Source organism: Megascapheus bottae, chromosome 14, assembly GCF_031878675.1.
Source record: "Megascapheus bottae isolate mThoBot1 chromosome 14, mThoBot2.hap1, whole genome shotgun sequence".
Lineage (NCBI taxonomy): Eukaryota > Metazoa > Chordata > Mammalia > Rodentia > Geomyidae > Megascapheus > Megascapheus bottae.
In genome coordinates, this window is record NC_143522.1 from 37343000 (window position 1) to 37415088 (window position 72089).

At 34.1% G+C, this 72089-nt stretch overlaps 1 non-coding gene across 1 annotated transcript; it reads right to left on the reverse strand.

Annotated features, from left to right (window-relative positions):
* Positions 1-46910: 46910 nt before the first annotated feature.
* Positions 46911-47014, reverse strand: LOC150055071 (U6 spliceosomal RNA). The gene has a single exon (XR_016537702.1). It is a non-coding gene; the product is annotated as a U6 spliceosomal RNA (small nuclear RNA).
* Positions 47015-72089: the final 25075 nt, after the last annotated feature.

Below are 72089 nucleotides of genomic sequence, written 5' to 3' on the forward strand. Positions count from 1 at the left end.
AAAATTCTCATACTCAATATGAGATATGAGAGCATAAAAACACAGAATGCAACTAAGACACTGGCAATGAAATTTGATATACCAGCTTTTGTCTGGTCATGCTCCATCAAAAATGATATTTAATCAGTTGCTAATAAAGTCAGTTAAAGCAGGCCTTTAAATAGGCTGATTTTACTTGGTGTTAAAGTGGTGAAAGGGAGTGGTTAAGTAAATTGGCATATCTCATAGACTCACAGTCACAATTGTCCAGACAGTATCAGAGGAGACAGTCCATAATGTGTTCCCTGTCAGGAATAGTAATTTATGTGCCAAAATTCTACCCAAACATATTAAATTTAGAATTTCTTCTGAAACATTTGCCAATTGAAATACCAAAATCAGTTTTTCTATGCAAATAGTAACTGCTACAAAGTCAAACATCTTGGATCAATTGGTTTGCATTCTTTTATTCACTTAAATTGTTCTTAGAAAGCATATCTGTGAACATGTCAACAGCTTACAAAGTGGAACGATTACTAAGGCCTTTCATCTAATAACATCTTTCATTTCCCTGTCCTCTAACCTAGAGGAAAATCCAGCTGTGATTGTGCATATGATTGCTTCTGAAATATAACTTCACGTGTGTGCCTTTGAATAATATTTTCTTTGTGTGTAGTTACTAATACTAGATAGATAGTATTACAATATGGAATATTTTTAATTTTATTTTATTGTTATTGTAGAGGTGATAGAGGGGTTACATTTACATGCATCAGGAAATGAGTATATTTTCTTCCATACACTGTCATTTGTTCCCTCAGTCTGTCCTATTCCTTCCCTTCCATCTCCAATCACAAGTTTATAATTTACTTTCATCCATGTCCAATGTGCTCATTGCTGCAATTTTTCCTCTAATTCTCTCCCACCTCTATCTTTCTACAGATATGTATATCCATACATAGTATATAAAGTAAAGGATAAAGAATCATAAGAAAAAGAAAAGGAAAAAAAATTTAAAAAGTCTTTTGGGCTGGGAGCATGGCCTAGTGCTAGAGTTTTTGCCCAGCATGCACAAAGACCAGGGTTTAATTCCCTGGATATATATATATATATATATATATATATATATATATATATATATATACATGTATATATATATATATATATCACCAATAGTGGTGCAGTGGCTCAAGTGGTAGAGCTCTAACCTTGAGAAAGCCCAAAGGCAGTGTAAAGGCCCTGAGCGCAAGCTCCAGGACTTCCAAAAAATATTTAAAAAAATAAATACACAAGTCTTTTGTTGCCACATTTTTGGAATTTGTGTATTATTTTATATGTAAATATGAATGAAGAGATGCTTAGGCATTGTACCTTTGTGATTCTCTCCTAAAACTATCCTCTTTCAATCTCACTATATATTAGTATCTAGAATTCTGTGTAATTTGTTATATCCCAGTGCATTGTAGATCTAGTATCTGCCTATCAGAGAGAACACTCACTGTCTCTCTGAGGTTGGCTCACTTCACTTAACATGATTTTTTTCTAGTTGAATCCATTTCCCTACAAACGACATTATTTTGTTTTTCCTAATGGTAGTATAAAATTCCATTTTTTTAATCTAGGTTCCACATTGATGGGATCATCACACCTCTTGTGGAGCATCTGGGCTGTTTCCATATCTTAGCGGTTGAGAGTAATGTGACAATGGACATGGATGTGCAGATGTCCTTATCAAATCCTGCTTCATGATGCTCAGAGTAGATGGCTAGGAGTGGTGTGGTTCAGTTCATAGGGAAGGCTCATATTTAGCTTCTGAGAATCCTCCAGGCTGCTTTCCAGAGTGAGTGTATTAGTTTACATTGCCATCCACAGTGAAATAGGGTTCCTTCTCCATCACAACCCCTCCAGCATTGGTTGTTGTTTGGATTTAAAATGTTTGCCAATCTAATTAAAGTGAAATGGAATTTCAGAGTTGTTTTGAGTTTCATTTCTCTTATGGACACGGATGACTAGAATTTCCTCATGTGTTTTTTTGCCATTCTTACCTCTTCTCATATTTCTCTTCTTAGCTCCCTTGTTCATTGAGTAATTGATGTATTAAGTACTGGAGGTGTTAATGTCATGAGCACCTTGTATTATGTAATGGATATTGGGCATCTATCTGATGTATTGCTGATAAAGGTTGGTTAGCTGTCTTTCTTGTTTAATAACTATGTCCTTACTGTGCTAAAACTATATTTTAATGTAGTCCCAGTTTCATATAAACATTTGTAAGATTTCTCTAACCTAATATCCTTTTCCACATATGATGTATTCCTTAATATGTTTCAATATTTTAACATGCAAGCATAGTTAGATATATTTTCAATATAATATATTTAATTGTGATGAAATGTTTAGTGAAATTTACCATCATGACCATTTTATGCTCAGTACTGTCCAGTATGTTCACAATATTATATAATCAGCTTCCAGATCTTGTCTTATTTACAAATCTGAAAAAAATATATATCATTAAACAATTTTCCATTACTTCCTTCTTCTAACTCCCTTACCAAATATAATTGAAAGCACACAAAATTTCTTTTGCAACTGACTTGTTTCATTGGGTTGATGTTCTCAAGCTCGTATACTGATGATTGATATACTGACTCAGCCTTCTGTTTAAGGGCTGAATTATAGTCCATTGAATGCATATATTACATTTATTTTGCATGCATTTTTTCTCTCCGCTCTTACAATCAATTTTCTTTCCAAAAAAATCTCTAGTTAAGTGTGTTGGAGAATAGTAACAGCAACCAGGATCTAAATATGATCATTGTTAGTAAGTTTCATTTGCTACGAGGCTCAATCAACTGATGTTGCTACTCCATGTTTAAGTATATAACAATATTTTTGCATAAGGCACAAAATTCTTACTGCATTCTCAAACAGTATTCTCTAATCCAGGTGTCATTATATTGCATAAGTATACATACAACAACCATAATATTTTTTCTATGACTCTGCCATCCATTTATTTGTTTAACTCTTATCTACAAGTAGCATTATCAGAATGTGCCAATCTTGTATTCTAGTAAAAGCATTGTCAAACAGATAACAGTATTTATAGGCAATTTCTTTGCCTTTCATATAGTCAATTCTGTTACCTAGTTATTTAAAGCCAGCACGTATTCTCCTTCCTTTCCAGAGAAGTTGTTTAAATACATAGTTTGCACATTCTGCATCTAGGAAGTACCTTAAATGATCATTGTAAAGTTACCTTCTTGGAAGCTTTGTGCAGTCAGTTTCACTTTGAATTGACAAGGACATAATTGCATAAATCTAGCATCATAAAAGAGTGTTTTACTTCTCTGACAAGCCCCTGTGTTCCACTTTTTAGGCCACTTCTTTTTCTATAGTCCTATCAACTCCACATCATATTACTACAGTTAGTTATGGAACAATAGAATATATAAAATTATAGAATGCATAGATATTATGCATTGGCTTCTTGCAATTAGCAATATGCCTTTAATATTCTTTGTATCTTGACAATATTCCATTGTTTCCAGTGTGAACCAATTGCATAGTGTTTAAAATATTTATGCACATTAGCACAGTTTTTAAATCAGCTTTATAAATATCTGTAAATCTAATAACCATATAATCAAGAACATCTATGGTTAACTTTGAAGAAAACTGCAAAACTATCAAATAAAGGAACAGAATGTAGTAAACTGCCTTTCCCACCAAGCATACAAGGGCTGCTCTTGCTCTGACTCTTTCCTTGCAATTGATAATGTTGTCTTCACCTGGCAGATACTCTACTAGTTGGTAGTTTGTAAATTGTCAAGTTGCCATTCCTTAAAGAGACATTGATAGTGCATACTTAGGTAAATTTGCTTTTATCCTGAACTGTTTTGATTACCCATTTTATGTTCCCATATGGTTAAAGATTTCATTGTGCCTCTATAGGTACTTCCTCCCTCTAATTCCAGTTACTCAGAAGATTGAAATCTAGAAAATCATAAGATCTTCACCAGTCCAGACAGAAAAGTTCACTAGATTAAATTTTCAAAATTAACCAGCACAAACTGAGACTAAGATATGGCACAAGTAATAGAGCACTAGTCCCTGAAGTCAAATGTCATTAACAAAATATTTTACCTTATACTTAAATAAATTTTCCTTCTATTTTCTCCAAGACTGTGGCTTGTTTCTATGTTCTTTTAACATTCACTTTGAGAAAAAAAATATGACAAAACACTACATAGGATATTTTGTTTCATGGATTGTACTTATGTTGCTGCAGTTAAAATCTCATCAATAAACTACTATGACATTGATATTTCTTCTGAATTTTCTACTGAAATTTAGTGTTTTTCTATTTTAAATCAGAGATTTTTATTAATTAGAATCACTTTTTGTGAAGGATACAGCATCCTTTTATTAACTAGGTCACTGAAGACATTTTTTTTTCCTTAAGTAAGCTTTTATCCATCAATCCTTCCCCTAACATTAGTTGAACCGTATTTATAGGTGTTTTTAATAAAGGAAATTTTTTGTAATAACTTTTATTGTTTCTGGAAGAAAATATTTTCTGTGATACTTTAGTCATAGATTAGAATGTTTTATGTATGGTTTTCCTCAATATTTATACATACCATTAGATTTATTTTTATTCTCATATTTTCATAGAATGATGAGCGTTGCCTCTTGAAACAGTCTTGGGATTTTCTTTCCTTTGCTCTGAATACTACTTAAAAGATTTCATTTTGAAATTCATGCAGGAAATTCATGTCAGCAGATTTTTAATGACAAACTTCATTACTTTGATCACTAGACATTTTTGTGGTTATGTTCTGAGATCAACATTAACCTTTTTGTTAACATAATATTTGTTATGGAGATTGACAGAGAGACAATGGTTTTCATTATGGCATGGAATATTTGATTAAGTCAAATAATACCTTATAATTTGAATTCAAAGGGAAGTTTGGTGGGGATTAATTTTACAGAGGATGTATGAAATGTACACCATCTACACAACTCTGCCTTGTGCTACTTGTGTCAGGTTTTACACAAAAGAGGAAACAATCACGTGTCTTCATAGCTCATATGGAAAAAGAATCCCTGTTTCGATAAGTGACTCTCATCATAGCCCTCAGTGAAAACTCCTTCCAGTGTTCACACTGCTTTCCAACATACAATTAATTTATCAAGAAATAACAACTCACATTCTTGAAATAGAGCTGAGTAATATAAAGTGGAAGAAACGCTTTTGTGTCAATTTCAGGTAGGAGTGATTTGCAGCCTTGAGGTTATGTCCTAAGAGACTTGAGAAGACCAGGTGTGAAGCTCACAAAAAAGATACTACAGACAAAGGGGCCATGCTCCCCTAAACCACATCATAAAATTGGAACGGCCTTGGGTCTTCCTGTTCACGTGTGGATCTGGTGAATATGAGGAATACAAACAAATGTATTGAGTTTTCAAGAAAGCTTACCTAAGACAAGAATTCTCCATAAAGCGTATTTCAGTTCTCTTGTGATTAAACAGCATACAGCACTTCAATACTGTCAGGGTTTTTAGTCCTCGGTCCTCCCGATCTGCAGGAGGGATAGAGAAAACACACCTTGACCAGGATGAGCTGAGAAAGGAGAGGGCCAACTGACTGCCCGCACCCAGCCCTCCCTCGCTGGAGGACAATCAGACACATCAGGGACCCGTCAAGGCAGGAACTCGCTTATTGAAGAAGTACATTCAGTTAATATAGGGTGCAGGAGCCTATCAGCACAAAGGTGGTCAGGGCGGGGGAGGTCCATGTGTTTACTCTCACTATGGTCTCAGCAGAGAGTGATAAAGCAATAACACATTTGTACCCAATGGTAATCAAGTCTCAGCAGAAAGTGATTCACAATACTGACCACATAGCTCAAAGTTAGGCATGGTGTTCATAAATGACAGCTCATTTCTTTCTGTGGTTATCTTACTCAGTGATGCAGATTCATGGGCCAGCTTGACCCTGCACTTGGCTCCCAACACAATACTACTCTTGAAGACTACTTGTTAAAATAAAATCAATGGTAAAGTGCACAAACTTGAAAAACGTGACGACAAATAGACCTGGAAAAGATTATTTTCATAGTTTATTTTTTGGAGCGAATGGGCTTTAAACTTGGGGCTTCCAGATGGGTGGACTCTATACTCTACCCCTGAAAATGTGACCTCAGGTCAGTATTTCAGAACATCTTATTTTGGCAATACAATATCATGGAATTTTCTTCCTGAGTTGATTTTGAATTGTGATCCTCTGGATTTCAAACTCCTGTTATCTAGAATTCCAAGCATAAACTATTTGTACCTGGCTATGACAGTTTACTGTGTATTTGAGTGTGTTCTTTTAGGGTTTACATTTACAGTCAAAGTGATTCCTGATTCATATCAAGGTATCATATTGTATATGTACAAATACACTAAATACATATGTAATTATATGTATAATGTATTTGACAAGTATATGATATATGTATATATATATATGTGTGTGTGTGTATATGTGCCATTTATCTTTGATTTAGGAGATGAAATAGATTAAAGGGAGAATGATAGCAAAATCTTCTCAGTCAATGATCTCCCTCTATAGGGCCCAAGTTGGTACCTTTACTCCTTTCTGTTTCTTCATAGAGAAGCTGGCAGATTCTTTGATCAGAGTGGAAGTTCACTCTTGAGCTTCTCCCACTACACAATTATCAATTGTTCATAAATTGAAATCTTCACGGTTATGTATGGATCCCAAGCACACTTTGTACAGACAACCAAGATGGAACTATTGCTGTGGCTTAGATGTAGTGTTACGCAGTGCTCCCCAAAGATATGTATACAAAATTCTTTGATTTATCAGAACAGGGATTCTTCACCTGAACTCTCCTAAAGAGTGAAAATTACAAATTAGTGAAATTGGAAATTAGTTGTGGATGATTAGATTCCAAATGTAAAGGACAGGATTCATAAATCAATGCTTGACTGGAGGCATGGGGCACTTAGATAAGCTCCAGCAGAGAAAAAAAGCAAGATGTTCCACCACAAATTCCTACAATCAAAACCCAGGACTGTCCAAAAAAATAATGTCTATCCAATACATTACAACAAGAACAGAATGAATGGTATTAAACCTTCCTTCCTTAACGAAAATTTCCTGTTAACTGTGTGGATGAAAATAGAAGAAAATTCCTGTTATTCTTGATTATTTTAACAAAATTTCACCAATCAAAGATAAGATAATTATCCTCTATTAAGTCTTAATAAAATTCTTCTATTATCATGCGATTGCTGTTCCCATGCTTTTCTATTTCACATTTCTCTTTTGGACATCACATCTGAAAATGTCCTGCTCAGTGATTATGTAGTTGGTTTCAGGACACATGAGATTTTTACAACACGAAATGGCTTCTAATGGACTTATTTTCCTTCTATCCATTAACTTCCATAGTGCACAATGGGATGTCTGAGGAGGGTGACTAATGCAATCTGTTGTTATGGAGGCAAAGCTATTGAAGTAAATTATATGAGAAATGAATATTAATCAATCAAGAGAGCTCAAGGGGATGGGTAGAAGAAGACAAATACCAAACATAAATAGGCTTAAGACACTATAATTTGCTTTAAATCTAATGGAAACTTAAAACAAGTTACGAGGTAAAGGCATACAAATAAATAGATGACTATATGTTTTATACATTAGCTTCTAGCTGATTGTATTTTAAATGTCACAATTGTTTTTGAAATTTCAAAATCTACAATTTAATTGTTAAGATTTTTTTGTGTGTGTTTTTGTTTTTGTTTCTATTAGTGTATTGCTGTATTTAAGGGAAATTTGCCAGGTGTAGAAAGAGGCAGCTTAGCTAGTCTTTCATTAAAGAATGTATTCTTTGAAAGGCTATGGTAATAATAGTTTTTAGATACAGTACCTTTGCTAGACACCTCAGCACATAAATCATAGGCTATATTTACTACATTGGGACACGACAATTTGTGGGTAGCTCTAGACACCTCTCTTGTACAATGCTTGCCACACATGTTCCTGATACATTGGCAAAGGTGTCTCTCTGATTTGCACAACTTTAAAGAATTCATCACGTCTACTTATTTTTTTTATATCTTTCCTTTTTTGAGGAAGATGATGTGTACTGCAGATTTAACAATTTAGCATAGGGATTAAGCTCAGTGGTAAAGGAGTTGCTTATCGCATGTTTTTGCTATAAATTATTTTCTGTGGTCACTGTTTTTCATTTCTGCACCTTTGATCTTGTATATAAGTTTACCTGAATTGGGGAAGAAAAGGGGAACTACACACTCTGTTAGAAATAAACTTTAAAACTTGCAGGAGAGGGGAATCTGGGAGAAAATAAGGGAGGGGTAATACTGTTCAAAAGGAACTGTAGTAATCACCCTACTTTTGTAACTGTCACTCCTCTCAATTTAAAATAAATGAATGATTTTGTTAAAGGATAAGACGTCTGCACAGAAATATAAGAACAGAAGACTGAAAAATAATGGTGCTTTGTTCTGGCAAAAAATGTCTTTTGCTATTAAATATATTATATTTTTATTAGTCACTGAGGATAAAATTATTAAATTTTCATGTCAGTGATAGTAGTGTCATTTTAATGTAGCCAAATATGAATAAATCAAATCAACCGAATGTTACAATTGCAAAAAAAAATAGTAAGTTTTTCTTCTTAAAGTTTTTTCTGCTACATTTGTCACAGTGGTCATAGGTATGATTAAGAGTATGACTATCATCAATAAAGCAATCAATATATTTACTGATCTATTATCCAGCTATCTACAATCATCAATTTAACATTTAACTATCTTTTATCTATACTACATGGTTTTTATTCAATATTGATCTATGATGATCTATCTAACTAGCAATATAAAATCATTCTCTATATATACACCAATCTACATGTCTTGCCATTGTCTTTAGCAAAAAGCCTGGAGTAATACAAGCACATGATAAGTGTGAGTTGCCATTTTTTGTATTACCATGAGGGTTTTCTTCATATATTTTTATTGTAATTAATAGACGGGTTGCATTATATTCGCCAGATAGAAGGTGCATTAATTCACATACATTGATATCATTTCTCATGTCTTGGTCCCCATTTCCCTCCCCCCCACCCCAAGCCCTCATCGTGTTTTGCCTACTTCCCTATCCTATTTCAAATAACCAAATAAAAATATATCCAATATATGAGAAAACAATGTGACATACTGTAACAATATGAGATAACCAAGGGACAGCAAAACAGATGAGAGATAACATAGTACATTAAGGACAACAATCTCTCATTATATGGCTTTTGTTTCTATATCCTAAAGGTTCTTTCATTTAGTGTCATATTATATGGCCTTATGTATCTAGGTTTTGCTAGGAGAGCCCAAGGTTTCTACTGGGGAAACCACTGAGCCTATGTTCCTGTGAGTCTGGCTTACTTCACTTCAAAGTCTTTCCAATTCCTAACAAATGGGGCGATGTCATTCTTTCTGACAGCAGCATAGAATTCCATTGTGTACAAATACCACATCTTGTTGATCCACTCATCAACTGAGGGACATCTAGGTTGGTTCCATATCTTTGCTATGGTAAAAAGTGCTGCAATGAACATTGTTGTACTAGTGGATTTAATATGTCCTTGTTTCTGGACAATTGGGTAAATGCCAAGTAGTGGAATTGCTGGGTCATAAGGGAGCTATGTGTTTAGTCTTTTGAGGAACTGTCATACTGCTTTCCATAGTGGTTGAACGATTTTGCACTCCCACTAACAGTGCAGTAGTGATCCTTTCTGTCCACATCCCCTCCAGCATCTGATGTTATTAGATTTCTTGATCCTGGCCATTCTAACCGGAGTGAGGTGGAATAGAGTTGTTTTGATTTGCATTTCTTTTATGACCAGAGATGTTGAGCGTTTCTTCATGTATCTACAGGATATTTTTATTTCTTCTTCAGAGAAGACTCTCTTTAAGTCTTTGGCCCATCTTTTAATGGGATGGGTGTTACTTTGGAGATTAGTTTTGGAGTGATTCAATATTTTGAGCTGTTGATATATTTTAGATATGAGGCCTTTGTTCGCTGTATGGTTGGTGAAGATCTTCTCCCATTCTGTAGGCTTCCTAATTAATTTACTAGCTATGTCCTTTGCCAGACAGAAGATCTGCATTTTAATGCAGTCTCACTTATCCAGCCTTTCTCTGATTTGTTGTGATTCTTGGTCCTTATTAAGAAAGTTTAGACCTGTGCCAAGAAGGCCTAGTGCATCTCCTATTCCTTCTTGTAAAGTTTTCAATGTGTTGGCTTTTACCTCAAGGTCTTTGATCCATTTGGAGTTAATTCTAGTGCAGGGTGACAAAGAAGGATCCAACTTGAGTTTTCTGCAGGTGCTTAATCAGTTCTGCGAGCACCACTTGTTGAAGAGGCTGTTTTTCTTCCATTCTATTTTTTTGGCACCCTTTTCAAAGATTAGGTGGCCATAGGTCTGTGGTTTAATATCTGGGTCCTCAGTCCTATTCCATTGGTCTTCAGGCCCGTCCTTGTGCCAGTACCAAGCTGTTTTGATAATTATAGCTCTGTAGTAGAGTCTAAAGTTTGGTATTGAGATTCCTCCTGCACTGTTCTTTCTGTTAAGAAGTGTTTTTGCTATACGGGGTCTTTTATTATTCCATATGAAATTTTGGATTGCCTCTTCTATTTCTTTAAAGAATGACATTGGGATATTGATGGGTATTGCGTTGAATTTCTGGATAGCCCTTGGCAAGATTGTCATTTTCACAATGTTGATTCTTCCAATTCAGGAGCATGGGAGGTTTTTCCCTTTCCTCAGTTCCACTTTAATTTCCCTTTTCAGGGTTTTAAAGCTGTCATCAAAAAAGGTCCTTTACATTCTTAGTTAAGATAATTCCTAGGTACTTTATTTTCTTTGAGGCTATTGCAAAAGGAGTTGCTTTCCTGATTGTTGCTTCATTCCTCTCACTGTTGGCATAGAGGAAGGCAGATGATTTTTGAGGGTTAATTTTATACCCTGCAACCTTTGCAAAGTTTTGAATCAGCTCAAGGAGCTTGTGAGTGGAGTCTATAGGATTCTTTAAATACAGAACCATGTCATCTGCAAAGAGGGAAAGTTTTACTTCCTTTTTCCCTATTTGGATCGCCTTTATGCTTGCTTCTTGCCTTATTGCAATGGGTAGGAATTCTAAAACTATGTTAAATAGGAGTGGAGAGGGTGGTCATGCTCGTTCCTGATTTTAGAGGGAATGGCTTTAGCTTTTTGCCATTTACTATAATATTAGCTCTGGGTTTTTCATACACAGCCTTTATTATACTGAGGAATGTTCCATGGATTCCTAGTTTCTCCAGAGCTTTTAAGATAAAGGTGTGTTGGATCTTGTCAAATGCCTTTTCTGCATCTTTGAGACAATCATGTGATTTTTATCCCTGCTCCTGTTGATGTGTTCAATTATATTAATTGATTTGCATATGTTGAACCAGCTTTGCCTCCCTGTGATGAATCCTGTTTGATCATAGTGTATAGTTTTTTTTGATGAGTTGTTGTAGACAGTTGGCCAGTATTTTGTTAAGAAGTTTTGCATCAATGTTCATCAAAGAAATGGGTCTATAATTCTCTTTCTTTGATGAATCTCTGTCTGGATTGGGGATGAGATTATACTGGCTTCATAGAATTAGTTTGCTAAAGAGCCTTCATTTTCAATTTCGTTGAAGAACTTGAGGAGTATTGGTGTGAGCTCTGCTTTGAAGACCTTATAGAATTCAGCTGTGATTCCATCTGGCCCTGGGCTTTTCTTAGGTGGAAGGTCTCTTATTGCCATTTCTATTTCAGTGCTTGAAATAGGCCTATTATTTGGGTTAGTTCTTCTTGGTTCAGTGTGGGTATGTTAATATTGGCTAGGAATTCATCCATTTCTTCTAGATTCACAAATTTGTTGGTGTAAAAGTTTGAGAAGTATTCCCTCATGATGCTCTGGATCTTGGTAATTTATGTCGTGATGTTACCATTTTCGTCTGTGATTTTTGTTTATTTCGGTATGCTCCCTTCTTTTTTTGGTAAGATTTGCTAAGGGTCTGTCAGTTTTGTTAATTTTTTCAAAGAACCAACTCCTTGTTTTGTTGATTCTTTCTATAGTTTTTTTGGACTCCAATTCATTTAATTCTGCTTTGATTTTAATAATTTGTTTTCTTCTACTGGGATTAGGGTTGGTTTGTTGCCCTTGTTCCAGTAGCTTAAGGTGACACATTAAATTGTTGGTTTGTGATTTTTCCAATTTGTTATTGTAGGCACTCAGAGCTATAAATTTTCCTCTCAGTACTGACTTTGCTGTGTCCCAAAGGAGCTGGTATTTTGTGTGCTCCTTTTTGTTAAATTTCACAAACTATTGGATTTCTGTTCTGAGCTCCTCGATAACCGATTGGTGATTCAACAATGTGTTGTTAAATCTCCATGAGTTACAAGATTTTCATTGGTGGAGATGGGTGTTCAGTCCCAATTTGATGCCCTTGTGGTCTGAGAGAGTACAGGGAATGATTTCAGTGTTTATGAATCTGCCCAGGTTTGTTTTATGCCCTAAAATGTGGTCTATTTTGGAAAATGTTCCATGTACTGTTGAAAAAAATGTATATTGTATTGTTGCTGGGTGGAATAATCTGCACATGTCTGTTAGATCTAGTTGGTCTATACAGTTGTTCAAATCTACGGTTTCTCTGTTGAGTTTTTGCCTGGTTGATCTGTCCATAGGTGAGAGTGGTGTGTAAAAGTCACCAACAATCACTCTGTTTTGATCTGTGTATGGTTTCATTGAAAGTAAAGTTTGCTTGATGAAGTTCAGAGGTCTGGGATTAGGTGTATTGTCTTTCATATTATTTTTCTATCTCTGATCCTCTGTTAATCCTTCAACTGTTATAATGCATGGATCTACATTTGATGGTTGTTGAGCAATTCTGTTTATCTAGGTGTTCAATTATACTCTAGGTCCAGAGAGACTTATATACAATAGATATTGGATTGAGGGGCTTATTTTTTGGTCATAAATCAGTAATCTGGGGTTGGATTAGATTTGTATGTAAGCACACAAAAAGAAAGAGAGAATGATATTACCAATCTAAAAGTGTGAACATCTATTGTCTGCCAACTAAAAAGGTCTAGGTTGGTTATATCTGAGAAATTATAATCTTGTTTAGTATTAATCTTGCTCCAATTTTCAAATGGGCAGAACAAGAAAAATGTCAAATCAAGAAATAGCATCTCCTACCCAACATAAACAGGCAATGGAACAGTCAGTGGCAAATCTAGAGGAGAGCCTTCCAAGTGCTATATAAATGCAATTGATAAACACCATTAATGAGAAGTGTGAAAACATAAAGAAAGAAATAAGGGAGGAAGCCACAGCTAAACAAGAGGAAACCATAAACAAGGTGATATGTGAAAAAGGGGAAGCCATAAAGGAGGCCATAATAAAGGTTTTTCAAGAAAATGGATAAATTCATAGAATCCACAAACAAAAAGATGACCGAACTCCAACAAATGTCCAAAAGAATAAAGCTGCTGAGCTAACCACTCAAATGGAAATCAAAGAGTTAAATAAATCCATACATGATCTAAGAGATGCAAGGCATCAAAAATGAGCAATTAGAAGCAAGGGGGTTGAAGAATAAAATGGAAAGCTTTGATAGCAGATTAGACAATGCAGAAGAGAGGATTTCCGGGGTTGAAGATAATTTAGTTGTAATATAGAACAGAAAAATGAGTCAATTCAAATCTGGGAAATATGAGAATATGCTACAGGAGGTCCAAGATACAATTAGGAAGCCTAATTTAAGGCTAATTGGTATTGAGGAGGGTATGGAGAAAGACGTCAATGGTATTGGAAATATACTTCAGGGAATCATCTCAGAGAACTTCCCAAATATCCAGAAGGGCAGGCCCATCCAGATACAAGAAGCTTTTAGAACCCCAAACCGACCTGACCATAAAAGGACCTCCCACCACCACATTATAATCTGAACTGGATCAATAGAAAGCATCCTAAAAGCAGCCAGGGTGAAGAGAACAATCACCTATAAAGGCAAACCAATCAGAATAACCCCAGATTTCTCAGCAGAGACCATGTAAGCAAGGAGAGTTTGGAAGGATATATGTCATGCCATGAAGTCAAATAACTACCAACCAAGAATACTGTACCCAGCTAAGCTCTCATTCATAACTGAGGGAACAATAAAAACATTCCATTTCAGGGAAAAGCTTCAACATTATGTAGCAACCAAACCAACATTACAGAAAATTCTCAAAGATGTTCTGCACATAGAAAACCAACACAAATGTAATACGGAGAAAGAAATGGCACCTAAAACTTTGTGGGTTTTTTTTTTTTTTGTCAGTCATGGGGCTTGAGCTCTGGGCCTGGGCGCTGTCCCTGAGCTCTTCATCTCAAGTCTACCGCCCTACCCCTTGAGCCACAGCCCCACTTTCCCTTTTTTAGTGATTAATTGGAGATAAGAGTGTCACATTTTGTGCCCCGGCTGGCTTTGAACCAAGAGCCTCAGATCTCGGCCTCCTGAGTATCTAGGATTACAGGCTTGAGCCACCATGCCTGGCTTTATGTTCCTTTTATCCTCAAATTGTTTTTATTATTTGAAAAAAAAGAACAATAATACTCATTGTTTCATATTTCAGACTAGCTCACTATCTAAGCATATTAGATTGCACATGTGGATGGACACAACAATTATTATAATTTTTTTTTTCCTTTGGCCATGGAGCTTGGACTACGGCCTGGGTGCAGTAACTGAGCTCTTCAGTTCAAGGTTACAGCCTTACCCTTAGAGCCACAGATCCACTTTCGGTTTTCTAGGGTTTGATTGGAGATAAGAGTCTCATGAATTTTAGTGCCCTATCTGGCTTTGAACTGCAATCTTCAGACCTCAGTCTCCTGAGTATCTAGGATTATACCACCACACCTGGCTTGTAAATTTATTTTTTTTAAGTTAATCATAATTATATTAAGAATTATTTTATCTTAGAACTTGTGGTGTTTTTCCAAAATCATATGATGATGCTATTTAAAACTGCTTCATTTCCAAAAGTAACAGGCTTAACTATGCAGGAGTCCAGCTTTAAGTCACACAGTAATTTGCTACAGAGCAGAACAACATGCTTTTCCTAAGTACTTGAAAATTGGATAGGTCTGCTTAGAACATATCACACAGGCTTTATTGTATTCCCTTAATCACATTTTCTGCAAGGACATTTTTTAGTAAAGATTTTTGCCACAAGATAATGTAATATGAACAGAAGTGATTTTATTAAGAATGTTTAAGAAATAACTTTTACTTCATATTTTCATTACTCTCAAATCCTGAAGTCATCCTACATGGATGAAGAAGGATATAAATATGCCAGGGGACCTTAAGCAAGTGTCTTCTATTGTAGATTGCATATGGTTTCTAGCAGGTATTTATTTCAAGCAAAGAAGTTAATAAATACTAATTCATGTTCAAACTTTAGACCAATTTTATCTTCTGTTAAAACCTCAGTATTATGTTTGTGAGATTTAATGGGGTTTTCTTGCCCCTGTGAGTATTGAATAACTTGACACATAGGCTAGGACTCTGGTTGTCAGTTTTCACATCTATTCAGATGCGTATGGATTGCTTAGAAGCCATCACAAACTTTTTAGATCACAATTGTTTCCCCAAGATTTCTGCTCTAGAAGCATGCTAAGCAATATAAATAGGACAAATCTAAAAATTTGATGAAAAGTTTTGAATGTTTAATATTTCCTTTTACACAAAGAGAAGTACTCACTAAAACTGTGAAGAAATCTTGCCTTGATCATTTAATTTTTACAAAATGCATGAAGGTAAGATAAAGTGCAAATATATTTTATTAAATAAAAGCTCTATTTTGTTAATTTCCTAGAAACACTTCATGTATTTGACATTGAGAGGCTTTTATTTCTGAAGTTGTCATTAGTTCCACACGTGCAAGTCTCCTTTGAGATATTTTTTAAAAAACAGATATTATAGTGCAGGAAAAGTTATGGTATATCTGTAATGTTTTACAAATATTTTAAAAGATACATTCTTTATACCTAGAATTAAAGATAAAATTTTGTTTTTAATGAAGGAACAGAAAAGGAAACAGTACAAACTGATTAGTCACTCATGAGAAAATTGAAATTCTAGACTCTATTGTAAGCCTATCTGTCTCTATACATAGTCCTCTAGAAATGTACCTCTAATTAGTTTTGAACCAATGTCTGTATTGCTCTTCAAATATTTTAAGATACAATTTTCCTCTTTTTTGCAATGTTTCTTATTTTGGATCTACATTTTCATTGAGTCATAAATCATAGAGAACTGTGCTTTAACATGGATTCCTATTCATGTCAAAAGATTTTATTATTCTCACATATGTAGCCAGAAACAAAATAAACACAGAATTAGGTAAATAAAATAACTTTTTTTTTTACTCACTGCTGCTGTGAAACAAAACATGATAGAAGGAGATGAAGGAAAAAACTCTGTGTCCATGCGTGTCAACCTTTAGTGGTACTCAGGGAAGTCTAGTGTAGACATGAATAGGAGATATCATGAATGCTGAGAAGGAAGTACTGTGGTGGCAGGTTTAAAAAACATTATACCTGTAAAGGAAAATTAGGAAAAGTAGAAAGAGAAGAAAGACAGAATTCACATTATGAAGTAAGGCATGTGTTTAATTTAGTTTTTAATTTATGCATTTTAACTGTTTTATCTATACTTATAGTTAAACTATAATTAGATTTACAGGTAGGTTTTCATGCACGCTATGAAATTCCTTAAAATGTATATTTATATTCACATGTTTAATTGCATATTTATATTTCTATACAAAATACTGGTCTATATTTGAATGTATATTTATATCTATAGCTATATATTATGTCTATATATCATTTCACAAATCCCATAAAAGTCATGCTTTTGATTAACCAAAAGTCATGATAAAACTAAGAAATTAAACAAGACAATTACTCGTATCTGAAGGGATTCTAATTACGCTATATAAGGACATTTGGCAATTCATATATTAAAGCTAAACATAAGTAAGTAGTTTTTTAATGTTATTATCTACATTTCAGTTATCAAAAGTTATATCAGGCTGGAGATGGAGAACGCTTCAAATTCAATGTCTGAGCCTATATGAAGTTTGGTTGAGGAAAAGACCATAATAACTCTTTGGTAATAAAAGAAAAACAGGCATTGCAACTTTTTCTTGTAATATAAAGCTCTGGAAAAATTTCTAAATATTTTACTGGCAAGTGATTTTATACACATATATATATACATTATATTCACATACATATACAATTATATGAATATATACGTATGTATACATAGATGTGTACATATTACATATATGTATATAGAACCAGTAACGTACTGTCCACATTACATTCTCTGGACTGTGGAATTTTGCCTTTTCTCTATTTTTTTAGCTTGGTTGTCTGAACATTAACTTAATACATCAAAAAAGTTAATTCTGTATCTCAATCCTCCAGACCTTTTCCCCCTTTCAAGTTCCCACAGATGGGTTTATTTAATCATTTCACAGATAATTTTTTGAATATTAGCAATTCCCCAGGCAACAGCAAAGGTTACTTGAAATATGGCTTTGAATATGAAGCTTAAAGTATGAGAGATGCTCCCTCCTACAACGTATATTCTACCGTAAGCCAGACAATGCTCGGTCATATATGTTAACTGAAACTCTAATTGTAAGAGAGTGTAAGTGAGAGAGATAGAAGATGTTAATTTTAGAAATGAAGATTAATTATGAATAGGTAGTAAGAAAGATGGAGAGGTTACAAGATCTCAGGCGGAGGAAAGAGACTTTGTAAAGGCAGAGGGAGAAACCCAGTAATTTCAGAGAGCTGAAAGCAATTCACATAATTTTTGGAACATTTCTCAAGATAAAAAGCACAAGCAAATCAGGGCCGTATTATCCACATTTCTGGTAGATGATGGATGGTTTGCTTTTGGATTAGGTATCATCATAATAGACCTTACCCACTTTAAAACAGAATGTGGTCGGCATTGTGGGGAAAGAATTATTCATACTGCTGTTGTAATTGCAAGATAGCAGTGTAAGTTTTCGTAGGTATATTTCCATGTTTCTGCTATCATTGGATTTTTATCTATTTCACCTTGATCTTAGGACCTCATCTTTTCAAACAGACATTCTACCACTTGAATGATGTCTGTGTTCCATTTTTAGCTTTAATAATTTTCTGGCTAGGGTCTTTTGAGTTTCCTAGTACTGGCCTCCCCTACCAATTCTCTTAGCTGACATCAGATTTATGAAAAATAGGGGATAAACCAAAGGAGAGAAAAATGAAAGGAAAAAAGAAATAACTTAGCCAGATCTGGTGGCTCATTGTCTGTACTCCTAGCTACTCAGGAGGCTGAGATCTGAGGATCACGGTTCAAAGCCAACCCCAGCACTAAAAAGTCCGAGAGACTCTCATCTACATTTAATCATCAGAAAACCGGAATTGGCACTGTGGCTCAAAGATTAGGGCTGTAATCAGGGACAGAGCCCAGACACAGGGTTCAAGCCCTACGACCAATAAATAAATAAATAAATAAATAAATAAATAAATAAATAAATGGAAAAAGAAAAGAAAGAACTTCACACAGTACACTAAAAACACCAACAACTAAGAAAAAACACGTCTTATTTCCGTATCTTGGAATTCATTTCGATTAGAATCATTTTAAGGGGCCATAGCTATTGAGCTATTATGATCCTCTGTTTAGAGAATCCTGGAAATACACTAATTGTTACAAATAAGAGTAACCATGGAGCTTATGTTTCTTTGGGTCTGGCTTTCTTCACTTAATATGATTTTTCCCCAATTCTTTCCATTTCTTTATGAATGGGGCCATGCCATTCTATCTGATAAAAGCATATATATATATATATATATATATATATGTATCACATTTTCTTGATCCATTCATCTACTGTTTTACTGTTTTTGATTTTAGCATTCTGAGTCCTGTATATATGTTTATCTGATTTGGAGAAGGAAAGGGGTGCAACAATATAGTGAGAATCAAAGCAGCAGTGATACTCATAAGATGTTGTGTTAGAAATGAACAGAGGGAAAGTGTGGAAGGAAAAAGGAGGGAGGATGTAGCAATGAATGAGAAGAAATGTTCCCTTGTGGTTGCTGTTTTCAATGTACTATGTGAAGTTATGTCATTATTCTTTTGTTTCTTTCCTGTTGTTGTTGGCTGTTACTGGTACAAATGGGATTTCAGTAAGTAATTATCCCAATCTGCACTTTCCGAGTAGCTTGGATTAGAGCATTCAGTCACTGTCCAGCCTGGCATTTCTATTAAATGTTTACTGGTGAACATGCCGATTTTATGTCCCTGTTAAGACTTCATTAAGTAGTACAAAAAAAGTGAATCTAGGATCTCAAACACAAATCCAAATCCAAAATAGCACTAACCTAACATTAACTTAGAACATGCTCCTGAAGACACTTTTACATTAACAGAGCTATTTCATGCTTTTTTGCTGAAGTCAGGAAAAAATCAATTATATTCCTGCCTTAATACTTGACCTTGACTGTGAAGATGACATAAAGTAGCTCCTAACTCTCTATACAAGAAATACTTTCTAGTCCCGTAAAATTTTAATCAATGATGAGCACTTTACTGGCAGATGTTTTAAGACTTTTATACTCTCTGTAGTTTAGCAGTCTCATTTCATATATTTTTACTTTTCTGAGTGCATTCAACTAATTAATATGATTATTACATTGAATGCTTTATCAAGAATAAACAAAAATAAATGCCTGATATAATTTTTAATAATGACTATCTACATCCAGAAAGATAAAACATACCTTTTTTTCAACATATATTGATGTACAGTAATGTTTCTTAGTACTTTGGAGAAGAAAAATATTTCAATGAAGTAACATGAAAAAAAGTTTTACAGAGAATATATTATAAATAAGGTACTGTAAACCCCGATTTACTTGTGCTTTCATATTTTTCAGATAATTTATACCTAAAAGAAGAATGACTCCTCAGTTAGCTGACTCTTCAGTTAACCACAATAGAAATCTGTGAATGGAGACTGTTCAAGTTTATATTTTAAAGATCAACCCGTAAAACTTTCCACTTTAACTCTGTACCTCATTTTTGTTTGGCCTTTTGTAAGAATCAATAAGTGAATTTTTCATATAAAGATGGATCTATATTTCTGAAAACTTCAATAACTGGTGATTATTCATTTATTTATCAAAGAACACATGTTACCCATGATTGCTACTGAAAATCACCATTACAGTTATTCAATAAGAAAAAGGATTCTAATTAATTAATTAATTTTAACAAGAGTCATCTTGTCACAAATTACAAGGATGACACTTTTAATTGATTCCTAAGTTTAGGATCAGGAATAATTAATATATATCAGGGCAACAACTAAAATTACATTTTTTCTTTTCTGTTTATAACTCCTAAAGGAATGCTTATTGGCAGAAAAAAAAACAAAATAAAATTCTATAACAAAAATATGATTAGTATCATTTTCTAACTTGACATGGCTACAATTTCCACATATATTACAAAGCATTGTTCGATTTTTCTGTGACAATGTTTTCAGATTGTGATGAACATTGAAAGCAGTGGCTTTGAATAAAGAACACAGGACTCTATAAATGAGGGTTCTCATCTGATTGCTTCAATTTCCAAATTGAACAAAGACTGACATTTCCCAAACAACAGAAATTATTTCAGTATATTATTTTTGTATTCACAAGGTCCCTCTCTTCTGGGACTCCAGAATAGACAACAGTAAGAACAAGAGATAGAAAGACAGACTATATTGTTTCCTTTGCATTGTTTTCCTCCCTTGACACACATGAACATATGTGCACACATTCACATCTCTACACAAACACACATGAACATTTGTTGGTTTGATCCTCTCTCTGAAAAGCCTAGGTTAATGAAAAAATTAATATCAGTATTTAGTTAGGAAACTCAATATCATGATATCAGAACAGAGGTGCATTTTTTTAAAAGCATTAAGAATAAGTCTGAAGCTGCTCAGGTCTGTAATTCTTGCTATTCAGGAAACTGATATCTGAGGATTGCAGTTCAAAGCCAGCCTGGGCACTAAAGAATGAGAGACTCTTATCTCCAATTAATCTCTAGAAAACAGGAAGTGGGGCTGTGGCTCAAGGGGTAGGGCAGCATTCTGGAGCTGACGAGCTCAGAGACAGCACCCAGGCCCAGAGCTCAAGTCCTATTACCCACCAAAAAAAAATAAGTCTGGAAATGCATCAAAACTGTCAACTTCACACTGACAGTAACTATAAAAATTATGACAAATATTTGGAAAATATTGAAAAAAATCTAAATACATGAAGGGATATACCATGATAGTAAATTGGAAGAGCTAATAGTATCAAGATAACAATTTTCCCTAATTAGTTTATCTGTTCAAAATAATCCTAACTATAGGCCAAGTTTGGTTTTTTGTTTGTTTGTTTGTTTTTCCAGTCCTGAGGTTGGGCTCAGGGCCTGAGCACTGTCCTTGGACTTTTTCAAGGCTTAGCACTCTACCACTTGAGCCTCAGCACCACTTCCAGCTTTTTTCAATGTATGTGGTACCGAGGAATCGAACCCGGGTCTTTGTGCATGCTAGGCAAGCACTCTACCACTAGGCCAAACTCCCGGCCCCAATAGAAGTAAAATATTTTGTATCATATTGACTTCATTATTATCTTACAAAATTTACTTATAGTATTGTTTCTTAGGCTTTTGTATAAGAATAGTAAGTATAATTTAAGAAATACTGTTTGTTTCCTAGACTTTATTATAAGAAAGGCATTTTAATGGAACCAACCCAGATGCCCCTTGGTTGATGAGTGGATCAACAAGATGTGGTATTTATACACAATGGAATTTTATACTGCTGTCAGAAAAAACAATATCACCCCATTTGTAAGGAAATGAAAAGACTTAGAAAAAATCATATTAAGTGAAGTAAGCCAGACTCAAAGGAACATAGGCTCAATGGTTTCCCTCATTTGTCATAATCAGTAGAAACCTTGGGCTCTCCTAGCAGAGATTTACAATAGAAAAAAACCTAGATACATAAGGCCATACAGTATGATGCTAAATGAAAGGCCCTCCAGGATATAGAAACAAAAGCCATATAATGAGTGATTGTTGTCCTTAATGTACTATGTTATTTCTCATCTCTTTTGCTGTCCCTTGGTTATCTCATATGGTTACAGTATTTCACCTGTTATCTGATATAGTGTATATATGTTTATTTATTTGAAATTGGATAGGGAAGGGGGAAAACAAAATGAGGGGTGGGGTGGGGGAGGGAAATGGGGACTAAGAAATGAGAAAGGGTATCAATGTTTGTGAAGTAATGCAGTCTCTATCTGGTGAATATAATATATCCCTTTTATTAATTACATTTCATCTGAAAGTAATGTTTATAGCTTTGGCTTCTTTAACTCAGTTTATTTGCAGCCATGATGAGTTTTTAGTATATTTTCTTGAGGTCTTTAAAAAATCTGTTTCACAAAAGCCATATAATGAGTGATTATTGTTTTAATGTACTATGTTATCTCTTATCTCTTTTGCTCTCCCTTGGCTATCTCATATTGTTACAGTATTTCACCTGGTTATCTGATATGTTGTATATATATATATATATGTATTTGGTTATTTGAAATAGGATAGGGAAGGGAGGAAAACAAGATGAGGGGTGGGGTGGGGGTGGGGGAGGGAAATGGGGACCAAAGCATGAGAAAGGGTATCAATGTATGTGAAGTAATGCACCTTCTATCTGGTGAATATAATGTAACCCTTCTATTACTTACAATAAAAATACATGAAAAAAAGAAAAAATAATAAGTCTGAGTGAGGATGATTTTACACATCTTTACAATAAATTTTTGTATGTTCTTTGAGAATAGGCTTCTCAATTTTTGAATTGATGTATATTCATGATATGAGGGTTTATATTGTGATATTAGCATGCAGAAAATCATGTACCTAAGGCCAAGAGGCCAGGAGATCATTGCCTGGTAAACATGAACTCTTTGGTTCAAATCACAATACTGTCAAAAGAAAGGAAGGAAAAAAGGAAGGGAGAGACGGAAGAAGGGAGGGAGGAAGGGAGGAAGGAAGGAAAAACTATTTCCTTATGTTATTTAAATGTCTTTTTCAACACACAATATTCTTGGATTATTTTCAAATGAAGTGTATATAAATTAAAATAGTGCACTGTATATTATTAAGTAAAGTTTCGTTTCTGAAGGGTTTGTCACAGCTGGGGAAGTCTGATTAAAATAATGCTATACTTAGTCATATCACTCTATTTTCACTTCATAGTTTAATTGCTGTGGGATTTTGCACATTTCCTTTATTTCAACAACTTGAATTCTCTTTAAATCATCCCGTTTTGTATCATATGTCGATTACCGCATTGGATGTCTTGGTACAAAGTTACCAAGATTTTTCAAAATATATTTGAATTCATAATACCATGTATAGATCAGTGCACAATAGATCTATGTTAACACTAATTTATAGGACAGCTTTTACTTTCTTGTCTTTATCTATCTCAAAATCCAATATTTAAGTGTTGGTGTTCTTTGTATGTTTATTTATAACTCTGAGGTTTTTGTCTCATGCCTTTCTTCTAGTACTCTCATACATCACCACCAAGAGACTAATGACATGTTTTTTTATATATATTTTTTCTATTCTGAGCAGTTGGGCTAATTGTGTGAGTGGTGCAGTATGCAGAATGATTAAAGCATGGTATATACTTGCATCGCCATATTGTTTTCTTCATAATGTCTATGGAACATATGTTCACTGTGTTGCTCCAGTCAAAATCTGTGGATCACATTGTCTTTTCCACAAGCCAGTCCTTTCCAAATTCAGTCACTGGGTCAAATGTAGTTTTGGGAGTCATTTCTTCTGCTGGCTCTCAGGCCTATATTCAAGGCAGAGCACGAAATAACCATCAAGTAACTCTTCGATGTCACAGTTTCCTTATTGCTATGGGAGCTTTTAATTAAATAGAACATGGTTTATACCTTCAAGTCCCTTCAAATCTGTGCTTTCATCAGACACAAATGTAATATATTCTAAAAGTGACTCTCGTCTTTTATCACATCACCAACTTTGTATGGAATCATGACCTGACAAAGAAAATAGTAAAGGGCATGTGTATAAAATGATAGAACTCATTTGAACAGAATTAAGGGAAATGGACAAAGGCAAAAGTGCTTTACATACATTTATGAAAATAAAGTAAAGAAATGAATTAAAAAGGAGATTTAAAATAGAGAATAATGATGGGCTTGTATATTGCATAAAGTGTAATTAATTAAAGTTTATGTTTAAGATCATTAATAGGGATGTGGAGAATGATAAAGAGGGTGACACTAATCAAGATTCTTTGTATTTATGTACTAGTTTGTTGAATGACAACTTGTTAAATCTGCTTACAAATAAAATTAAAAGCAGAAATAATACATATTGCATGTCAAAAATAATGATTTAGTCAAAACCTTATTAAATTCATTTATTCAAGTTGTTATTATGTTCCACTGGACTATGATCTTTATTGACCATCATTTCAGCTCCACTAGGATGACTGTGTAATGAGAGTTGGGAATACAATTTATTGAATGATACCTGAGCAAAAAACCCTACTAAACTAAGTAGCTACTTAAAGCAATAAATTACCATCTGTTTATTTTTTCTAAGGGCTGAGCTTTCAGGGATCAGGTAATTTCAAATGAAAAAACATGATGTGATACTAAAGATTCAGACTTTCCATTAAGAACATTATATCCATTAGCTACTAAAAAGAATGTGCAGCATCATATAAATTAGCATTTAACCCTGTGCATTTTGTTTTCTTTTAACTATTATCAGTACAAGCCTTAGGAATGTGTCAGTACAGGATGGTTTAAAATATTATTAAATAGGCTTTCATATATATATTATTGCAACTTCTTCATTGTGCTTTTGTTTCACTGCTATCATTTCTATCATGTTTTTGTTGTAACTTCTGACATTTATTTGTCAATGAGCTAGGAATTCACAGAGGAAAGAAAGTACATTGGACCTAACCATGAAAGTTCATACTTGATGTAACATTTCTCAGTTTTCATGACCAGTTAGCTAAACTGAACAAACTCAGCACAGCCTGGGTCAAAACTTAGTACTGAGGTCATAACACGTTAATTATTCTGAAGGACCATTACTTTATATTAAAAGTGCACTACCTATGAATTGTGAATACAATGAAGCAAAATTTCTAAATCAATCTTAAGGAAAGCCAGCTTCAAAGATATTGTATGTGGACCACATTGATTTTTTGTTTGTTCAAACCTAGAAGGGTGTTCAAGTAGAAAATGTATGACAAATTAGAACATGGAAATTCAAAATAGATAGAAATCACCTAATATTGATATTCAGATATTTTATTCCTTGCAAAAAAAGTATTTGCTAGAATGCTGAAGATCAATAAGTCTACATCCTAAAGCAAAGGATGACATACATTTTTCTCACATTTTGTTAAGAAAATATATTTCCTTAGCAAATTATTTATAAAGGTCAAATAACACAAGTAATTATCTTAGAATTTTCATGGTAAGATGCTGTCTTTTTTCTATTTTCTCATTTCGGTCCTTGAGATCCTTTCTCCTAATAGCTAGGATTATTCTTGTATTTGGTGTTACAGAATGCAAAATGTGTGTGACAATTCAGATAAGGCATGCTGTGAATAGAGCCCAATGAGAGCTTCTAGATGTAGAAAGCCAGATGAGTGACACCATACAAGTATCTCTACTCAGGGAATTTTTCCGTAAATATATCTCTTTTTTCCTGGCTTTTCTTTTTTTCATATATTTTTATTGTAATTAATAGAAGGGTTACATTATATTCACCAAGTAGAAGGTGCATTACTTCACATACAATGATACCCTTCCTCATGTCATGGTCCCCATTTCCCTGCCCCCACTCCTGACACTCATGTTGTTTTCCCCCCTTCCCTATCCAATTTCAAATAACCAATCAAGCATATATACACTATATCAGATAACAAGGTGAAATACTGTAATAATATGAGATAACCAAGGGACAGCAAAAGAGATGAGAGATACCATAGTACATTAAGGACAACAATCACTCATTATATGACTTTTGTTTGCATATCCTGGAGGTCCTTTCATTTAACATCATACTATATGGCCTTATGTATCTATGTTTTTTTCTATTGTAAATCTCTGCTAGGAGAGCCCAAGGTTTCTACTGATTATGACAAATGAGGGAAACCATTTAGCCTACGTTCCTTTGAGTCTGGCTTATTTCACTTAATATGATTTTTTCTAAGTCTTTCCATTTTCTGGCTTTTCTTTATTGCTTATATTTTCTCTTCTTCAGAGTGAAAGGTTTTAATTTTTGACTAACGCCTATTTATAAGTACATATAATTGTGAAATTATTTTCATGAGCAACTATAGTTATATATTCAGATTGTTTTTCGCAGAGAATTTCCTTTGGTTTCATGTATTGGTATTTCAATATAATCACAAATAATTTATTGATTATTCTTCAGTATGGAAATTAGGAGAAGACCCAGACATGAGTGTGTAGCAACATTCTTCATGTATCTTTTTGTTACTGATTTTTTGTACTTACAGCATTTCCATTTGACAATTTCTTATAGTTTTCATATCTATAAGGGCACATACATTTTGTATACTCTCCCCTTATACACATGAGCCATATCAATTACTGATAGTTGTAATATAGAATCACCTTCTGTTCTGATGCTTCTCACTATTAGGTCTTGGAGTTGAGTATGTTCATACTATATACATCAGATTTCATGCTTTTTGCTTCATTCTACTTGATCTATTTCACAAAACTCTGCTTAGAAAAGCATAGGCACTCCTAGATGGGCACAGTGACTCATGCCTGTAATCCTAGCTACTCAGGAGGATGAGATCTGAAGTTTGTGGTGCAAAGCCAACTAGGGCACTGTCAATTGGAGACTCTTATCTCCAACTAATCACTAGAAAACCAGAAGTGGTGCTGTGGCTCCAGGTGTAAGGGTGCTAGCCTTGAGTTGAAGAACTCAGTGACAGTGCCCAGGCTCAGAGTTCAAACCCCACAATGGACCAAATAAAAAAATGATTTAAAAAAAAAGGCATTCTGCTCGTTAGAACTTTTGCATGTATGTGTGTAGGATGCTGTTTAATCAAGTCATTATGGGAATTTGGAAATCACACTAGGTTATATTCAGACAGAATCAAAAATAGATTTACATTAACCCTTTTTTAAATTCAGATGTCAATCCAGCCATATCAAGTTTCAAATGTAAATGTCTAGCACACTCACCAATCAAATTCCTATGTTCATAAACTCCACTTAAAATGTATTTGTTTTTATCTGTTTCTATTTTAGAAGGCTAAATTTCACATTTATTCATCATAATGCTTTTAAAGTATCTATAATTGAATAAGAGGATAGAATTTCATGTTTATTACCTTTTATCACTAGAACAGGTGAATTATATCAAGTGTTCCTGATGTATAGTTAATGCATTCTATCACTAAAAGTTGGATTCACCCCTGCTTATTCTTCTCATTCTGCTATTTTATAAATATAATTAATTTGATAACGAAGTGCAGTAGATTTTTCTATCCTCATGGTGTGGAAATGAGTAGTTTAAATAAAATAAATGTACAGTGGAGGCACTTTGTCTATGATACTTTTACTGAGACTTTATAGTTATGACCTCAAAACGGTAGTCAAAATACGACTTTTGAGTCTTCCAGATTTTCCCTGGAACCTTGAAGTCCGTTACTCACAAAGGTCAACATTACGTGTCACGAAGAACATGGATGCTTTATTTTTTGACTTAACACCTTGGTGTTGTCACGTGCAGTGTACTCCCTAACCGGCTGAGACCAGGAGCTAGGCAGGAATGGAGACCAGACCTTGGAATTAAGGTTTGGGGTGCAAGGGACCTGCAGCATTATATCTGCTTCAGATCTCAAGGTTCCATTAACCAAAGATATCATTGGTTTCATAGAGGGAAGTGATAATGCACGCCCAAGTGCCTCCTCTTATAGCTTAGCATTCAGCTCTGCATGCTCATTTGGTCAAAGCAGTAAATAATCAGAGCTGATCCAGGGCCCTTTCCCACCCTCTTTCCCTTTAGTTTAGTGTGTTCTCTCTCTGCAAAAGTGGTACCAAGTACTATTGATTCAGAATTCTCACATTCACCAAAGGGATCTCCACTTTCTCTCCCCCCCACTCCCAAACCCTGCAGGTGATATAGATCACTCCAGACAATAGCCTGCATTTCTTCTCATGTGGGTGTGAGAAGGGGTCTTGCTGGCTCCTTTAGCTGGCAATAAACTTTCCTTTCTTCTATGTGGCATGGGTCCATGTGGTTTTCTGGGCTGGTGCTTATAGGAAGTATGTACAGAGAGTTGGGTATTAACTTCCACAGGTGATAATACTTTATATACCAGTGGTAGATGACTTACTTAGGAATGAGGGTTACAATTTGCATAAACCTTAGTTTACCCCCAGGCTTCCAGGAAATTTATGGTTTAATTAGTCTGCACCCAAGGTAGAACTGAATTCCTACTAAGCCAGGGTGGTTGACCTTCTTTGGAAACTCAGTTCTGAGAATAGGTTGGGTGAAAGACTTCAAATGCCCAGTCCTTTCAGCTATCATATTTGCCCTCAAAACTGGGATTTTCAGGCTCTCACATCTTCGGTGCACAGAATGAGACTCAGAACAAGACAGAGGATGGTTCAACAGTGAATCCAGTTTTACCATCATCAGGTCAGAAGAATTATTATTTTGTACTCCAATATTTTGAATATAAAATCTACTCAAATATTTGAGGATCTAGAACCTTTTTTCTTTTTTCTGCAATTATTTCATATGGAACAAATCCCAAATCAGTATCAAATTCATATTGCAAATTAGAACCACATCATGACTTATAATCTTGAGAATGTATATAATGGCAATGAAAATGTTACTTTCCATAATTACATGGAAATATAGGTTTGCTGATTATAAGCAACTTTGCTCTTTCGCTTCCTTTATTAAATTTTTATTGCTCACCTTGAAGTTATTCTAACTACTGTTAGAAAAAGTTTGATCCTGAGAGGAAAAACATTGGGAAAGGAATACACTTTGAGGTAATATTGTTCTGAGTGGCTTTTTGTTGTTGTTGTTCCTTCAGGTAAACTCTGAATAAAACAGATTGAATAAACAGGTAGTGCTGACACTAAAGTTATAAACATCAACTTCTATGTCAGATAAATTAAAAAGAAAGAAAGAAAAATTGAGGGAATTTTGGCTCTCTGAGTGGATTATTATACTTCTTTAATTAAGACCTTGTAATTTAATTGTTTATTACTTCATAACAGATATTGAAAACCTCAGGTTAAGAAATTATATTCAGGATATTTCTGGAAGTTAATATATGTGGGAATACTTTTTCCCTGGAAAAAGTACAACTGAGGATGCATTTTAATTTCATATTCAGTCAAAGTAAGAATATGGAAATAAAAGCACTACCTTTTATCTTTCTTCTTATTATCTCCTAGAAATAAGTCCACATTAGCCAAATAAATAGAAGAAAATAATTTCTCTGAGAATGTAGACTAAGTGATTACCTTAGAAATATATAACCTAAGTGCTCACCTAATAACTGACCTAATTTTAATACCGTTTCAGTGTGAATTTTTCCTTTATTCTGTTTTTTTGTCAGTCATAGTATATTGTATTGAGTCAAAAAATACTTTGTAATCTGAATACAATACTGCATATTCATTTGGGATCTTATTATTTTCCTGAAACTGTATTTACTAATTTAAATAAGATGTTCAGCACCTTACCTGAGGATTTTCACATCAGGCACTGTTTTACAATGTTGCTAAATTTTATGAGAAGCAAAGATTTCTCTCTCCAATACATAGGAAACACATAATAGAAAATTCAAAATATGGAATATATTTTCCCATGATTAGTAAACTGGAGAAAAATCAATATTTTTCCATGCTCTCCCCATGATATTCTTTCTTCTGTCTCTCCCACTCTCAACCTTTCTCTCTCCTCTCTCCTCTCTCTATATGAATGAAACCTGTGTTTTCCCTTTGTACTTGAGGGATAAGCAGCAATATATCTGAAGACAAGATCTCAGAAGAAGATTGAGGGAAGTATATAGAGAGATGCCTTTTGGTGTCCATTAATGAACAGAACAACAAACCTAACAGCTGCCATGAATGTTCATGTTTATCAGTCCTTTTTGGTACAGCATTCATAATGTTAATGCTCAATGCATATTATTGCATATTATTTTATGAAACCTGATGCTGTCACTGCTGTCACAGCTCAACCAAAGTGAAATGCAGCCTCACTTCAGTGACTCATTGTCACTCAAGCTTCAATGCAAGTGAAAGGTACCCATGTCATAACCCATTGCATACCCTGAGACATCTAATTTGCAAAGACACAAATTCAAATGTGTAGCTTTGAAATGACACTTGGAATCAGGGTCTTTGGACTGCAATAAGGAGTGGATGGAAAGGTTTGTGCTTTAAGATAAGTCCCCCCAAATTACTTACTTGCTCATCAAAGATCACATCACCCACCTCCCTTTGTAGTCATATTTTCTGAACAGCTAGCACCTAATGAAGTTAAATGCTATCTCTAGTATTTTGCTGGGGTACTGAGTATTAAAACCAGGCCTTTCTACACTCTATCACTGACTACATTGCTAGTTTCAATGTGGTGTTTCTGTACTAGATAATGAACATTTTGCAGTTTCCCCATTGCTTTCTTTCCTACCGCACTCATGCTGGGAGTTGTGAGCTATCATGTCTTAAGAAGGTGCTGGTAGCCCTATAGAAGTGTAAGAACTAAGGCTTCCAGCCAACATCCTTGGAAATGAGCCATCTTGGAAACTTCACAGGACTACATTCCAGACTGACATATTGCCTGGAGCCTTCTTGGAGTTCCGGAGGTAAAGCCAACCAAATAATCAAATCTTAGAACTGCTTCAAAGAAATTGACACAAGAAATGTTTTCTGAAGTTACTAGATTTTGAGTTCTTATTGTGTAGTAAAGGGAACCAACCAAGAAAGAGATTATAAGACTTTGGAAGCCAACTCCTTCAATGAGAAGTACAAGTGGATTAAGTTTTTTTTCCCCTATAATAATGAACAAAATTCTTTACAGAGACAGCAGTAGGGCTTAGTGGATCCTGCTTATTCCTGCTACTCAAAAGGGAAGAGTTACAGCATCACAGTTCCACAAGAACTCAGACAGAGGACATAGGGAAGATTACATGTCAGTCCTGGGGCATGAGCTTAGGGCCTAAGCATTGACCTTGGGCTTTCTCAAGGCTAGCACTCCACTACTTGACCCACAGCACCACTTCTGGCTTTTTCTATGTATTTGTTACTGAGGAATTGAACCCAGGTCTTCATGCATGCTAGGCAAACACTCTTACCACTAGGATAAACTCCTTGCCCTACATTTTAACAAATAGTCTGATCATGGTGGTTTATGCCTGCCTGCTACACAGGAGAGATATAGGTGGAACTGACCCCATGATCAGCCCAGGCAAAATAATGTCTCTTCTAAAATACAACTAAATCAAAAGGCTAGGTAGTTTGATTTACCTGGTAAGGTTTTTCACTAGCAAGCCAAAGGTCATAAGCTTTGAAACAAAAGGATCCAAGACTCTTATCTCCAATTAAAGTGTAGAAAATGAGAAGTGGGGCTTGGCTCAAAAATAGGGCAGTAACTTTGAGCTGAAGAGCTCAGGGACAACACCCAGGCCCAGGGATAGGGAGGTAGCCTTGAGCTGAAGAGCTCTGGGACAGTATCAAGGCCTAGTTCAAGCCCCATGACCCACAAAAATAAAAATAAATAAAAAACAATAAAGCATTCATATAATAAATAATGACAAGTACTTGTCCAGCTTAACAAGATTTTTTACTTACTCTTGAAATAACTCTAGAATAATTCTTACTCAAGAAATAACATGACACTGAAAGGAACATTCAGTTATTTGACTTCTTTAGGAAAGTTAGTGAAAGATTAAAAAAAATGATGTGCTTAAAATATGAACAAGTCTCCAAGTAGATGTTCTTAAGATTTGTGAGTAAAGCAGATTTATATCACCATCAAGAATAGAAATCTAGATAGTGGGTTTTATTAAGTACCTAAAATGAAATTCAAAATAGAAGTTGTCAGAGACAAATATTTGTGTCCTTGAAATGAAACTCTACTTAAATTTACATGAAGGCTGAAGAAAACTGGTTAATGTGCTGTAAATCCACACTGTATTAATTCTCAAATAAGTAATTTTTTCTGGATGCACTCATTCTGAAATAACTCATTATATATTTTCCTTTCTGTCAATTAATCTAGCTCAAAAGTGTGTTCTCTAAATAGGATGGTCAATTGCTCTTCTTAATGATTGATTCTAATTAATCTGAAAGGCATCCTTCAATCAGTGTATTACTGTTTATGGTTGTTTTGCTTTAAGTTTGGCAACCCATGCAGTTTGAAGTCATATTAAGTGAAGTAAGCCAGACTCAAAGGAACATAGGCTCAGTGGTTTCCCTCATTTGTCATAATCAGTGGAAACCTTGGGCTCTCCTAGCAGAGATTTACAATAGAGCAAAACCTTGATACATAAGGCCATATGGAATGATGCTAAATGAAAGGACTTCTAGAATATAGAAACAAAAGCCATATAATCAGTGATTATTGTCCTTAATGTACTATGTTATCTGTCATCTCTTTTGCTGTACTTTGGTTATCTCATATTGTTACACTATCTCACTTTGTTATCTGATATATTGGATATATTTGTATTTGGTTATTTGAAATTTGATAGGGAAGGGGGGAAAACAAGATGAGGAGTGGGGGTGAGGGGGAGGGAAATAGGGAACAAGACATGAGAAAGGGTATCAATGTATGTGAATTAATGCATGTTCTATCTGGCAAATATAATGTAACCCTTCTATTAATTACAATAAAAACATATGAAAAAAGAAGTAATGTGTTTAATCTCAAATTCCAGTGTTAATCTGTGTCAATTCCATATATTTCAACCAACTCTCAGATGCAAAAACACTTAATTTTCAGTTCTGAAAAAACTGAAATCTTTATAGTGAATACCAAATTCCATGTGGAATAAAGTAGAACAAAATGAACTGATAAGGTTGTGCCTCTCTTATGGATATATTCTGCAAGCAACCTGCGTGACCTAAGTTACTGAACCAATAGTTAAATAGATCAATTGAAAAATAAAACAAAACACCACTAAAACAGTAAAAGAGAAAAGACAAAATCTTGTACAAAAGAAAATTGCCTACCTTATTTTAAGAGGCATTGCTGTAACTGTTGGTGACCTTTTCTTGTCATTTGATTAATTAGCATTGTACTTTTTTTACAGAAAAAAAACAATGGAATTTTGAGTTACATGAAGTAAGTGATGCATGACTGAGTCATGTTTTCTAGCTTAAAATACTTTTGAGTTGAAATGGAAAGTGTAGTAATTTCCCAATTTTCCGTTGGGTTTTGCATTCCTATATATGCTAAGATGAGGGAAACATAATGTACTATGGAAAAATAGTATCCATAAGGACTTCAGAGTCATGAATACTAACAGACTTATCTTTTTTTTTTTTTTTTTGGCCAGTCCTGGGCTTAAGCTCAGGTCCTGAGCACTGTCCTTGGATTTTTCTCAAGGCTAGAGCTCTACCACTTGAGCCTCAGCACCACTTCCAGCTTTTTCTAAGTATGTGGTACCAGGGAATCAAACCCGGGTCTTTGTGCATGCTAGGCAAACACTCTACCACTCGGCAAACTCCCGGCCCCAGGCTTCTCTTTTTTTTTTTTTAATTTCTGTGTATATGGTACTGAGGAATCTAATCCAGGACTTAGTGAATGCAAGCAAACACTCTACCACTAGGCCACACTCTCAGCCCCATAGACTTATCTTTATGACCAGAATTTAGCAAAAGGAAATCATATACTCTTTAATCTTTGTTGATTATAAACAATATTGAAATTTAATTTTCTAAGCTCTTTCTTGAAAGTGTGTAATTTATATATTTTAACTAGTGATAGTAAGTGAAGATTTAGAATATAAATTATTAATCTCCAGTCAACATTGTAAAATTTCAGATAATGCATTTTGTTTATAATACTTTTCTCATTGTGTCGTGTGAAGATTGGCAAATATTTGAGCATGCTAAGAAATGGAACACATAAGTAAGAAACATGATTATGAAATGAACATACTCAAAGATGCCAAACACATTGATATAAGAATTATGTGATTACAAGGCAGAAGGCAAGCATGTATCCAAGTATCAGATTCAGGTACATAATAGGTGCTGAAGGCCAGAAAATTTGTCCCCGGGAGTCCATGAAACATGGCATCCAGTACTTACCCATGGGAAATGCTACTCACTTTTACTCAGAAAGAAGATGCATAAAACCTAGAGCTAACTTACATTGCAACACAAATCAAGCATGATAGAGTAACATCAATCTCTTCTGTTGTCTCCATTATCAATGTACAAGTTTGTTAGTGTTAAATGTAAACATCTGTTTGGAATATTTACTATCATGTGTCACTTATTATCTGTTTGAGTTTTTAATTTCATTTTGTTCTTTTTTCTTAAGAAGCAAATATGGATATAATATTTGAGGATGTCTGTTTTAATAATCGGGGAATCATTGTATTGGGTTGGAATATGAGTCTGACAATATGGTATTTGTTCAGTGTTACCTTATGGAGGAAATTGTACACATATCACATTATTTATCACTCTATCAAGAAATAAAGTGCAGAAAATGATAACTATTAATAGAGTAAAGAAGGTAACTAAAACAAAGGCAGATTAACTTATACTTATAAATTAATTGACACTTGCTTAGAGGAGGATCTTAAATTTCAGTAAATGCCTTATTCCTAACCATAAATTTGACCAGAAAAATGAAAAATAGATAATTAATTTTTAATTTAAGCAATTCCCTTAATATAATAGCAAAACATTTTTCAATAAAAAAACCCTCATTTTACTAAGTGAGTGTTATGTCAACTCCACTTTCTAAACATAAAGCTAGGTTATTGTTCTTGAAAATTGAAATGGAAACAAAAATGAATAATTAGAAATGAAACCTGGGAATTAATAAACACAAATATGCTAGAAAATTAATGGTTCCTCATAGCTTCAAATCCCAAGTGTACAGTTTTCTTTAAGATGGTGTCAATAGCTCAAATCACTGAATGAATGATGTTTGCAACAACAAGGAACAGACACAAACATGGACAAATAAAAGTCATTTATGTATGAATGGTAAAATTGAATTCTGTATGAGATATTTTGTACAGGACCCAGTGGGAGTCCTCTCAGCTATAACAAGACTGGCTTTCATAGAGAAGGTTGTTCTCATGGGATATTGTGCTGCTTTTTTATCTTTGAAAGAATGGAAAAGAAGAGGTGAGTATATTGAGCTTAGTTGGTTCACCGCTCCAGGGACATAGACTTTTTAGATGCTCAGTAAGCTTTTCAAAATGGACAAAATAAAGTTTTTGAAAGGTAAAATATTATGATTAAAAGGGAAGATTGATTCTGCATGGTGTTATGTTCATGGTTCTTAAGTCAGTTTCTTAAACTCCCTATTCCCCAAATCAAATAATGTAATGAATGGATAAAATTTTCCTACTACTATGTTCAGATTTATGGTACATGGAGTATTTTGCTAATATATTTTGACTATCAAGTTATGAACTGACTTCAGTAATATTATGGCAATATAATTTCTTTAGAATTTCTTTTCACTACTCATATTAAGAATTTTTCCAGCTGGGCACTGGTGGCTAATGCCTGTAATTGTAGCTACTCAGGAGGCTGAAATCTGATGATCACTGTTCAAAGCGTGCCCTGGCAGGAAAAGTTCATAAGATTTATCTCCAATTAACTACTTAGAGAGAGCTGGAAGTCACATTGTACCTCAAGTGGTAGAGCACTAGCCTTGAGCACAGAGAGGCTCAGAGACAAAGGCCTGACAAAAAAATTAATACAAAAGAAATAAAAAAAAGTCCCTATTAGGAATGCATACTTGCAAAATTTAATCAAACTGTTGGATCCAAAGTTTAACAAAATGATATACTTTTAAATATGGTTTATAAATACATTAAAATAACCAACTTGTTTCTTTTACAATAATAGAATTTTAAAATAAATCTCCTTTGAGCCATTGTGATTAAAGAATGTCAGTCCAATTGCATGACATACTTCTTTGGATGGGTTTTTCTAAAATCAATTAATTAAATTATAAAGTTTTGGTGAATAATTTATTCTTTACTGTTTCATAATGTGTAAGATACTATTTTATAGCATGAACTCATGTTCATAGTACTGATTCTTGGCAAAATGATATACAGTTAAGGCTGGCCATGGATAAATCTGTAGCCTCAAAATATGTGTATATTGATTTGAAAAAGAAATATTGAGGAGAGTGAAGACAGAATGGAAACCAAAGGATGTTGAATAACTGTGTAACATTCTTGGTAATATAAGAGCAACACAGAGAAATTTAAAAGAGGCCAATGATCAATATGTGGGAGGGGGAAGGAAGGGAAAACAGAATGTGGGCAGAAAGAGGGTAGCTGAGAGAAAACTAATACAAAAAATGAAAGAGGGAACCCTGTTAGGTTACCTATTTCTTAAAGGAAAGAATTCAGAAAGTGTGATGGATGCTGATACTGGTGAGAATATAGTATTTATGTGTATGATGTCACCTTTAATCATCTTGAGGTATGACTGGTATAATGCAATTAAAAAATCTGTTGGAATCAAATTACACAAGACTGACTAGTTTTGGTGTTGTTCTCAGTTTTCTAGATGTATTTATTGCTTAGCCTGACTTGAAATCCTTGTTGATGATTTTTTCATTGTGCTTCTCTGACATTTTCATATGGTCATGGAATCTTAATATTTCTTTCCTACCCATTTAGTATATAGATTTGGACATTCTTTTCTTTCCAGTTCTCTGATTTTTAAGAATCTGTATCTTAATTGAAATAATAGGATTCTCTCTGGAAATTAATAGCATTATACTTGATTTCTCAAGAAAACTATAGGATGCTTTTACAAACAAAATTTAACAGAGAAGAAAAGTCAACCCTATCCATAATGTCAAATTCTTCATCAAGGAAAAGAACAATATGAAGGAAGGTGACAAAACGTCAATATGGAGCCTATGCATCTTTCCCTGAGAAAAAAGAGCTTCAGAATTTTGCCGAAGAGGTTCACCCCTGGAGAGTCACACCAAATGAGCTGTAATTATATACAGAGATTTTTGCCAGGGCAGCCTACTTAAGAAGACAGATTTGAGCATATTCCAGAAGCAGCAGCCAGAGAGAGTAGGGACAAAGGCACCAGTGTGCCCATGGCTTTTCAGTGAGAACTAGTCCACCAAGGAGTGGAAAACCACATCCTGTTGACAGATGCTGATCACAGACACAGATGTAGGACAAATCCAAGACACCAAGGGAAAGTGTGAGTACCCCACAAAAGCCATCCTCACTCCCACTTAGACAACTTCATTTGGAAGGAAGCCCTCCCCACATCCAAAAAGATTATCATCTCTGATACTAGCATAGAGCCAGTTGAGCAGCTGGCAAGTAACATGGGCCTAAAAGGCAGTGATGGTGTCATCATTTTTCAACAGGCCCAAGGAATCAGCCTGCTGTAAAAGCAGCTTGACACTGGCACATGAACAAGAACAAGGAATAAAATGGAAGACCCAGAAATGATACTACAGACCTATAGCCACCTAATCTTTGATAAGGGAGCCAGAAATATCAGATGGAAGAAAGACTGCCTCTTCAACAAATGGTATCGGCAGATTTGGGTGTACACATGTAGAAAACTGAATTTAGATGCCTTTATATCACCCTGAACTAGAATCAATTATACCTGGATCAAAGACCTCAGAGATAAGAGGAGATAAGAGCTAATACCCTGAAAAAAATTACAGAAAGGGAAAGGGGAAATGCTGGGGCTCTTTGAGATAAGTTGAAACTTTGTAAATAAATTTCCAGAAACATAAGTCAAAGAATTTCTGGATAAATGGGAATGCGTTAAGCTGCATATCTTCTGCATTGGAAAGGACTTAGTGAACAAGATAAATAGAAAGCCCACCGATTGGTAGATTGTCACTAGCCATACAACAGACAAGTGCCTCATCTCAAAAATATACATATAGAGCTCAAAAAATTAAGCTCCCCCAAAGAAAATCCTCCAAGAATCAACCTCAATATTAATAATTGGGCTAATGAATTAAAAAGACACTTCTCTAGACAGGAAGTAAGAATGGCCAATAAACACATGAAGAAATGTTCAACATCTCTAGTAATAAAAGAAATATCAGTGAAAACATGAAGATTCCACCTCACCCCAGTTAGAATGGCTATTATCAAACAAAAACAACTACAAATAACAACAGATGCTGGTGGGGATGTGGCCAAAATGGAATGCTACCATAGTGTTGGTGGGAATGCAAACTGGTTCAGTCACTCTCTAAAGCAGGCATTTACATAAATTATCACAAACAAGACCACTTTAAAGATAAAAGCACAGGCCAGGAGTTTGGCCTAGTGGTAGCATGCTTGCTTAGCTTGCACAAAGACCCAAGTTTGATTCCTCAGTACACAGAAAAAGCTGGAAGTGGTACTGTTGCTCAAGTGGTAGAGCTCTAGCCTTGAGAAAACCCAGGTACAATGCTCAGGCCCTGAGTGGAAGCCCATGGACTGGCAAAAAAAAAAAAAATTATACAATCACAACTATGTTCAATTAAGAGGTATTTACAATATTTAAAATATGGAACCAACCCAGATGTCCCTCAGCAGATGAATGGATAAAGAAAATCTGGCATAGGTACACAAGGGAATCTATGGTTCCATCAGAAAGAGTGACATCATCTCATTCATAAGGAAATGAAAACACCTGGAACAAATTTTATTAGGTAGGCCAGGCCTAAAGAAATATAGTCTCTATTATTTTCTTCATTTGTAATAATTAGTATATATCTCTGACAGTTCTAGTAGAAGTTCCCACTAGCTCTGTAGTATATACACTTGACCATATAAAATGATGCTACTGAAATTATCTCCATAATATGGAAACAAAAGGGTTTGTGTGTGGGGGGGGGTTGTTTTCTTTTACTTTTCTTAGTACAGTGTTTGGGATTCTTTTGTCTTTCATTTTTTTCTCCTCTGCTTTATTCCCCATGGTCATTGTTTTTGAATTAAAAATCTGTTGTCTTGTATAAGTTTATCTCATTTAGGGAAGGGATTGTTGATTTAAAGGGAGAACAATGCAAAAGTCACACTCACTAGACACTATGTTGGAAATAAACTTTAGAATTTGTGGGGATGGGGGTGAGGACAGCAAAAGAAGGAGAAAACAAGGAAGCAAATAACACTTTTGGAAAATAACTGCAGGGCATAACACCTTACTTATGTAAATGGAACCCCTCTGTATATCACTTTCATGATAAAATAACATTTAGAAAAGGAATAATACAAAACTTCCTCTTTAAAGCATTTCAGATTTAAGATAATAAGTTGCAATCAGACAAAACTTCTGAGGGGTCAGTCACTAGTTTTATTTCAAAAAGATCAGATTTCAGAAGTATTATAAATCCTAAGTCATCAGTTTCCTGTCATTCAGTGTGGCTGAGCCCTTAATAAGTATCAGCTAGAAACTTAACTGATAAAATTATAGTTTATTCATCTTAACACTGGATTGGTAGCAAGGCTATTATCTAATGTCAAATAGTTGGTGATAAAATACAATTAATGGCAAGTCAAGTTTAAACTTCCCACGCAAGAACTTTGAAAAATAAAGAGTTTAGTGAAGAACTTCATGCACTCGTGTGTTCCTTCTAAAGCTTGTTGTAGACTATTTATAAATATGGCAGGATTCAGACTAAGATCTGCTTTAATTATAGCAATGCACCGAGAAGACAACTAGGCAAATGCTCAGATTTAAATGAGAGTTTTTAAGCAAAGAAGTAACATTAAAATAAAAATAGCTTTCATTTGGATGAAACAGGAGAATGTATAGAAAGTCAAACATCCAAGTAAGTGAAACAAATTGTCTTTAATATTTTCCCTTGTTATCATCCACTGGTATCTCCCCAATATTCATCATCAAAGAATATTTCAAAAGCTTCCCTTTCACTATTTCTAGAGATTACTTGAAAAGATCTTAAGGTATTACGGCACCTTGTGGTTACCACTAATCTACATAGAGAGTAAGAAGTAACTTCATATACACATCAATAATATATCGTTAGATAGACCAATATAAGGAAATAATAAGTAGCACAAGAGAAACTATAGTATTTATTTAAATGGACATAGAAGCTAATTTTGTTGAGTAGTGGAAGAGGAAACAAGGAGCTATAGATGGAAAGATGAGAGGAAAAGTCAAATAATATGAGACCCAGCCATTGGAATGCTATACGCAAGTATTAATGTGCCCAAATAATTAATTAAATAGATCAATGTTTTCTTTTAATTAATATGCTATGTAATAGAATATCAAAAATAAGTATTCTCAGCTGTGGTTGGATTCATGATGACCGTGAACTAAACTTGAAGCTTCCAAACCAGCTGTGTTGATTTTGTTGAAGTGACCCTATCAATGAGGTTCAACAAACATTAGTGTTACCATGGTCAGCCATGTGTAACTACACAATTGATCTCTGTTTTCTTGGATCATTTTCAAACAGAATAGAAAAGAATAAGGCTATTGCATTGCAAAGCTTTTCATGAATTTAGCATGATTCTGAACAGAGTTCTGAGTGAACACTAATTGGAATTGGGCTCTTCTCTGCAGAGATATTCAAAATGTGCACTTAAACAGGAACTACATCTCTGCTATTGGAAGCAAAAATTCAAAAAAAATCCATTTTTATTTGGTCACATTGGCAATATGTTTAAGTAAAACCACATAAAAAGAAGTATTTTTTCCCTCAAATTAAGGGCTCTGACTATATGCCCTAGATGGCAAAACATATTTTAAAATGAAATTTGTGCTGTTAGTATTTTCAGTAATCTACACAGGAGTTTCAATTTAACATGTCAACCTATTAATACAATTTATCTTGATCAATGTTTTCTGCAAAGCTTTATCTTTATCCATTCATATAATTTATAATATCTATAACATCTATTATATATTACATAATTTATCATATATTTATTCATCTCATGTAGTTTATTTTATATATATCTATAAATACATATATACTTCATTATAATTGGTACTTAGGGTTTTTTGTTTAAATTTTAGTTAAACCACTCAACACTCAGAAAAAAATCTTTTGTTAAATAATATAATTTCCCTCTAACAGGGAAATGAGTTTATAGAAATCTACAGACTAGGTAGAAGGAAAGTCACTGAAACTTATCTATATTATGAAGTATTCTTAATTTAGACAAAGTTTCTCCAGATGAGTCTTTAAATAGCCAAAGCCCTACAGAGGACTCCAGTAATGGAAATTCTGTCAAAGAAAGTTGACTAAAAAATTCTCTAGATAAAAATATGCTATATTTTGTTTCTGTTTATGCATGACTTATCCTTGTAATAGCTACAGGAGGGAATGAATCAATGATATTGAGGATTTTATTATGTGCTATGAATCTGCAAAGCTGAATTTTCAGTTGTAAGTTACAGGACAGTCAGTAAAGAAAAGCATATATACAGCCAATTAGTTACCACTGTTAGTAATTAAGCAGCCGCTGCATGTTTATGTTTATCAAACCAGGAAAACATGCTATTTAGTGGGTAATTTCATGGAAAATCCATGCAGTGTAATAATAGTACTATATGTATATGAACTTCTAATTGTGTGTTTTGTTTTAGGTTTAAACCATTTTTATAAAGCAGAAGTCAGTGGGTAGCCACAGCTGGTGAAAAGAGAAACCTTTTGATACTGTAGAGAGCGTGGTTCATGAACTGCTTGAGCTGACTTCAAGTGAAAAGGATTCTATCACAAATGAAGCTGCCACCCGCAACTACATTCTTGACTTAAGGTTACACTGATTGTGGCATAAACCTTGCAAGTCTTTTTTAGCCTCTTCCCCTTGCAATGTCATTTACATGAAATCTGAAGCTCTTAAAAATAAGAATTTTAGTCTCAAGAATGACAGGAGAAGGAGAAATATGTAAAATTCTTGAGTGCTAGATTTATCACTAATAATTTATTTTCCTAATATGGCAAAACACACTACCATAGTTATTTCCATTAGAAGGTTTAAAAAATGATCTATGGACTTATTGAGCTTTTATTATTTTTTTACTTCTAAGCAAGGAATATCTCAACCAAAACACAACCTTATGAGAATTTTACTGGTGCTTTAACAACTCTCTCTCTCCTCACTGATTCCTAACCATCCCCTCCACTTTTTCCCAAATTACGACAAACCATCACTTTCTGTCATATCGTTTTACCATGTGATTCCTTCTTCTGCAAGGACACATCTCTTTGCCTTTTCTTTTTTCTTTCCTGGTTCTCCAGTTTGAATTAATAGCATCACAGGTGGTAGATAATCACATAATTCCTTGAGTCACAGATTTGTCTGGCAGCTTTTTTTTTATCCCTCTTAATGTACACAGAATGTACATGCCATCACACTCATCATTCCTGTTTGAGATGGTGAATGCAAAGATAGTTTGCCCAGGATGGCCTTAAACTGTGATCTTTCTTATCATCACCTCCTAGTACAACAGAGGTGTCCCCTTGATCTTGACTCCCATTCTCAAATCATAGTTAATCCTTTGAACAGATCATCTAAGAGAGAGGACACAAAATTGGTAATGAAATGACAGAATTCAAACTGATTTAAAAAAAATACCTTCTGGCCATAAAGCAAATACAAATCAAAACCCTGAGATCCTGCCAATTATCAAGAAAACCTACAATAGGGGAAGTTGGGGAGGATATAGCCAAAATAACCCTTAATAGATTGTGCACTCTGCATACCAATGTATTGCTAACAGAAAAAACAAAATTGACAAACTACTTGAACAGATCTTAGGTGCTATTTCTGAGCTCTTTGCTCTCTACCACTCTACCACTTGATCCACAGTACCACTTTGAGCTTTGTGGTGGTTAGAATCTCACCACTTTTCCTGCCTGGATTGGCTTCAAACCTTGATCCTCAAATCTCAACCTCCTGAGTAGCTAGGATTACAGGTGTTAAGCCACTGGCACCTGAATGAACAAAAATTGAATTAAAAAAATGGAATTTTTTATGACACATGTTCTAAAACAAAGTTTTGCATTGCTTGGGCATATATTTGGATCGAAAATCAATTAATCCAATTCAGCACATCAACAGGAGCAAGGACAAGAATCACTTGATTGTCTCAATAGATGCAGAAAAGGCATGTGACAAGATCCAACACCCCTTTATGCTAAAAGCTTTGGAGAAACTAGGAATCCATGGAACATTCCTCAATATAATAAAGGCTGTGTATGACAAACCCACAGCTAGTATTAAACTTAATGGTGAAAAGCTAAAGCCATTCCCTCTCAAATCAAGAACCAGACAAGGATGCCCACTCTCTCCACTCTTCTTTAGGAGGAGTATAATATTAGAATTCCTAGCCAGTGCAATAAGGCAAGAAGCAAGCATAAAGGGGATCCAAATAGGGGAAGAGGAAGTAAAACTTTCCCTCTTTGCAGATGTCATGATCCTGTACTTAAAGAATCCTATAGACTCTACTTCCAAACTCCTTGAGCTGATTCAAAACTTTGGCAAGGTAGCAGGGTATAAAATTAACCCTCAAAAATCAACCGCCTTCCTCTATGCCAACAGTGAGAGGAACGAGGCAACAATCAGGAAAGCAACTCCTTTTGCAATAGCCTCAAAGAAAATAAAGTCCCTAGTGTAGAGTTTTACAATTTATTTTTCATTTGAGATCGAAGATTACAAGGCACAGGACCTCTTTAAGGAGTTTTGGTTTTGTACATGCAAGTGAAAATACTGCTTACTGAAATTCCATTGTTAATTTGATGATACCTGAAACTCCCAGATTACTTTTATCATAAATACGTCATTGAATCTATCCAATAATTGGTATGATGAAAGACACTTTTCTGATTAGTCTATTCAAATAAGGGCATACAAATGAGAATAATACCACAGATTAATTTTATGAGGTAGGAAAAAGAAGAAGATAATATTTTGGACATATAGCACCATGGGCTTTAAAGAACATAAGAATACTGAACATAAACAAGCAGGTCAAAAACTAGATATGTACAGAAAGTCTTGCTTAGGAGTTGCATAGAAACTGCTGTAGTCACCTAGTTCCAAAGGTGTTAAGTTATATATTTACTTTCTAAAATCATCTGGTTTTGGAATATTAAATATGTAACACTTTAAATGGTGCAGAATTTTATTGGTAAACTGAAGAAATCATTGTGTATTTATGTAACTAGAGACTAGGTCAGAGACAGTAGCAGGCTTTGCATCCTCTAATGTTAAAGCTTAGTCCTTGTCTCATAGCACTATATTTTCTAAAAAAAAATATTTAATCACACAAAATGCACTTAGATATCTCAAATAATATTCGATACAGATTTCAATAATTTTATCTTTGGCATATTTATGAGTTGAGCAAAGAGAAGCATTTACTAATGGTTTGTTGAATAAACAGTTCAATCAAGAAAATGCTTCTAGAGATGAGAACAGCTATTTGAATAGTTATATATATATATGTAGAGTAATATAAACAATAAAGGAAAACATGATAAATTAAACATAAAATTTTGATTGAAGAGATGACACTGATGAAATAAATTCACATGTTGAATCTCATTTGAATAACTACAGATGACATGAATTTATCTGAAATAAAATAAAAATTAAGTTATGTAGCTTAAATAAATTTGGTTAAAATAAAGTCCATTCAAATGTTTACCCATGTTGCAGATGTTAGAAATATTGCATATGATGTTAAGGATACAATATCAAGTTTCAGTGACTGATCTTTCCTCTGTCTAGAACCAGGGACAATTTTGAATTAATAAAAGACAAAGAAGAATTTGACATGGACTATGATAATTTGTGCTAAAATTGTAATACAGAGAACACAAAATCTTTCTTGGGATAAAGTTGAAAGGATTAGAAAATAATACATTAGATTTGATGACGCTTTATTTTGTCAATAAGCAGAAGTAACATTTGATATTTTATTTTTTCAGTTGAATTTGATAATTCCTATTATCATTATTACAAAGCACTGTATCTTACAGCACTTATATATATCTATATTTTTTTAACCAGTCCTGGGCTTGAGCTCAGGGCCTGAGCACTGTCCTTGGACTTTCTCAAGGCTAGATCTCTACCACTTGAGCCTCAGCACCACTTCCGGCTTTTTTCTATTTGTGGTACCAAGGATTCGAACCAGGGTCTTCATGCATGCTAGGCAAGCACTTTAACCACTAAGCCAAACTCCTGGCCCTACAGCAATTATATTTTTATATAATTATAAATGATGTATACTGCATAATGCCTCTTAATTTGACATAAAATGCTAAGGAGCAAATCACTGATTCAATATAAACAATGCAAATAAGAACATTTGTTAAGTCTACTGTTTTACAATCTCTATACATCCAAATCTAATTACCTCCTGGACTGTGGAATTTCTACTTCATTCTGAAGTGGAGGTGATTTATCTTAAATGTAGTGATATACTAAATGTCAAATATCATGTGTGTCAGTATCAGTGACTGACACCAAAATTTGCATGTCTTTGTTTAAGAAATGGTAGTTTAAAGGTAAAATGTGGAAAGCCTAAATCCATAACAACATTAACATTTGAACATTTGAAACTATTCAATTTGAAAACTTCACAAAAATGACATCAAGTTCTTTTAATGAGTAGGCTTGCGTTAACAATAGTGAAAATTTTGAAAAAAATTTATTATCTGTAAGTGTACAAATACATCAATGACAGCCTCTTTAATATTCTCACTCCTCTTCCACTTGCCCCTTCCTTTACTTTTCACTATTAGTAATGCAGGTATATTTCAATATTTCTCAGTGTATTCATTATTCATATGCAGAATAGCTAAGTTTTGGTTGAATTTGTATCTTTTCTCCATTTCTAGTAGCATTCACTAGATCTATAATTTTATGTTGGGCATATATATATATATATATAATTTATCAGTGTCTATGACATTTGCTTCTTTGGAGGGCCATATTCTCCCCTAATATCACCTCTCCATTCCTAATGCAAGTTACGTAGTCCCAGTTTTATATAATTTCTATCCTAGTATTTTTATTTATTTTTACTTTTTATTGTAATGTATAGAGGGTTACAGTTACATTCACCAGATAGTAGGCACATTGCTTCTCACACATTGATATCCCTTCTCATGGTTTTCCCCATTTGTCCCCCCTCCCAATCATCTTCCCCCCTTCCCTTTCCTATTTAAAATAATCAAACATGAAATACAATCAGTTCTGAAGTCAGACAATCATAGTGTTTAGGCATTTTTTCATATATTTTTTATTGTAGTTAATAGAAGAGTTACATGATATTTGCCAGATAGAAGGCGCATTAATTCACATACATTGTTACCCTTTCTCATGTCTTAGTGTTTAGGCATTTTATTCCGCTATGTACTGGAATTTTATTATTTTACTTTTTAAAATTTAACTTAACATATGGAATGCCTCATGAGTTATGATTTCATCCTTGTCCATGGGGCCATGCTGATCTTGAGCATATCGTTCCAATTTCAGTATATGCGCTGCTGAAGTGAGTATTCATGTTTTATATTTAGGTAACAAAGAGACAACATAGAAAATACTGTTATGTTTCTTAAGGAGATTAATTATGAGTGTTTTTTGTTCTTAATGTACTAGGTTTTTTTCACTTTTCTTTTGTTGCCCTTTGGTTAATATCATATTGTTGCAGTATCTGACTTTGTTACCTGGTATATTGCACATATGTTTATTTGTTTATTTGAAATAGGAAAGGGAAGGGGGGAAGATTAGGGGAGGGGTGGGGGAGGCAAATGGGGACAAAGACATGAGAAGGGGTATCAATGTGTGAGAAGTACTACACATTCTATCTGGCGAATATAACTGTAACTCCTCTACACATTAAAATAAAGAAAACCAAGAAAAAAAAAGAAAAATGTTCAAAATAACCACTGGAGTATGCCACACATATGCCATGCTGATTTATTATTTATTTCTATCTGTCAACTTTGTGTTGGGTAGTTTTATTTTGTATGGGCTTAGAGATATCATGAGGCTTATTATTTAAAAACTATCTACAATTTTTTTTTCAGTGTCCCAGTGGTCATGAACGATGGTTTGCTCCATCTCTATTTGCTTGGATATTTTTGAGAGTTTTTTTTTTGCTGTTGAATTTGTTTTATCCCACTAGGTGCTGATATATAATATACTTTGGAGCAAGTTCTATTGGCTGCTGAGAAGAATATTCAGCTGTTGAATTAAATCTATTATCAAGATTTATTTCTGAGTTTCCTAGTTGATTCTATTGCTTAGATGATGTATATATTGGGAAGCGTAGTATATTGAAGTCTCCTGCTATTGTTGTGCTGTTGTCTATCAATTCTCTTAAACTCAACAGTGTTTGATGAACTTGTATCCACCAATATTTGATGCATTTGGTATAATTTTCTCTTGATGGATTGTTCCTTCAGTTAATATAAGGTGACCCTCCATAATTCTGACTGATTTTAGTTGGAGTCTGTTATATTATATGTAAGTATAGCCTATTATGTTTGCTGTTGGAGTCTATTTGTTTGGGAGAATTTGTTTTTCCTTTAAAACATTTCCCTAGGACATGTATTTCCTCATTCTCAAATTGGTAGGGTTAGCGTCAGTATGTATACATTTATTAACAGTGAGTTCATATTTGATTGGGTATTATAGTATTTCAAATTATTTAAAATGGATTTGTTATACATTTTTATTAGCCCAATTTTAGATGCTATGTTTACCTCATCCTATCACCAGGACAATTACCATAATCTTAGTGAAATGAATAGTTGAATTTATATCACTACTGCATATAAAGATTTCAAAGAAGAATATGAACAAAATTCTGTTGCTTATGATTTCAATCAAAAGCATTCTGAAATACAAAACATCTAATGTAATAACTGTAAGTAAATTGCTCTGAAATTTTGTAAATTTATGATAGGATATGATGTTTATATCTATACTGTGTATAAAAATTATAGTTCATTATAAGGATTAGGTACATTCTATAAAGAAGAAAGCATAGCATCTTTGAGTATATGAAACAGAACTAATTCTGGATGGCAACATAGTTTGAATGTATCATACAATCATATGTTAATTCTAATATTGTTGTTTGTTTAATAAACAAAGAAAAATAAGAATTTCACTAATCAATTTTCAACCTAAAGTAACTTCTTTGAAATGAGTCTATGGACATGAAGTTTACTTTTGAAAAGGAATATCCAGGCATATTTGATTATACAATGAACTTTCTCTTTTATTGACATTTTCCCAAAGAATTTAAGCAAATTTGCCTCTTTTGCCAAATACTATGTTACATAAAAGTATCAAAGAAAGACTCTATCTTCAACAATTTCTGATTAACATGTTCAAATGAAAAGTATTTTATAACTGAAGTGACAATAGGAAGTTTAATCACTTTCTAACTAATATTTTTGAAAGCAACACTTTTAATAGTTGGATATTTCTCACAAATGACAAATTTAATACTCCAATTATTAGCACAGAAATCTCTATAGCTTACTCTTTGTAATGTGAAAAACTCTAAAGTTACACATTAAAATAGCTATCAGATTAGAATTATGTCTTCATATGTTCATATCACTATAATGATGATAAATAATAAGATTAAATAAGGGCTGGGAGTTTGGCCTAGTGGTTAAAGTGCTTGCCTAGCATGCATGAAGACCCGGGTTCGATTCCTCGCTACCACATACATAGAACAAAAAGCCAGAAGTGGTGCTGAGGCTCAAGCGGTAGAGCTCTAGCCTTGAGAAGGTCCAAGGACAGGGCTCAGGCCCTGAGCTCAAGCCCAGGACTGGCAAAAAACAAAAAAAAAAATAAGATTAAATAACTCTGCTTTCTAATACTTAAGCCTCAGTGGACATCTGTCATAAAATATGCAGTGAATGTGTCTCAAAATACAACATCTAATGTATTTGTTTACCCCTTTTGGAGTGCTCCAATAATTGAAAGCAATGTAGTATAAATTTTATTCTACTACCCAGACTTAAAAATAATTTCCCAAGATTATAAGTGAATATTTGCAAGAGAATTAAAAGTTAGCATCTATCAGCTTAACTTTATTTAGGATGTGATGTTTCATACTGACTTGATCAATTTTAATTAAATTTTAAATTTTAATTTTAATAGAGTATAAATGCTGCACTGTTTTGAGTAAATGCATCTCTTTCTTCTTGAAGTAATTTGCAAATGAAATTAAGACTATGTTTTATAGCAGTATTTGTTGGATTGTCCCAGGACTCTTTTTTTAGTTCAACTTTGTTATGTGTTTAATATGTCTGTTTTTTATTAGAAATATGAACCTGCATCACCTTGTGGAAAAAAGGCTGTAAATGGCCTCATCCTTTTCTTAATTCCTACCTCCCGTTAGCATAATTATGTTCTTTTCTAGATCCCATCTTGATCTTTAATTATTGTTCTGTAATTGTCCCTGCGGGAAAACATCTGTTATTGCATACTCATTTTTTCCCCCCTCTGTTGTCTCAGATTCCCTGTGGACTGCATTATATCGTGTTGTCATTGCACTTTCTACTTGTCTTTGATGATTTCTTTTTTTTACCGCAAGGGTCCTACAATAATAAAAACTAGTTGTCTCATTTCCTGTGGCATTCAGTTATTTTTCCTTCTGAGTTACCGTTGTGTTATAAGACTCATTAAGTTAATATAGTGAATGAGAGTTATCAAATGTACTACTTTAACATTGTGGCTCTGTTACTAATTTAAAATTTCTAAATCAGGAGCCTGGCGGCATGGCTCAAGTCTGTAATCCTAGCTACTCAGGAGGCTGAGATCTGAGGATCAAGTTCAAAGTCAGCCCAGGCACAATTAACCTCTAGAAAATGGGAAGAGAGACTTGGCTCCAGGGTAGGGTGGAAGCCTTGAGCTGAAGAGCTCAGGGACAGCGCCCAGGCCCAGGGGTAGGGTGGAAGCCTTGAGCTGAAGAGCTCAGGGACAAGGCCCAGGCCCAGGGGTAGGGTGGAAGCCTTGAGCTGAAGAGCTCAGGGACAAGGCCCAGGCCCAGGGGTAGGGTGGAAGCCTTGAGCTGAAGAGCTCAGGGACAAGGCCCAGGCCCAGGGGTAGGATGGTAGCCTTGAGCTGAAGAGCTCAGGGACTGGACCCAGGCAGAGTTCAAGCCTCATGACAAATCGAAAAAAAAAATTCTACATCATTAATAAAGCTCCTGGTTCCTAACTACAATCAGATCTTTTGGAGTATTTTATTTTTATTTTTTCATTTTATGCCAGGGAAAGGGTCTTCTTCTTTATCATTTTTGCTCAGGGTTGGCACTATACTACTTGAAACATACTTTCATATCTGCGTGTTCTTGGTTTTTTTTGCTTGTTAATTAGATATAAGGGTCTCATAGATTTTACTGCCCAGACTGACTTTTAATTATAGTCCTCAGTTACCAGCCTTCTAAATGGATAGGATTGCATATGAGAGCAACCAGTACTCAGACTCCATGTATTTTATAACTTCGACTTAAAACTTTGCCTTCATCATTGAATCACACTTTTCTCTTTCTACGATATGATTTTCAAAATTCACTATTTTTATTAAGGTAATTTTCCTCAAACACTACAGCTGAAAATATATTAATTATACTTGTATTAATTACATTTGATGATAAATGACATGATTACCTTTATTAATGTATACATTATGTTAGTGTAATTCTTATATGTTTAAAAGTAATACTTATGTCATAGTTTATATATACATAATACATTTATTTCATTTTAAAATGTGACATTTGCATCATTGTAATAATATTGCAAAAGGAAGTATCACTGTTATATAGTATGCCTATAGATGTAAACCATAATATATTTTCCCTATTATTTTCTCCAAGATTAATTTATATAAGCCAGGCATATAGCTAAATGATTAACATTCTAAATGGTTAGATATTCATATTTATTTGAATAAATTAGATGATATGTTTGTATTTATGTCTGAGTTTCTACAGAAACCTTAATATATTTATAATGTATATCTAGATCAGATATATAGTTATTAAAATTCAGAGTATGATTGATCAATGAGTAGCAATAACACCTATAACAAAATTTTGAGTGTCATGTTCTGAGATTAAATTTTTGTTCTATCTCCATTCCTGATTTCATAAAAGGCCCTTCAATTACATTATATTTAATTATCGTTATTATATTAATTATCATGGCTTCTTGGTCTACATCTGTAGGTCCGCAACTGAAGATGATGATTTCAAGAGCAGTTTTGGGCTACATAGCAATTTTAAGACCAATGTGGCCTACACAGACCTTGTTTCCAAAAAATTTAATTTGAAGACTAGCCTATTTAATCTATGGGTGAAAACTGAGGCCACAGAGGGAAGGCAAATATATTTGTTCATGCTTTGTGGAGGGAGGGTATTGTGGTCTCAGTTTAGGTAAGAGCAAAATGAGACTCTACGTGAAAAATAGCTGAAGCAAAACTGGCTAAGGATATAACTCAAATAGTAAAGCACTTCACCCTGATTTTAAATTCCATTTCTTCCCACAAAAGATGCAAAACACATAACTTATTTATCAGAAAGCTGTATATGTTAGCATGAGTGCTAATAGCAAATATCTAGATAATTGATTACTAAACATTCTCTGGATAAGGTTAATATATTTTTACAGCTGAAATTTATGAAATGTTACCAAATATGAAAGAAGATACAATATTACTTGTACTTTATTATGTTTATATTCTTTAGGAAAATCCTACATCTGTTTACAGCTTTACAAATAAACAGGGTTATTATATGCCCCATACATATTTTGAAAAGCAAAACATTATTCAATACATGAAAACTATAAAGAAGAACAATAAAACTATAAAATTTTATTTGTATACAATTCAGATGTTGAAAGTTTTAAAATGTCACTTTTTCCTTGATATTCTTGTGAGTAAGTGTAGGGAAAGAAAGGTAATTATTTTGTCCTGGAGGTTTGCTCAACCTTTGCCAAAATGTCTGCAGGTGTGGTTACTCACAAATACAATTTCAGTTGACCTCATCTATCATTTAAAACTAAATATCCACATGAAGTTTATAAGATGTCTATGATATGTACCTTGCAATGGAATTGAATTCCTTTAGATAAAACAGTGTGAGTGATATACCTGAATAATATTCTTGCACTGTAATCCTGTAACCAGGAACTCTTTTTTTATTAATTTAATTTTAGTTTTTTATTGTCAGGGAAACGTACAGAGGATTTTCAGTTACATTCATCAGGTAGTGGGTACATTGCTTCTCTTGATACCCCTTCTCATGTGTTTGTCCCCCTCCCCCTTCCCCTACCTCATCCTAATCATCTTGTTTCCTCTCTTCCCTTCCTTATTTCAAATAAACAAATAAAGATATATAGAATATACCAGGTAACATAGTCAGATGCAGTAACCACATGAGATTAACTATAAGGGGGAAAAAACAAGAAAAGAAATAACATAGTACATTAAGAACAACAGTTACAAAGATAAACCTCTTGTTTCCCTATCCTAGAGTTCATTTTGTTTGGACTCATCCTATATGACCTTATGTACATAGCTTTTAGCTATGATGATGCTCTGCTAGGAGAGTCCTAGATGTGTACTGATTATTACAAATTAGGGAAACCATTGAGCCTATGTTTCTTGGGGTCTGTTTACTTCACTTAATATGATTTTTTTCCCAAATGTTTCCATTTCCTTACAGATGGGGCGGTATCATTCTTTCTGATGGTGGCATAGAATCCCACTGTGTACAAGTACCACATCTTGATTCATTCATCTTCTGTCACAACCACTGATGTTTACATTTATACTCTTGTCCATATTCCTTACTTGAAATTCCTTACTTGTTCTGCTAGTTCAAGTTCATGAAAAACTGACAATATGATTGTTTTGATTGGCATACTTTTATCAAGTTAAAATTGACCAATTCTGGATTGCATTTTTATTATTATATGTTTCTCCTTGGACACTTAGGTTTCAATGTGATAATAATTTAATTAATTAAATAACTTAAGTAATTTCATGTAAATAAAACAAATTATTTTATTTCATTGCTGTTGAGATATGTTTTTCTTTACTTGTTCTGTCCTTTTAAAGTCTTACATAGTTTCTTTTTAAAATGTGCTTTGTGCAGTTAGTTGTATTGAAACCTGAAAATCTTTTTTTATTTTTGAGGAGGGTGTTATGGGGCATGAACTCTGGGCCTGGGCACTGTCCCTGAGCTCTTCAGCTCAATGCTACTGCCCTATCCTTGAGGGTCTCAGGTTCTTTTGTGCCCGGGTTGGCTTTGAACCTTGGTTCTCAGAATTCAGCCTCCTGAGTAGCTAGGATTACAGGCGTGAGCCACTGCTCCAGGTGAAACCTGAAATTCTTAAAGATCATAGTACATTGAATGAAACAGTGTGTTCGATCATGTATTAAGCACTATAATTATCAGTTTGTATTACTAGAAAGAAACCACATTTAGCATATTTTTGTCTTGAATAGCTTCAATCATGGATGAAATAGATAATAGTTTCCAGGAAATGTTGAGATTTTAATATATTCTATGTTAACATCATTCTATAACATAATTATGTATGTTACCATTATGTCAATATTATTAGTTACTTCTGGTTATATAAACTAAGTCCAAAATGTTTATTGTTCATAATTTCTGCCATGAATTGTGGTAGAAAAGAACCATGTGTTCATTGGTTTCATAGGTTGAAAACTTTACTTCAGCATAAGTTTAGTATAATGATGTTTAATTAGAAGAAATGTGATTTTGTGACACCTTCCTTCAAAACAACAGAAATAACACTTGGAAAGAATAACATTAATCGGTGGATACAGCTAGTCTTCTCTTCAGGTTTATTAATAACCTATTACACAGAAAAACACTTTCTGTTGCCTGTCTCAGCAATGGTTGTATTGTCAATCTACAGAAGTTATGCTAGATGTTTTTTAATGACCACCAATACTGAATCTGTGGGAAAAGTCCAAAGAGTAAAGAACTGATACTTTAGGGGAACTCCCTCAAAAACTGAGTAAAGAAGTTTTGTCTCATATGTCTCTAAGTACAGACTATTTTCCATGTTCATTATTCATATTCATTTTTATCATATGTCTCATTTATATTTATTACTTATATCTAATGGTTATTGGAATCATGATGGACCACTACCAGATTAGAATATCAAGTCAATGGAAAATACATAGGGCTATATTGTAACTAAATGGTAGAGTAGAGGCTCAGTATGTGCAAGGTTCCTGAGTTCAGTCATGGGTATCATAATGTGAAAGAGAAAGAGAGAGCGAGAAAGAGAAAGACAGAGACAGAGACAGAGACAGAGACAGAGACAGACAGAGAGAGGAAGAGAGACAGAAGGAGCTCTGCTATGCCATAGCATTATAATTTTATTTTGCAGAAAAATAATTACTACTCAAATATTAATTTGAGAATTATATATTCTTACATGAGTTTTCTAGATAATATCCACTAGAGAAATTGAAACTTTGAAATTTGATATTGAATCTCTGAATCTAATTGCTCAAATTTTCATTTAATTGTAATTAATGTGAATGCCGTGAATAAAATTTAGTGCTAAAACTTTTAAAACTTGTTTACAAGCTATACAGCATCTACTAAAGTGTAAATTTCATTAAAAAAGTAAATTTCATGAATCATTTAGAGATATACTTCTGATAAAATTCAGTATCTCATTTTAAGTATATATAAACATGAAACCCTCATTTCCAAACTGTCCAGAAAGTATATAAAATGCAAAAGCTTTCAATAGTTAATTTAAATTACTGAAAACTGACCATAAGATATTTTAGTATGTGAAATAGTATAGATTTCTCATGCATGTTTGTCAAGTATACTCTACTTTCAGTGCTAGAGATGGAAAAGAGTAGTTTATACATTGAAGGAAGTAACCTACTGTGGAGCTACATCAGTCTAAACTTATGAAATGAAATTGTGAATGTTTATTTGTAAACTAAAAAAAGTTAAATGTATATAATTAGCATATCTTTAGTTCTATTACATAACTTAATTATCCCAATTATGTTTGCATAAGGGCCTTATGTGTTAGATTTCCCTGATGAAGTATTACTGAGAGATGTGATTATTCTCACAAAATAGCATTCATTATGTATGAATATTATGCCAGAACATCTTTTGGCAAATAATGCCAAATGCAAAAAAATTACATGATAATATCTTTTTATAAGGATATTAAATAGCCATTCAAAACAACACTATCTTCAATTCACTGTGCCATTCATTTCTTTAACCATCTCCAAGTTTTTCAGGGTGAGTTTTCACTTATTACAGCAACCTCTGACTTAGTTTTATTTTTTTCTTCATGCATTTGTTGTTGTTACGAAGATGATATAGAGGGGTTACAATTATTTAAGTCATTACTCATGTACTCATTAAAGTACATTTCTTTTGGGACAAGGTCACCCCTCCCTCAGTCTCTCAGTTTATCCCTCCTGTTCCCATCCAAAAGTTGTTACCTTTGTCTCGCCATTTCTTTGTCCCCTCTAACTCTCCTAAATGGATAAATGAGCAAACAAATCAAGAAAAAAAATACCAACAAAGAAAATCTTTTGGTTTCAATTTTGGCACACATTTTGATATATATTTTTACATGATCAGATGCACATAGGTAGAAGCTACCAACACAAACAAGATCATTGCAGCAATTTTTACAATAGCCAAGATCAGAATCAGGCTATATTCTCCCAGTGGGTAAACAGATCAAGAAAAATATGAGATAGGTAGGTAGGAAGGTAGGTAGACAGACAGACAGACAGACAGACAGATAATGAAATTTTACTTTCCATCAGAAAGAATGATTTGTACTATTTATAAGGAAGTGGAAAGGCTTAAGAAAAATTATAAGAAGGAAAGTAGGGGGGGAGGGAAACGGGTACCAAGACATGTGAAAGGGTATCAATGTATGTGAATTAATGCACCTTCTATCTGGCAAATATCATGTAACCCTTTTACTAATTACAATAAAAAAATGCAAAAAATAAATAAATAAATAAAAATTAAAGTAAAAGCAAAAAAAAAAAAAGAAGGAAAGTAATCCAGACCCAGATAGATGCCAGAAGACACATACAGATAAATATGCACACATACATACAGACAGGACAGACAGGCATGTATATATAGATTATAGATAGATGCCAGAAGATACATATATATATATATATGCACACATAAATACAGACAGACAGGTATGTATGTATATATATATGTATACATACATATATATGTGGATAATCTTTAGGTGTAATTCTATTCTTTCTTCTAGGCAATAAATGATACTAAGTACAAAAAATGTAAGAAAGAGGAAAATAAAACCAGTAAATCCATAAGTTAGTTACAGGCAAATATTTGTTTATTTTCAATGAAATTGTAGTTTTGATTTCTAGATATACATGAGAAGACTAATTACAGTTTCCTGCTGTGACAGACATGCTTTCTGTTGTAGGACAGTTACATTACAAAGAAGACTGGCAAACTTAGGAAACATAGCCTTCCCAATGGTGTTCATTGATTATACTAATTAATTTTCTAGTCATTTCCTTTTCTTTCTGAATTTTAGGCAGGACTACCATAATTTTCACATTTTCTTTCACTGAACACTAGTTTTCAAAGTATAAACACAAAACAGGAATACAAAAAAGAATGAAGACAAAAACATTGTGTGATTGACTTTAAAATTATAATTAAGTTAAAATTGTATACTTCTTATTGCATTAAAACATATTTTTATAGTTTAATCGAGTATGCAACATAAATTATCTATATCAAATTTGTGTTGCAAATCCTGGACTCATTTAATCTGAAAATCTAAAATGCCTCTTGGTGAATTACATAAGCAAATTCATGAACTGAATGAATATTACAAATAAATATTAATCTTTTTATTATGACTCTAGAAAGCAAGGAGAAATGATAATGACATTCAATTTCCATAATTAAATTTGTATTAATATATTGTGCTTCATTAATTCTATGCTTGTGTGAATATATTTTCATCTCAAAATATAATCTGACACCTCAAAGGAACTTGGTTCTTTTCCTAAAAGAAAATAGTTTCTACTTTCTCAGTAAGGACCAAGAAACACAACAAATCAGAGAAAGGATGGATAAGTAGTACTGCATTAAATTGCAGAGCTTCTGTATGATAAAGGACATAGCTAGTAAATTAAAAAGGAAGCCTACAAAAGCCTACCATACAACGGACAGAGGCCTCATATCTAAAATATATCAACAGCTAAAATAATTGAATCACTCCAAAACTAATCTCCAAAGAAACAACCATCCCATTAAAAAATGGGCCAAAGACTTAAAGAGAGTCTTCTCTGAAGAAGAAATAAAAATGGCCTATAGACACAGGAAGAAATGCTCAACATCTCTGGTCATAAAAGAAATGCAAATCAAAACAACTCTAAGATTCTACCTCACTCCAGCTAGAATGGCCAGGATCAGGAAAACAAATAACAACAGATGCTGGAGGCCAGGAGGGATCATTACTACACTGTTGGTGGGAGTGCAAACTCGTTCAACCACTGTGTAAAGCAGTATGGCAGTTCCTCAAAAGACTAAACATAGAGCTCCCCTATGACCCAGCAATTCCACTACTTGGCATTTACCCAATTGTCCAGAAACAAGGACATAGTAAATCCACCAGCACAACAATGTTCATTGCAGCACTATTTACCATAGCAAAGATATGGAACCAACCCAGATGTCCCCCAGTTGATGAGTGGATCAACAAGATGTGGTATTTGTACACAATGGAATTCTATGCTGCTGTCAGAAAGAATGATATCTCCCCCCATTTGTAAGGAAATGGAAAGACTTAGAAAAAATCATATTAAGTGAAGGAAGCCAGACTCAAAGGAACATAGGCCCAATAGTCTCCCTCATTTGTCATAATCAGTAGAAACCTTGGGCTCTCCTAGCAGAGATTTACAATAGAGCAAAACCTTGATACATAAGGCCACATAGGATGACAATAAATGTAAGGACCTCCAGGATAAGGAAACAAAAGCCATATAATGAGTGACTGTTGTCCTTATTGTATCATGTTATCTCTCATCTTTTTGCCATACCTTGGTTATCTCATATAGTTACAATATTTCGCCTTGTTATCTGATACATTTTATATGTGCTTAATTGGTTATTTGAAATTGGATAGGGAAGGGGGGAATCAAATGAGCAGGGGGAGGGTGGGAGGGAAATTGGGACCATGTCATAAGAAAGGGTATCAATGTTTGTGAAGTTATGCACCTTCTATCTGGTGAATATAATGTAACCCTTCTATTAATCACAATAAAAATTATTAAAAAAACAAAATAAATAAATAAATTTTAAAAAAGAAATTAGTTTCTAAATATAACAAAAGATATTTTATGAGAAAAATTGTTTAGAAATAATTTTTCAATAACAAAATATATTGCTATTGGTCTTTGAGTATACTGAAAAGAAAGCAAGTAAAAAGAAGTTTGTATTTCTCAAATTTTTCATCACTCAGGGTTTAAATTATTCTTTTATTTGAAAGAGATTGACACCACACAGCATTACTATGATAGTCACCACACCAACAAGATTCCTCATGTTAGAATGTGTAGACAGTGATGTTCTATGATTAGTGAAGTACTTCTCCCAGTCTGTAGGCTTTCTAGTTAATTTGCTAGTTATGTCCTTTGCCATACAGAAACTGCAGTTTAATGTAGTCCCACTTATCCAGACTTTTTTTTCTGATTTGTTGTGTTTCTGAGTCCTTACAAAGTTTTGACCTGTGCCAAGGAGAACTAGTGTATCTCCTATTCTTTCTTGTAAAGTTTTCAGTTTATCTGCTTTTACCTCGAGGTTTTTGATCCTTTTGGAGTCAATCTTGGTGCAGGGTGACAAAGATGGATCCAACTTTAGTTTTCTGCAGGTGCTTAACCAGTTCTGCCAGCCCCACGTGTTTAAGAGGCTGTCTTTCTTCCATTCTATTTTTTTTGGGCTCCCTTACCAAAGATTAGGTGGCTATAGGTTTGTGGATTAATATATGGGTTCTCAGTTATATTCCATTGGTCTTCAGGTTTTTTCTTGTGCCAATATCAAGCTGTTTTGGTCACTATCGCTGTGTAATAGAGTCTAATGTTTGGGTATTGAAATTCTTCCTGTGCTGTTTTTTCTGCTAAGAATTGTTTTTGCTATTTGGGGTCTTTTATTATTCACTAACCATACAACAGACAAAGGCCGCATATCTAAAATATATCAACAGCTAAAATAATTGAATCACTCCAAAACTAATCTCCAAAGAAACAACCATCTCATTAAAAGATGGGCCAAAGACTTAAAGAGAGTCTTCTCTGAAGAAGAAATAAAAATGGCCTATAAACACATGAAGAAATGCTCAACATCTCTGGTCATAAAAGAAATGCATATCAAAACAACTCTAAGATTCCACCTCACTCCAGTTAGAATGGCCAGGATCAGGAAAACAAATAACAACAGATGCTGGAGGGGATGTGCCCAGGAGGGATCATTACTACACTGTTGGTGGGAGTGCAAATTCGTTCAACCACTGTGTAAAGCAGTATGGCAGTTCCTCAAAGACTAAACATAGAGCTCCCCTATGACCCAGCAATTCCACTACTTGGCATTTACCCAATTGTCCAGAAACAAGGACATACTAAATCCACTAGCACAACGATGATCATTGCAGCACTATTTACCATAACAAAGATATGGAACCAACCCAGATGTCCCTCAGCTAATGATTGGATTACGAAGGTGTGGTATTTATACACAATGGAATTTTATTCTGCTGTCAGAAAGAAGGACATTGCCCCATTTGTAAGGAAATGGAAAGACTTAGAAAAAATCGTATTAAGTGAAGTAAGCCAGACTCAAAGGAAGATAGGCTCAATGTTTTCCCTCATTTGTCACAATAATTAGAAACCTTGGGCTCTCCTAGCAGAGATTTACAATAGAGCAAAACCTAGATACATAAGGCCATGTAGGTTGAGGCTAAATAAAAGGATCTCCAGGATATAGACACAAAAGCCAGATAGTGAGTTATTGTTGTCCTTCATGTACTGTGTTATCTCTCATTTCTTTTGCAGTTCCTTGGTTATCTCATATTGTTACAGTATCTCATCTTGGTATCTGATATATTGTATATATGCTTAATTGGTTATTTGAAATAGAATAGGGAAGGGGGAAAACAAGATGAGGGGCATGGGTGAGTGGAGGGAAATGGGGACCAAGACATGAGAAAAGGTATCAATGTTATTTAAGTAATATACCTTCTATCTGGTGAATATAATGTAAACCTTCTATTGATTACAATGAAAAATACATGGAAAAAAAAGAGTGAAGTTCAACAGTCAAATGCCAATGACTTACATCAGTCCCTTGGGCCGGGAGTTTGGCTTAGTGGTAGAGTGCTTGCCTAGCATGCATGAGGACCCAGGTTTAATTCCTCCGTATCACATTTATAGAAAAAAAGCCGGAAATGTTGCTGAGGCTCAAGTGGTAGAGCTCTAGCCTTGAGAAAGTCCAAGGACAGGGCTCAGGCCCTGAGCTCAAGCCCAGGACTGTCCAAAAACAAAAAAAGAGTCTTAGACCTTGAGGGTCATGATTCAAGACCAGACCAAGAATTGCGGTCAGTAAGACTCATTCTCCAGTTAAGCAGCAAAAAGCCATGCTGAGGCATGGGTGAAGCGGTAGAGTAACAACCATAATTAGAAAGCTGTACACAAAACTTGAGTTCAAATTGCGGTAAAGTCACCATAAAAAAGAAAAAACTAAATAAATGCTCACTACTGCTAAGTTCAGTCTATCTAATTACAAATTATTATCTGTGGTAAGTGAGAAGGGTGACAACTTACAGTACAGAAACTATCAGTAAAATATGCAGACGTTTTTAATTGGCTATAGAAAATCCCTATCTGAGGAAATCACTGTCTGAGAAGTAATCTAAAAGGAAAATATTGAGGTCATGGCTCATGTAGTAAAGAGAATGCCTAGCTGAGCCTCTGAATTCAATACTTAGTACTGCAGATAAATAAATGATAAAGGAATCATTCATTTTAATAGGGTAAATTTTTTATTGGAATATACAATTATTGTTACCATTTTTAATTTTTGCTTTACTCACCTACTTCATTGAAATATTTTATTGACACATATTGATATGTAAATTTATGTATAGTGATTCAATCATTTTCTTTATGATAGATTTGCATTTGAAATGATAAAAATGGTATATCCTTAAATAAAATACATTTACATCCAAAGCACTCTGGGCTCAGGGTATTTCAGTATTTCTTTCAAATGGCCAATGTTTAATAATATGAAGTCAAAACGAAAAGGGATTAGTAAAAATCATAGATTTTTTATTTACAGGACAAAACACAAAGTATTTTCTGTAGATCTTATGACAAAAGATGCCATCTGTGGTCAGATGTAATAAAAATGGGTTCCATTTGTAAGTTCTTACTTGATAACTGCATATTGCAGCAATACAGAGAGGAAGATAAATTAAGAAAGTATTTTAAAATGGCATGTTTTTAATTACATTTTGTGATATATTTTAGATGTCACTGTCCTAAATTTCTTATAGCAACTGTTTAGTATTTGTGTGAACATATGTTTAAATTCATCATATTATATAGCTTTTACACAATCATCTTTGCTAGCAAAATGAACAGTAATTAGCTACTAGCAACACATTTTGTTTTGTGCAATGACTGGATCTTGAACTGAGGGCTTGTGTTGTCCTTGCCTGTTTTTGCTTGAGGCTGTTACTCTACCATTTAAGCTACATCTCCACTTTCAGCTTTGTGCTCATTAATTAGAGATAAGTATCTCATAGCCTTTCTTGCTTGGGCTGGTTTTGAACTGTGATCCTCAGATCTGTTTCGTGAGTGAATTAATTTATTTTTCCCATTTAGGATTTTATTCCTTCTTATACATTTGTAGGTATTATTAATTGGAAATGTTTTGCAAGACCATTTTTCCAATTCTATTTTTACTGCTTTGGTTTTACAAATATCATGTAATGTTTATCTACTCATGTAAATATTATTTAATAATTATGTTCATTTATCTTTCAAGAAAGGGTTTTGTAGCTGAGTTATATAGCTGATAGATTACCTTCATAACCTACTTACTACTGCTTAGATCAGAAATAATTTGCAAGCTATTATTTTTAAACAAATTAATATTAGAATAATCTTTAATACTTGCATAAAAGATATCAACATACAGGAATTTAATATCAACATACAGAAAGATAATTTTTAATTAATTAAAATGCAATTGTTTTCAAATACCACCAACTCATTTACCACATTTTTTTGTATCCACTCCCCTTAGTTTTTCCTTTGATAGTATTAAATTTTGATGTCAGTGTTTTATCCTTGTGCTCATTCTAACCCTGGAGTCAGCATTCCACTTGCTTTTGCTTTAGTTATTTTTCAGATAGGGTATTACTTCTTTTCCAGGGCTGTTCTCTGAGAGAGCCTTTATTCAGGGCCTTGAGAAAACTGGCATTACAGCTATCTGCCAACTCAACTTGTTTGCTTTTTGCGATATCTTTCTAATATTTTGCCAAGGCTTTAATTGCCATCCTCTGGACATCCACCTCTAAAGTAGCTGGAACTACAGAATGGAGCCACCTAATGCAAATTTGGAAAATGCCTTTTAAATGATCATATTCAGATATAATTTCAGTCAGCTTTCTCTTCAATAGAGTTAACTTGGGTACATCATAGGAGCCTATAAATTATTAACTTCTTCAAGCTTTTAGTAATGTGTAGATGGTGTACATAGTCTGCTGAACCAGCATTTTTTAAATCAATCATCTCTAGGAATTTGAAAGTTTGATTTAAATTCTACTACAATTGGAGATTTCAAGCAACATAGTCACAAAATATGGTTATGATTAACCTCTGTAAGAAAAATATTTCTGAAACATTTAAATACATATTTTTTATCTCATTAGAATCTACAGGGAGGAACCAAAACACCTGTGTTTAGCAATAGAACTTGAGTTATTCACACTCAGGATGCAAACTATGGTATTGTGAAACACAGAATAGTGTTTTCTACTCCCAGGCTGTTAGTTAATATCATAATAAAAATGATACAAATAGGACTGCATCTTATATGCCAATTTCCAAATAAAGCAGAAATCCCCACCAATTTTTTTCTAATGCTTAAATATTTTATGTATGAATGGGTGTGAAATCAATTAATGTACTAGTTACATTAATTCACCATATATAACAATCTAGTTATTTGACAGTAGAAATCCCTTCTGACAATGGAATGCTCTTCTGAATTTTGTTGTATTTGAGAACAAGGTGCAATGTGTGGCTTGCAGAAATTCAACTTAATGGATTTTATTTTGTTCTTTTTTCTATTATTGTTAATATTATTAACTTCAGTACCAGTTAATCACATACCAGCATCAAACTATTTTCCAGGAAGTCCTGCTGGTGTGGGTAGAGGTGAGAGCATGCAATGAAGCATCAGGCCTTTGGAATGCCCTTCCTGAGGTTAGTACACTCTCCTTGCGAGAATTTCGGAGCAGAGGCAATGGGGTGTATCCCAATTCTGCAGCATAATGCAGTCAATCTTCTCAAGCAAGCCAAGTGTGGCATGACCAATAATTGAATGTTTCTCTAAGGAAAAACCATGATTACAGAAGCCAATTTAATAGCCAGACCACTATTACTCCAAATCAATATGATATAACATTAAACTGCTTTTTCCGCACAGCCAATACACTACTGTTTATGCCACAATTAGGATGGATTTGAAACAGACATCTTTCTATGCATGCATCACAAAAGTTTTTTTCTCCCAAAATATTAACAAGTAGTCTATGTTTTTCCCATTTTTTCTTCTTATCAATATGTATCAATTTAGCCACAAGTTTAGTTTCCTTTTGATCTAGGACTTGTGAAATGCAAGAGGAATTTGGAAGCCAAGGAATTTTAGAATCAAGCAACTTTAGATACATTTCCAGACAGAATTTACTCTGATAAACATGGTTGATTAAGTCTCTTCACAATCTTGAGATTGGAGGTACATATGCTTCAAATTACATTACTGAATCTAGTCTTTGACCACATAAATATTTACATTAATGGTAATAATCTAACACAGTTGCAAGCCTGAGTGGACCTCAACTCACATGAACACCCACCAGCCACTACTGATGGCTTAGACAAAGCTTAACCCAAGCTGAGTGGCCCATTCTTTTCCACCGATTGTACAAAAGAAGCAAAATATTCCAAAATTATACTTGCTTTGGTAGGTCTCTTGAATATTTAACTTAAGTATTCATTATTTATAGGGAGAAAACTTTTATTCACATTTTAGTCAGTTACATACTCTAGTTGGAACTATGGCAGACCGTGATACTCTACAGTTCTTCTATAGGGAAGGCAAGGCTTCTTATGTTTTGTTAGTGGAATTCAGTCCTTTCATGGAACGTAGCTTTGTGTAGTTGGCACTACTGGGTAGAGTCTGTGCTTCCACTGAACACACACAGGACACTGTTTATATTGCAAGTGTGCAGTACTTATGATAATAAATTACCACCCTCATGTGTACTGTGCTATGGAAAAGTTGGGGAAAAAATCCTCTGTAAAATTATCTGCATTGGGTTTCTCCAAAGTACCATAAACAATACAATCAACAAAACAGAGAGATAATAGATGAATAGATAGATACATAGGTAGACAGAAGAGAGATGAGAGATCAAAAGACAGAGGAGTGTATTGATAGATACAAATACGCTGAATATTGATTTTTGACCATATAAATATTTAATTAAGATCAGTAATCTTCCAAAAAGTTTATCTTCAATGTGCACCACCTCTTATAACCCATAGCCAAAACTGATTCTCTAGACAAGATTCATAATGGATTGCTTTTTCTTCCTTCATTTTGTTATTTTATTTGGGGATATATCAAGAAAGGAAGAAAGAGTATACTTAGGTGGCCTGATTAAAAAAGTAATCTCAATTAAATTTAACTTCTTTTCCTTATGCTAAATTATTAGCAGCAGTTTAAAATGAACAAGACTTTTACTAAATTTTATTACTTTCTCCAGTGATAGAGATGAAACCATCCAACAAGGCAGTTCATTGCTTTTATTTGTTGCCTGATAGGAATGATGTTAAATTTATATCATGTTTGTTTGTTAGTACCAGAGACTGGATAGGCTCTCTCACTTAAGTCACACTCCCCAGTTCTGTTGCTTTTTTTCCAACAGGGTCTCAAGTTTTATTCTGTTGTAGCCTCAGACCATGATCCTTCTATTTGTGTCTCCTTAATATCTAGATTTACAGATTTACACTAGCAGTCCAATATAGTTTCTTGAAAGAACATCCACTAATATTTTGTTTGGGATAATACCAGACATGATCCTCTGAATTTCTGCCTCTCAAATAGGCACGATTATAAGCATGTGCTGCTATATTTAGCCTAGGTGCAACTATATATTAAATCAACATATCTAATTCGAGACATTCTTACTAACGTGAACTCCCCAACTTACTTTTTGTTTGCTTGCATATGTGTGTGTGATGCTCAAAAGTGAAACAAGGGCATTAATACACTAAGAGCTGTACTCTGAGCTACATTCTCTGTAGTACTTTTTTGGAGAATAACAAATTATTCCTTAGCCCATGGTGGCCTCAGATACACTGTGTATCCTGGCCTCCATGGATTTATGCAACAATTACAGAAATCTGCATTGCATCTTAGCTATTCCTTTGTATTTATGGTTAATACTTCTTTGGGCTTAAGATACAGGGCAGGTTGATTTTAATTTTGACAGAGCCAGATGAGAGTTTAGTAATGGTTCTACAAAGTGTAATGATGCTTGCTAGTTGCTTTCTTTCTTTTAAGTCTATAGTTTGATAAGTGTTTATTTAATTATTTTCAACTGAGCTACATCAGAAAGAAATGCTGGCCCAAAACGGAATTAAAAAAGCTTTAGGGGTGTAGCACTCTTAGTACTGGAATTAGAACAAGGCTGGACAGGATATCAACTGAGCAACTGAGTGCAAAGGAAAATATCACTGGGCAACTTTAGAGAGGGCATAGCTACTCAATCCCATGACCAGATGAAGCTGGAGTATTTATTTGCCAACTTCTATCAGCTATTATTTAGGACACAATTCTTGAGAGCACCAGGTATTCTTTGGGGGTAAAATGGAAAATTCAATAAATTCCAAGGCAAAATAATTCAACCACTTGAAAATGGTTGGCATGCAATGACATGGTCAGACACAGTGCTGTGTCCAGGTTGTTTGTAGCATCTCAGTTTCCTGGGTAAATGGAGCTCTTTTTGCTACATGGTACATGTTTCATGTAGTCATACCCAAAAGGTACTTGGGCCTGGCATGTATTTTATGCCATACATAGTAATCCTACCTGTGAAAGTGGTGGAGATCAGAAGGTGGTGGAGATCTCTTAGACTAGAGACTGGTAGGATCATACTTGGAGGCCAGCTGGAACAAAACTTAGCATGTCTTCTATCTCAACAAACAAACCAGTAAGTGGTACATGTTTTTGTAATCCAAGCTACTTCAGAGGCAATGCAAAAAGATCTTGATCTAAGGCTAGCCTTGGGCAAAAACTGAAGATACTGTCTAGACAATAAAGTTAAATAAAATGCTTTACGGTGAAGTTTAATTGATTTGCCCAGCAAACAGGAGAACTAGAGTTTAAATCTATTACTGTTAAAAACAACAACTTTTATTGGATATATATAACAGCATGATAGTATTGATCTTCTTTGTAATTTTTGAGAGGCCTGTGCCTGGAACTCAGGGCCTGAGCACTGTCCTGGGGATTTCTCAAGGATATAACTCTACCACTGAGCCACAGCACCACTTCCAGCTTTTTCTAAATGTGTGGTACTGAGGAATCGAACCTGGTCTTCATACATGCTAGGCAAGCACACTACCAATAGGTCAAACTCCCCGCCCTCTTTGTATTTTTAACATAGCAATACTTTTAGAAATTTGGAAGTAAACTTTCCTGAAGATACCCTTTCTCAAATATGAAACATCAAATAACTACATATGCTTTGTAAAATCAAATTCTTAGTAAATGATGGCTTGCTTTCTGTGACTTTTTCAACTATTGCTCTAGTTTCTTCTATTGGCAGTAGGTTTCAATTAAATATTATTTCAAAACATTCAACTGATGACTATAATTTAACTTGTATTAACCTCTCTCTCTGCCCTTTTATCCTGAGCTCAGGTCCCCTCTGCTAAAGTGTTGTAGCAGTTTCAGGTTGCAAAATTGAGCATTGGATAAAAGCTCAATTATTACTTGAGAGTTCCTCTCTGGCATGTCAAGCTGAGATGATGTTTATAGAGTGATGAGAGATATAGGTATGATGATTCATCAGGACACCAGGAACTAGGCCACTTTAAACCAAGGCAGGCTAATTAGACTTAAAAAAATAGGATTAGTTATATGATAACAGATTTTTCAATACTCTCTTAAAGGAAAGGCAAAATGATAATATATTCACAGGTCAATTTAACAGAGTCCCTCAAAACTATTGGCCCATCTATCTCACTGGCAGCAATTTAATTTAATGACGTATATGCAGATATCCAGAGAGTCGCACTTTGAAGGACAGTTCCTGTGATGTAATTTGTTCAGATTAAACACAAGAAACAATATGAATCAAGTAACCACAGAATTAAATGTACTAAAGAACTTTGCATATCTAAATAAATGAGTTATTATTAAAGCCAAGTGAATGTCCTAAATTTGTACAAAATTGAGTAATTCATGTATTATTAATGAATAAAAACACAAACTTATATTTAAGTGACTTTATATATTTAATAAGCAATAAGCCATGCCCATGTTTCAGAACCAAGCAAACACAGTTTTTATTTGCCTAAAACATTTGATATTCATTTGTTTATAATTTGGAGGAAAAATCTCAGAACTGGACACATTGATGAATTTTCATATAATAGCCAAAGGAGATGCATATAAGAAATGAACTTCCAGGTGTAAGAGAAACCATCTGTCTTTAAAGGAAAATTCTAATTTTGATGATAAGTTTATTTTACTGTCCCAGACAGCAGTTTTCTACACATTATGTTACTCTTTGAAATATCCATTTAAATGGATGATGACAATGCTAAGGTTTATCTATATAAATATATGAAGCATAAATTATAAATTCCATAAAGGAGTAAAAGCAACTGAGATAAATTTAACTAACTATGTGATATTAATTGCCATTTCAAATATATTTAATGTTGAATGCAGGCAATTGTTTTGAAAAACTCATCTTCAATATTTAAACACATAAATTTCTTTTTTTCCTTCTTTCTTTCTTTTTTACCAATCCTGGGACTTGAACTCAGAGCCTGGGCACTGTCCTTGGACAATTTTTCTCAAGGCTAGCCCTCTGCCTTTTGAGTACCACTTCCAGCTTTTTCTGTATACCCAGGGAATCAAATCCAGTTTCATGCATGCTAGGCAAGCACTCTACCAATAGGCTGCGCTTCCAGCCTACTCATGGATTTTCTATCACTGCTCATATTTTTTAATAAAAAGAGGAATTTCCTTATTCCTTTTGTCCATTTATAAAGGATTATTAAAATGTCAGGGGAAGGTCATTTATTTGGATTATGCTGCCTCATTACACAAATATAAATGTTGCTTGAACAAATTTAATAAATCCGCCTGCTACCTGCTTCCCTGCTTCCAACAATGATCACAATGCCAGAGACAATGTAAGGGAAAAGTGAAATCAAAGCATGACCATTCATTAACCCATTGTTGGTGACAAAAGTAATACTAATAAACAATTCATCATCATTTGTTAACCATGAGAGCAGGATTATGCAACATATGAGTTCAAATCATATTTCAGTTAGCCATAGATAGGATCACTGAAGCCATGCTGAGAAATTACATGCCACACCTTAGTTAGTTCTTATAGTGACCATGACTGGGAAATTGTGATCTCAAGAATTCAGGAACTGATAGAGAAGTATATTCACTTCTGAAGGAAGAGTTTTTGTTTTGTTTTGTTTTTTGGTCAGTCGTGGGGCTTGAACTCTGGGCGTGGGGGCTGCTCTGAGCTCTTCAACTCAAGACTACCGCCGTACCCTGGAACCACAGCGTCATTTCCATTTTTCTAGAGGTTAATTGGAGATAGGAATGTCTTGGTCTTTAGTACCTGGGTTGGCTTTGAACAGTGATCCTCAGATTTCAGCCTTCTGAGTAGCTAGAATTACAGGCGTGAGCCACCAGGCCTGGCTAAGAATAGTTATATTTAAATGTATTAAATGGAAATGAATGTGTTAATTTTCTGCATATGTCTTTTGCATGAAAGTTCCAACCTAGGAATCCATTCTATTAGATGTGTAGCCCCATTCAACAGTTGTTGACTGTGGATGAAATGGTGATATTTATATGATCTAACTCTTCATAATATTCATGATATTCTTGCACATGCTTGACTATCATTGTTTTTTTCAGAGCACACACATATCCAGACACACAATCTTTTAATGCTTATTATTCTAATATTAATTTTCTATAAAGGCAACTTTAGAATAGTTTCTATTATTTTCCCCTAGAGTATATGTTTCAAAATAAATTTCTTGACTCAGAATTTCATTTCCCTAGAAGGATTTACTAGTTCTGTTTGTTTGTTTTTTTTTTCCCCTGATTATAAGGCTTGATCTGAGACTAAGATCTGAGGATCTCCGTTCAAAGCCATCCTGGGCACTAAAGTCAGTATGACTCTTATCCCCAGTTAACCACCAGAAAACCAGAAATGGTGCTGTAGCTCAAGGGATAGGGCGGTAGCCTTGAGCTCAAGAGCTCAGGAACAATGTCCAGCCCCAGAGTTCAAGTTCCACAACAGAAAAAATATATTAAAATATTAAAATATGGTTTGGGGAATATAGAGAACTATCAAATTAATTCAGAATTTCTGGTTTCCCTTATTTGTCATAATCAGTAGAAACCTTGGGCTCTACTAGCAGAGATCTGCAATAGAGCAAAACCTTGATACATAAGGCCATATAGTATGAAGCTAATTGAAAGGACCTCTAGGATATAGAAACAAAAGCCTTATAATGAATGATTGTTTTCCTTAAGGTACTATGTTACCTTTCAGTTCTTTTGCTGTCCCTTGGTTATCTCATATTGTTACAGTATCTCACTATGTTATCTGATATATCGGATATAATTGTATTTGGTTATTTGAAATTGGATAGGGAAGCGGGGAAAACAAGATGGGGGTGTGAGGGGAAGATAATGGGGCCCAATACATGTTTAAAGGGTATCAATGTATGTGAATTAATACACCTTCTATCTGGCAAATATCATGTAACCCTTTTATTAATTACAATAAAAAATAAGGGCGAGGAGTTTGGCCTCGTGGTTAAAGTGCTTGACTAGCATGCATGAAGACTCGGGTTCGATTCCTCGGTACCACATACATAGAAAAAACAAAAAGACGGAAGTGGTGCTGAGGCTCAAGTGGTAGAGCTCTAGCCTTGAGAAAGACAGAGGACAGTGCGCAGGCCCTGAGCTCAAGCCCAGGACTGGCAAAAAAAAAAATATATATATATATATATACATATATATATATATAAAGAAGTAAAATACGTTTCCTATATAAAATTTTCAGTCTACATCTACAAAAATGCATAAAACACATAGAAAACTTGGATTATTTTTGTTCTAAAGCACACACACACATATACACTACATGCACACACACACACACAACCTATTTAGAAAGCATACATACTGAGGAACAGTAAAGTATACATTTACAACCTTATTTACAACCTGATAGCACCATATGGAGATAACTACGTGGTAGATAAATAAGCCTTAACTTAAATTTTAGGGATTTGACATATATTTAAGAAGCATTTTTTGTGAATTTATGTTCATTATGAATGTATTCTATCTAAACTCAAATTAAGACCTAAACTTATAGTAATTTCTAAGTACAAAGTAAAGCTATACTTTGATAGGTTATAATTCAGAGGTTTTTAAATCTATGTTTGTTTGTTTTGTCGGTTGTGGGGACTGAACTCAGCTTGGACATTGTTTCTGAGTTCTTCAGCTCAAGGCTACCCTTGAACCACAGCACCACTTCTAGTTTTCTGGTGGTTAACTGGAGATAAAAATCTCACAGACTTTAACGCCCAGGCTCGCTTTGAACTGTGATCCTCAGATCTGAGCTTCCTGAGTAGCTAGTATTGCAGGAGTGAGCCCTCATACCCGGTTAATTCAGAGTATTTTTATTTAAAAACTATATAAGATCAGCCTGAAGTAATAAATATATACCTGAATGACAGAAAGAAAAAGAAAGAGAGATGAAAGAAACAGAAGAAAGGAAACAAAATAAGACAATAGTGAAAAGAGTATTACTAATATATAAAAGTGATTAAGAGAAAACCTTATTTTGTTATCCTAATAAAAGAATTTAGCTCAATATATTATATAAATAGACTATTATTTTATTAATTGACCTT